Raw genomic sequence first — 72,089 nt, 5'->3', positions numbered from 1 at the left:
GGGCCGCACATGAGCGGCTTTTGCACCTGGGAACCCACAAGACCCTTGCCGTGCTCCAGCTGGATTTCTTCTGGCCGGGTATGGCAAGGGATGTGGATGACCTCCTGGGTGCATGCACTCAGTGCGCCCAACGAAAACCACCAGCGAAAGGCGCCTGCCCACCGCTACAATCTATCACGGTCTCTCGGGTTAACGAACTCGTCGCACTCGATATATTGGGGCCCTTCCCTGCGACCCCTAGGGGTAACAAGTACCTGCTGGTTGGCGTGGAATATTTCACCCGATGGCCTATGTCATGGCCTCTCGCTAACCAGTCAGCAGCAGCCGTTGCCGAGGCCTTTGTCCAGGGCTATGTCCTCGACAAGGGTGCTCCCGAACGGCTGCTGACTGACCAACGGAAGAACTTCTCTGGCGTCCTTCTGCACGAGGTGTGTGCGCTTCTTGGTACGAAAAAGATTCGCACTTCCCCCTATCACCCACAAACCGATGGCATGGTGGAGCGGCAGCATAGGACGCTCACATCTATGTTGTGTCACCAGGTGTGTGACTCCCAGACCGATTGGGACCTTCACATTCCGGGGGTTTTGGCCGCCTATAGAATGGCTCCTCATGCGGCAATCGGCTTCTCGCCGTTCTTTTTGATGTACGGTCGCGACGTTGACCCACCAATTGCGACTCAGCTCCGCGTCTCGGAAACCAGCAGAAAATCGAAATTGGCCGACCACGTTAAATTTAATATCCTGAGGTTGACCGAGGCGCGGGAGGCAGCGGCCCAAAACTCTTCCTCTCGGCAGAAGGCCAACGAGAGGTTGCGATCGCGCCAATCACGCACACATGCGTGGAAGCCAGGCGATCAAGCCTGGCTGCACTGCCCTCAGGTGCCGTTGGCGACCTTGGCAAAATTGTTGCGGCCTTGGAGGGGCCCTGTGGTTATTGTGAAGGTTATGCGGCCGCAGTGCGTTCGTATCCAGTGGGGGAAATGCCGCTGGTACGTACACCCCTCGTGTCTGAAGCCGTTTGTGGCGCCGCGCGTCCCTCCACCACATTACGTGGGCCGAGCATGTGATGTGTCCGCTGACTCCCGGACGGCGCCTTCGTCACCTGCCCTTGATGCTTCACTAACTGTTCCACCTTCAGGCGCCTCAAGAATGACGGCTTCCAGCGCGCCTGCGCCACCCGGTGGGGACGGAGTTTGCCCTTCCGGGGTGACGGAAGACGGTGCACCTGCACAGCCGGTGCCCACTGCCGGGCCGACCGGACCCTCCCCCTACGATGGACCCGCAAAACGGACTCGCGCCAAAACGCGCCGTTTGTTGTAATAATGGTTCTTGTTACTCTTGTTGTTCACTGTTAAGTTTTCTTGCTGCGTTGATGGGGGGGGGGGGGGGGGGGGGTACAATGTATATGTGTATATAGTGTAATTTTGTATAGGTGGGTTGGGTTATTTATTGGGGTGTTCGTTCTTATGAGGCACGCACGGGCGGGGGTTTGTTGTGTTTATTGTTCGAGTATTGTTGCAGCCGGGACGGCTGCGGGTTACACGGGAGGGGGTGATGTACGGGTGCTATTGGGAATAAACACATGGCATGGGAAGGTGTGGTTCACCCACACCTTGGTGGCTACAACAACGTCCGCTAAGGCTCCAGTGGGTATAAAGTGCGGGGAGCCAGGGAGCTCGGGGCAGAGTGTGGGGCCGAGGCTGAAGCAACCAGTGAAGAAAGAAGGCCAGCTAGGTGAGACCCTGGAACTCCTGTGACCGCTGCCCTTTTCAGGGCCGGCACAGCAAGCCAGTGGTGCGGCCCCAGAGCCCCAGAGTCAGAGTCCTTCTGAGGGCCGGTCTGGTCGGTGGGGTGCCGAGATCTGTGCCTAACCAGGGCCGGATCTGATAGCCTCCCTTAGAGCCCTACCAGGAGGAACTGGGAGCCTAGAGCTTAGGCTAGAGAGCCTGGGGTGTGTTCCTGAGTTATACGGGTGGAGGGGCCGCTACCCCTTCTAGTGTAACCCTTGTTAAGGTTTAAATAAATAGTGCTGCTTCTATTCTGCCGTCTCCGTGTCCTGGAACCCACTACATATATATGGCTTCTGGTTCATGTATATATGGCTTCTGGGTCATATATATATGGCTTCTGGATCATGTATATATGGGTTCTGGTTCATGTATATATGGCTTCCGTTTCATGTATATATGGCTTCTGTTTCATGTATATATGGCTTCTGGTTCATGTGTATATTGCTTCTGGTTCATGTATATATGGCTTCTGATTCATGTATATATGGCTTCTGGTTCATGTATATGTGGCTTCTGGTTCATGTATATGTGGCTTCTGGATCATGTATATATGGCTTCTGGTTCATGTATATATGGCTTCTGGTTCATGCATATATGGCTTCTGGTTCATGCATATATGGCTTCTGGTTCATGTATATATGGCTTCTGGTTCATGTATATATGGCTTCTGGTTCATGTATATATGGCTTCTGGTTCATGTATATATGGCTTCTGGTTCATGTATATATGGCTTCTCGTTCATGTATATATGGCTTCTGTTTCATGTACATATGGCTTCTGGTTCATGTATATATGGCTTCTGGTTCATGTATATATGGCTTCTGGTTCATGTGTATATGGCTTCTGGTTCATGTATATATGGCTTCTGGTTCATGTATATATGGCTTTTGGTTCATGTATATATGCCTTCTGGTTCATGTATATATGGCTTCTGGTTCCTGTATATATGGCTTCTGGTTCATGTATATATGGCTGCTGGTTCATGTATATATGGCTTCTGGATCATGTATATATGGCTTCTGGTTCATGTATATATGGCTTCTGGTTCATGTATATATGGCTTCTGGTTCATGTATATATTGCTTCTGGATCATGTATATATGGCTTTTGGATCATGTATATATGGCTTTTGGATCATGTATATATGGCTTCTGGTTCATGTATATATGGCTTCTGGTTCATGTATATATGGCTTCTGGTTCATGTATATATGGCTTCTGGTTCATGTATATATGGCTTCTGGTTCATGTATATATGGCTTCTGGGTCATGTATATATGGCTTCTGGATCATGTATATATGGCTTCTGGTTCATGTATATATGGCTTCTGGTTCATGTATATATGGCTTCTGGTTCATGCATATATGGCTTCTGGTTCATGCATATATGGCTTCTGGGTAATGTATATATGGCTTCTGGATCATGTATATATGGGTTCTGGTTCATGTATATATGGCTTCTGTTTCATGTATATATGGCTTCTGGTTCATGTGTATATTGCTTCTGGTTCATGTATATATTGCTTCTGGTTCATGTATATATGGCTTCTGATTCATGTGTATATGGCTTCTGGTTCATGTATATATGGCTTATGGTTCATGTATATATGGCTTTTGCTTCATGTATATATGCCTTCTGGTTCATGTATATATGGCTTCTGGTTCCTGTATATATGGCTTCTGGTTCATGTATATATGGCTGCTGGTTCATGTATATATGGCTTCTGGATCATGTATATATGGCTTCTGGTTCATGTATATATGGCTTCTGGTTCATGTATATATGGCTTCTGGTTCATGTATATATTGCTTCTGGATCATGTATATATGGCTTCTGGATCATGTATATGGATTCTGGGTCATGTATATATGGCTTCTGGTTCATGTATATATAGCTTCCGGATCATGTATATATGGCTTTTGATTCATGTATATATGGCTTCTGGTCCATGTATATATGGCTTCTGGTTCATGTATATATGGCTTCTGGTTCATGTATATATGGCTTATGGTTCATGTATATATGGCTTCTGGGTCATGCATATATGGCTTCTGGATCATGTATATATGGGTTCTGGTTCATGTATATATGGCTTCTGTTTCATGTATATATGGCTTCTGGTTCATGTGTATATTGCTTCTGGTTCATGTATATATGGCTTCTGGTTCATGTATATATGGCTTCTGATTCATGTATATATGGCTTCTGGGTCATGTATATATGGCTTCTGGTTCATGTATATATGGCTTCTAGTTCATGTATATATGGCTTCTGGTTCATGTATATATGGCTTCTGGGTCATGTATATATGGCTTCTGGTTCATGTATATATGGCTTCTGGTTCATGTATATATGGCTTCTCGTTCATGTATATATGGCTTCTGTTTCATGTACATATGGCTTCTGGTTCATTTATATATGGCTTCTGGTTCATGTATATATGGCTTCTGGTTCATGTGTATATGGCTTCTGGTTCATGTATATATGGCTTCTGGTTCATGTATATATGGCTTTTGGTTCATGTATATATGCCTTCTGGTTCATGTATATATGGCTTCTGGTTCCTGTATATATGGCTTCTGGTTCATGTATATATGGCTGCTGGTTCATGTATATATGGCTTCTGGATCATGTATATATGGCTTCTGGTTCATGTATATAAGGCTTCTGGTTCATGTATATATGGCTTCTGGTTCATGTATATATTGCTTCTGGATCATGTATATATGGCTTTTGGATCATGTATATATGGCTTTTGGATCATGTATATATGGCTTCTGGTTCATGTATATATGGCTTCTGGTTCATGTATATATGGCTTCTGGTTCATGTATATATGGCTTCTGGTTCATGTATATATGGCTTCTGGTTCATGTATATATGGCTTCTGGGTCATGTATATATGGCTTCTGGATCATGTATATATGGCTTCTGGTTCATGTATATATGGCTTCTGGTTCATGCATATATGGCTTCTGGTTCATGCATATATGGCTTCTGGGTAATGTATATATGGCTTCTGGATCATGTATATATGGGTTCTGGTTCATGTATATATGGCTTCTGTTTCATGTATATATGGCTTCTGGTTCATGTGTATATTGCTTCTGGTTCATGTATATATTGCTTCTGGTTCATGTATATATGGCTTCTGGTTCATGTGTATATGGCTTCTGGTTCATGTATATATGGCTTATGGTTCATGTATATATGGCTTTTGCTTCATGTATATATGCCTTCTGGTTCATGTATATATGGCTTCTGGTTCCTGTATATATGGCTTCTGGTTCATGTATATATGGCTGCTGGTTCATGTATATATGGCTTCTGGATCATGTATATATGGCTTCTGGTTCAGGTATATATGGCTTCTGGTTCATGTATATATGGCTTCTGGTTCATGTATATATTGCTTCTGGATCATGTATATATGGCTTCTGGATCATGTATATGGATTCTGGGTCATGTATATATGGCTTCTGGTTCATGTATATATAGCTTCCGGATCATGTATATATGGCTTTTGATTCATGTATATATGGCTTCTGGTCCATGTATATATGGCTTCTGGTTCATGTATATATGGCTTCTGGTTCATGTATATATGGCTTCTGGTTCATGTATATATGGCTTCTGGGTCATGCATATATGGCTTCTGGATCATGTATATATGGGTTCTGGTTCATGTATATATGGCTTCTGTTTCATGTATATATGGCTTCTGGTTCATGTGTATATTGCTTCTGGTTCATGTATATATGGCTTCTGGTTCATGTATATATGGCTTCTGATTCATGTATATATGGCTTCTGGGTCATGTATATATGGCTTCTGGTTCATGTATATATGGTTTCTAGTTCATGTATATATGGCTTCTGGTTCATGTATATATGGCTTCTGGGTCATGTATATATGGCTTCTGGTTCATGTATATATGGCTTCTGGTTCATGTATATATGGCTTCTCGTTCATGTATATATGGCTTCTGTTTCATGTACATATGGCTTCTGGTTCATTTATATATGGCTTCTGGTTCATGTATATATGGCTTCTGGTTCATGTGTATATGGCTTCTGGTTCATGTATATATGGCTTCTGGTTCATGTATATATGGCTTTTGGTTCATGTATATATGCCTTCTGGTTCATGTATATATGGCTTCTGGTTCCTGTATATATGGCTTCTGGTTCATGTATATATGGCTGCTGGTTCATGTATATATGGCTTCTGGATCATGTATATATGGCTTCTGGTTCATGTATATATGGCTTCTGGTTCATGTATATATGGCTTCTGGTTCATGTATATATTGCTTCTGGATCATGTATATATGGCTTTTGGATCATGATAATATGGCTTTTGGATCATGTATATATGGCTTCTGGTTCATGTATATATGGCTTCTGGTTCATGTATATATGGCTTCTGGTTCATGTATATATGGCTTCTGGTTCATGTATATATGGCTTCTGGTTCATGTATATATGGCTTCTGGGTCATGTATATATGGCTTCTGGATCATGTATATATGGCTTCTGGTTCATGTATATATGGCTTCTGGTTCATGTATATATGGCTTCTGGTTCATGCATATATGGCTTCTGGTTCATGCATATATGGCTTCTGGGTAATGTATATATGGCTTCTGGATCATGTATATATGGGTTCTGGTTCATGTATATATGGCTTCTGTTTCATGTATATATGGCTTCTGGTTCATGTGTATATTGCTTCTGATTCATGTATATATTGCTTCTGGTTCATGTATATATGGCTTCTGGTTCATGTGTATATGGCTTCTGGTTCATGTATATATGGCTTATGGTTCATGTATATATGGCTTTTGCTTCATGTATATATGCCTTCTGGTTCATGTATATATGGCTTCTGGTTCCTGTATATATGGCTTCTGGTTCATGTATATATGGCTGCTGGTTCATGTATATATGGCTTCTGGATCATGTATATATGGCTTCTGGTTCATGTATATATGGCTTCTGGGTCATGTATATATGGCTTCTGGATCATGTATATATGGCTTCTGGTTCATGTATATATGGCTTCTGGATCATGTATATGGCTTCTGGTTCATGTATATATGGCTTCTGGTTCATGTATATATAGCTTCCGGATCATGTATATATGGCTTTTGATTCATGTATATATGGCTTCTGGTCCATGTATATATGGCTTCTGGTTCATGTGTATATGGCTTCTGGTTCATGTATATATGGCTTATGGTTCATGTATATATGGCTTTTGCTTCATGTATATATGCCTTCTGGTTCATGTATATATGGCTTCTGGTTCCTGTATATATGGCTTCTGGTTCATGTATATATGGCTGCTGGTTCATGTATATATGGCTTCTGGATCATGTATATATGGCTTCTGGTTCAGGTATATATGGCTTCTGGTTCATGTATATATGGCTTCTGGTTCATGTATATATTGCTTCTGGATCATGTATATATGGCTTCTGGATCATGTATATGGATTCTGGGTCATGTATATATGGCTTCTGGTTCATGTATATATAGCTTCCGGATCATGTATATATGGCTTTTGATTCATGTATATGGATTCTGGGTCATGTATATATGGCTTCTGGTTCATGTATATATGGCTTCTGGTTCATGTATATATGGCTTCTGGTTCATGTATATATGGCTTCTGGGTCATGCATATATGGCTTCTGGATCATGTATATATGGGTTCTGGTTCATGTATATATGGCTTCTGTTTCATGTATATATGGCTTCTGGTTCATGTGTATATTGCTTCTGGTTCATGTATATATGGGTTCTGGTTCATGTATATATGGCTTCTGATTCATGTATATATGGCTTCTGGGTCATGTATATATGGCTTCTGGTTCATGTATATATGGTTTCTAGTTCATGTATATATGGCTTCTGGTTCATGTATATATGGCTTCTGGGTCATGTATATATGGCTTCTGGTTCATGTATATATGGCTTCTGGTTCATGTATATATGGCTTCTCGTTCATGTATATATGGCTTCTGTTTCATGTACATATGGCTTCTGGTTCATTTATATATGGCTTCTGGTTCATGTATGTATGGCTTCTGGTTCATGTGTATATGGCTTCTGGTTCATGTATATATGGCTTCTGGTTCATGTATATATGGCTTTTGGTTCATGTATATATGCCTTCTGGTTCATGTATATATGGCTTCTGGTTCCTGTATATATGGCTTCTGGTTCATGTATATATGGCTGCTGGTTCATGTATATATGGCTTCTGGATCATGTATATATGGCTTCTGGTTCATGTATATATGGCTTCTGGTTCATGTATATATGGCTTCTGGTTCATGTATATATTGCTTCTGGATCATGTATATATGGCTTTTGGATCATGTATATATGGCTTTTGGATCATGTATATATGGCTTCTGGTTCATGTATATATGGCTTCTGGTTCATGTATATATGGCTTCTGGTTCATGTATATATGGCTTCTGGTTCATGTATATATGGCTTCTGGTTCATGTATATATGGCTTCTGGGTCATGTATATATGGCTTCTGGATCATGTATATATGGCTTCTGGTTCATGTATATATGGCTTCTGGTTCATGTATATATGGCTTCTGGTTCATGCATATATGGCTTCTGGTTCATGCATATATGGCTTCTGGGTAATGTATATATGGCTTCTGGATCATGTATATATGGGTTCTGGTTCATGTATATATGGGTTCTGGTTCATGTATATATGGCTTCTGTTTCATGTATATATGGCTTCTGGTTCATGTGTATATTGCTTCTGGTTCATGTATATATGGCTTCTGGTTCATGTATATATGGCTTCTGATTCATGTATATATGGCTTCTGGGTCATGTATATATGGGTTCTGGTTCATGTATATATGGCTTCTGTTTCATGTATATATGGCTTCTGGTTCATGTGTATATTGCTTCTGGTTCATGTATATATTGCTTCTGGTTCATGTATATATGGCTTCTGGTTCATGTATATATGGCTTCTGGTTCATGTGTATATGGCTTCTGGTTCATGTATATATGGCTTCTGGTTCATGTATATATGGCTTTTGCTTCATGTATATATGCCTTCTGGTTCATGTATATATGGCTTCTGGTTCCTGTATATATGGCTTCTGTTTCATGTATATATGGCTGCTGGTTCATGTATATATGGCTTCTGGATCATGTATATATGGCTTCTGGTTCATGTATATATGGCTTCTGGTTCATGTCTATATGGCTTCTGGTTCATGTATATATTGCTTCTGGATCATGTATATATGGCTTCTGGATAATGTATATGGCTTCTGGGTCATGTATATATGGCTTCTGGTTCATGTATATATAGCTTCCGGATCATGTATATATGGCTTTTGATTCATGTATATATGGCTTCTGGTCCATGTATATATGGCTTCTGGTTCATGTATATATGGCTGCTGGTTCATGTATATATGGCTTCTGGATCATGTATATATGGCTTCTGGATCATGTATATATGGCTTCTGGTTCATGTATATATGGCTTCTGGTTCATGTATATATGGCTTCTGGTTCATGTATATATGGCTGCTGGTTCATGTATATATGGCTTCTGGATCATGTATATATGGCTTCAGGTTCATGTATATATGGCTTCTGGTTCATGTATATATGGCTTCTGGTTCATGTATATATTGCTTCTGGATCATGTATATATGGCTTCTGGTTCATGTATATATGGCTTCTGGTTCATGTATATATGGCTTCTGGTTGATGTATATATGGCTTCTGGTTCATGTATATATAGCTTCTGGTTCATGTATATATGGCTTTTGCTTCATGTATATATGCCTTCTGGTTCATGTATATATGGCTTCTGGTTCATGTATATATGGCTGCTGGTTCATGTATATATGGCTTCTGGATCATGTATATATGGCTTCTGGTTCATGTATATATGGCTTCTGGTTCATGTATATATGGCTTCTGGTTCATGTGTATATTGCTTCTGGATCATGTATATATGGCTTCTGGATCATGTATATGGCTTCTGGGTCATGTATATTTGGCTTCTGTTTCATGTATATATAGCTTCCGGATCATGTATATATGGCTTTTGATTCATGTATATATGGCTTCTGGTCCATGTATATATGGCTTCTGGTTCATGTATATATGGCTTCTGGTTCATGTATATATGGCTTCTGGTTCATGTATATATGGCTTCTGGTTCATGTATATATGGCTGCTGGTTCATGTATATATGGCTTCTGGATCATGTATATATGGCTTCTGGTTCATGTATATATGGCTTCTGGTTCATGTCTATATGGCTTCTGGTTCATGTATATATTGCTTCTGGATAATGTATATGGCTTCTGGGTCATGTATATATGGCTTCTGGTTCATGTATATATAGCTTCCGGATCATGTATATATGGCTTTTGATTCATGTATATATGGCTTCTGGTCCATGTATATATGGCTTCTGGTTCATGTATATATGGCTTCTGGTTCATGTATATATGGCTTCTGGTTGATGTATATATGGCTTCTGGTTCATGTATATATGGCTTCTGGTTCATGTATATATGGCTTCTGGTTCATGTATATATGGCTTCTGGTTCCTGTATATATGGCTTCTGGTTCATGTATATATGGCTGCTGGTTCATGTATATATGGCTTCTGGTTCATGTATATATGGCTTCTGTTTCATGTATATATGGCTTCTGGTTCATGTGTATATTGCTTCTGGTTCATGTAAATATTGCTTCTGGTTCATGTATATATGGCTTCTGGTTCATGTGTATATGGCTTCTGGTTCATGTATATATGGCTTCTGCTTCATGTGTATATGGCTTTTGCTTCATGTATATATGCCTTCTGGTTCATGTATATATGGCTTCTGGTTCCTGTATATATGGCTTCTGGTTCATGTATATATGGCTGCTGGTTCATGTATATATGGCTTCTGGATCATGTATATATGGCTTCTGGTTCATGTATATATGGCTTCTGGTTCATGTCTATATGGCTTCTGGTTCATGTATATATTGCTTCTGGATCATGTATATATGGCTTCTGGATAATGTATATGGCTTCTGGGTCATGTATATATGGCTTCTGGTTCATGTATATATAGCTTCCGGATCATGTATATATGGCTTTTGATTCATGTATATATGGCTTCTGGTCCATGTATATATGGCTTCTGGTTCATGTATATATGGCTTCTGGTTCATGTATATATGGCTTCTGGTTGATGTATATATGGCTTCTGGTTCATGTATATATGGCTTCTGGTTCATGTATATACGGCTTCTGGTTCATGTATATATGGCTTCTGGTTCCTGTATATATGGCTTCTGGTTCATGTATATATGGCTTCTGGTTCCTGTATATATGGCTTCTGGTTCATGTATATATGGCTGCTGGTTCATGTATATATGGCTTCTGGATCATGTATATATGGCTTCTGGATCATGTATATATGGCTTCTGGTTCATGTATATATGGCTTCTGGTTCATGTATATATGGCTTCTGGTTCATGTATATATGGCTGCTGGTTCATGTATATATGGCTTCTGGATCATGTATATATGGCTTCAGGTTCATGTATATATGGCTTCTGGTTCATGTATATATGGCTTCTGGTTCATGTATATATTGCTTCTGGATCATGTATATATGGCTTCTGGTTCATGTATATATGGCTTCTGGTTCATGTATATATGGCTTCTGGTTGATGTATATATGGCTTCTGGTTCATGTATATATAGCTTCTGGTTCATGTATATATGGCTTTTGCTTCATGTATATATGCCTTCTGGTTCATGTATATATGGCTTCTGGTTCATGTATATATGGCTGCTGGTTCATGTATATATGGCTTCTGGTTCATGTATATATTGCTTCTGGATCATGTATATATGGCTTTTGGATCATGTATATATGGCTTTTGGATCATGTATATATGGCTTCTGGTTCATGTATATATGGCTTCTGGTTCATGTATATATGGCTTCTGGTTCATGTATATATGGCTTCTGGTTCATGTATATATGGCTTCTGGTTCATGTATATATGGCTTCTGGGTCATGTATATATGGCTTCTGGATCATGTATATATGGCTTCTGGTTCATGTATATATGGCTTCTGGTTCATGTATATATGGCTTCTGGTTCATGCATATATGGCTTCTGGTTCATGCATATATGGCTTCTGGGTAATGTATATATGGCTTCTGGATCATGTATATATGGGTTCTGGTTCATGTATATATGGCTTCTGTTTCATGTATATATGGCTTCTGGTTCATGTGTATATTGCTTCTGGTTCATGTATATATTGCTTCTGGTTCATGTATATATGGCTTCTGGTTCATGTGTATATGGCTTCTGGTTCATGTATATATGGCTTATGGTTCATGTATATATGGCTTTTGCTTCATGTATATATGCCTTCTGGTTCATGTATATATGGCTTCTGGTTCCTGTATATATGGCTTCTGGTTCATGTATATATGGCTGCTGGTTCATGTATATATGGCTTCTGGATCATGTATATATGGCTTCTGGATCATGTATATATGGGTTCTGGTTCATGTATATATGGCTTCTGGTTCATGTGTATATTGCTTCTGGTTCATGTATATATTGCTTCTGGTTCATGTATATATGGCTTCTGGTTCATGTGTATATGGCTTCTGGTTCATGTATATATGGCTTATGGTTCATGTATATATGGCTTTTGCTTCATGTATATATGCCTTCTGGTTCATGTATATATGGCTTCTGGTTCCTGTATATATGGCTTCTGGTTCATGTATATATGGCTGCTGGTTCATGTATATATGGCTTCTGGATCATGTATATATGGCTTCTGGTTCATGTATATATGGCTTCTGGGTCATGTATATATGGCTTCTGGATCATGTATATATGGCTTCTGGTTCATGTATATATGGCTTCTGGATCATGTATATGGCTTCTGGTTCATGTATATATGGCTTCTGGTTCATGTATATATAGCTTCCGGATCATGTATATATGGCTTTTGATTCATGTATATATGGCTTCTGGTCCATGTATATATGGCTTCTGGTTCATGTATATATGGCTTCTGGTTCATGTATATATGGCTTCTGGTTCATGTATATATGGCTTCTGGGTCATGCATATATGGCTTCTGGATCATGTATATATGGGTTCTGGTTCATGTATATATGGCTTCTGGGTCATGTATATATGGCTTCTGGTTCATGTATATATGGCTTCTGGTTCCTGTATATATGGCTTCTGGTTCATGTATATATGGCTGCTGGTTCATGTATATATGGCTGCTGGTTCATGTATATATGGCTTCTGGATCATGTATATATGGCTTCAGGTTCATGTATATATGGCTTCTGGTTCATGTATATATGGCTTCTGGTTCATGTATATATGCCTTCTGGTTCATGTATATATGGCTTCTGGTTCATGTATATATGGCTGCTGGTTCATGTATATATGGCTTCTGGTTCATGTATATATTGCTTCTGGATCATGTATATATGGCTTTTGGATCATGTATATATGGCTTTTGGATCATGTATATATGGCTTCTGGTTCATGTATATATGGCTTCTGGTTCATGTATATATGGCTTCTGGTTCATGTATATATGGCTTCTGGTTCATGTATATATGGCTTCTGGTTCATGTATATATGGCTTCTGGGTCATGTATATATGGCTTCTGGATCATGTATATATGGCTTCTGGTTCATGTATATATGGCTTCTGGTTCATGTATATATGGCTTCTGGTTCATGCATATATGGCTTCTGGTTCATGCATATATGGCTTCTGGGTAATGTATATATGGCTTCTGGATCATGTATATATGGGTTCTGGTTCATGTATATATGGCTTCTGTTTCATGTATATATGGCTTCTGGTTCATGTGTATATTGCTTCTGGTTCATGTATATATTGCTTCTGGTTCATGTATATATGGCTTCTGGTTCATGTGTATATGGCTTCTGGTTCATGTATATATGGCTTATGGTTCATGTATATATGGCTTTTGCTTCATGTATATATGCCTTCTGGTTCATGTATATATGGCTTCTGGTTCCTGTATATATGGCTTCTGGTTCATGTATATATGGCTGCTGGTTCATGTATATATGGCTTCTGGATCATGTATATATGGCTTCTGGATCATGTATATATGGGTTCTGGTTCATGTATATATGGCTTCTGGTTCATGTGTATATTGCTTCTGGTTCATGTATATATTGCTTCTGGTTCATGTATATATGGCTTCTGGTTCATGTGTATATGGCTTCTGGTTCATGTATATATGGCTTATGGTTCATGTATATATGGCTTTTGCTTCATGTATATATGCCTTATGGTTCATGTATATATGGCTTCTGGTTCCTGTATATATGGCTTCTGGTTCATGTATATATGGCTGCTGGTTCATGTATATATGGCTTCTGGATCATGTATATATGGCTTCTGGTTCATGTATATATGGCTTCTGGGTCATGTATATATGGCTTCTGGATCATGTATATATGGCTTCTGGTTCATGTATATATGGCTTCTGGGTCATGTATATATGGCTTCTGGATCATGTATATATGGCTTCTGGTTCATGTATATATGGCTTCTGGATCATGTATATGGCTTTTGATTCATGTATATATGGCTTCTGGTCCATGTATATATGGCTTCTGGTTCATGTATATATGGCTTCTGGTTCATGTATATATGGCTTCTGGTTCATGTATATATGGCTTCTGGGTCATGCATATATGGCTTCTGGATCATGTATATATGGGTTCTGGTTCATGTATATATGGCTTCTGGGTCATGTATATATGGCTTCTGGTTCATGTATATATGGCTTCTGGTTCATGTATATATGGCTTCTGATTCATGTATATATGGCTTCTGGGTCATGTATATATGGCTTCTGGTTCATGTATATATGGCTTCTGGTTCATGTATATATGGCTTCTGGTTCATGTATATATGGCTTCTGGGTCATGTATATATGGCTTCTGGATCATGTATATATGGCTTCTGGGTCATGTATATATGGCTTCTGGATCATGTATATATGGGTTCTGGTTCATGTATATATGGCTTCTGTTTCATGTATATATGGCTTCTGGTTCATGTGTATATTGCTTCTGGTTCATGTATATATGGCTTCTGATTCATGTATATATGGCTTCTGGGTCATGTATATATGGGTTCTGGTTCATGTATATATGGCTTCTGTTTCATGTATATATGGCTTCTGGTTCATGTGTATATTGCTTCTGGTTCATGTATATATTGCTTCTGGTTCATGTATATATGGCTTCTGGTTCATGTATATATGGCTTCTGGTTCATGTGTATATGGCTTCTGGTTCATGTATATATGGCTTCTGGTTCATGTATATATGGCTTTTGCTTCATGTATATATGCCTTCTGGTTCATGTATATATGGCTTCTGGTTCCTGTATATATGGCTTCTGGTTCATGTATATATGGCTGCTGGTTCATGTATATATGGCTTCTGGATCATGTATATATGGCTTCTGGTTCATGTATATATGGCTCTGGTTCATGTCTATATGGCTTCTGGTTCATGTATATATTGCTTCTGGATCATGTATATATGGCTTCTGGATAATGTATATGGCTTCGGGGTCATGTATATATGGCTTCTGGTTCATGTATATATAGCTTCCGGATCATGTATATATGGCTTTTGATTCATGTATATATGGCTACTGGTCCATGTATATATGGTTTCTGGTTCATGTATATATGGCTTCTGGTTCATGTATATATGGCTTCTGGTTGATGTATATATGGCTTCTGGTTCATGTATATATGGCTTCTGGTTCATGTATATATGGCTTCTGGTTCATGTATATATGGCTTCTGGTTCCTGTATATATGGCTTCTGGTTCATGTATATATGGCTGCTGGTTCATGTATATATGGCTTCTGGATCATGTATATATGGCTTCTGGATCATGTATATATGGCTTCTGGTTCATGTATATATGGCTTCTGGTTCATGTATATATGGCTTCTGGTTCATGTATATATGGCTGCTGGTTCATGTATATATGGCTTCTGGATCATGTATATATGGCTTCAGGTTCATGTATATATGGCTTCTGGTTCATGTATATATGGCTTCTGGTTCATGTATATATTGCTTCTGGATCATGTATATATGGCTTCTGGTTCATGTATATATGGCTTCTGGTTCATGTATATATGGCTTCTGGTTGATGTATATATGGCTTCTGGTTCATGTATATATAGCTTCTGGTTCATGTATATATGGCTTTTGCTTCATGTATATATGCCTTCTGGTTCATGTATATATGGCTTCTGGTTCATGTATATATGGCTGCTGGTTCATGTATATATGGCTTCTGGATCATGTATATATGGCTTCTGGTTCATGTATATATGGCTTCTGGTTCATGTATATATGGCTTCTGGTTCATGTGTATATTGCTTCTGGATCATGTATATATGGCTTCTGGATCATGTATATGGCTTCTGGGTCATGTATATTTGGCTTCTGTTTCATGTATATATAGCTTCCGGATCATGTATATATGGCTTTTGATTCATGTATATATGGCTTCTGGTCCATGTATATATGGCTTCTGGTTCATGTATATATGGCTTCTGGTTCATGTATATATGGCTTCTGGTTCATGTATATATGGCTTCTGGTTCATGTATATATGGCTGCTGGTTCATGTATATATGGCTTCTGGATCATGTATATATGGCTTCTGGTTCATGTATATATGGCTTCTGGATCATGTATATATAGCTTCTGGTTCATGTATATATGGCTTCTGGATCATGTATATATGGCTTCTGGTTCATGTATATATGGCTTCTGGTTCATGTATATATGGCTTCTGGTTCATGTATATATTGCTTCTGGATCATGTATATATGGCTTCTGGTTCATGTATATATGGCTTCTGGTTCATGTATATATGGCTTCTGGTTGATGTATATATGGCTTCTGGTTCATGTATATATAGCTTCTGGTTCATGTATATATGGCTTTTGCTTCATGTATATATGCCTTCTGGTTCATGTATATATGGCTTCTGGTTCATGTATATATGGCTGCTGGTTCATGTATATATGGCTTCTGGATCATGTATATATGGCTTCTGGTTCATGTATATATGGCTTCTGGTTCATGTATATATGGCTTCTGGTTCATGTGTATATTGCTTCTGGATCATGTATATATGGCTTCTGGATCATGTATATGGCTTCTGGGTCATGTATATTTGGCTTCTGTTTCATGTATATATAGCTTCCGGATCATGTATATATGGCTTTTGAGTCATGTATATATGGCTTCTGGTCCATGTATATATGGCTTTTGGTTCATGTATATATGGCTTCTGGTTCATGTATATATGGCTTCTGGTTCATGTATATATGGCTTCTGGTTCATGTATATATGGCTGCTGGTTCATGTATATATGGCTTCTGGATCATGTATATATGGCTTCTGGTTCATGTATATATGGCTTCTGGTTCATGTGTATATGGCTTCTGGTTCATGTATATATTGCTTCTGGATAATGTATATGGCTTCTGGGTCATGTATATATGGCTTCTGGTTCATGTATATATAGCTTCCGGATCATGTATATATGGCTTTTGATTCATGTATATATGGCTTCTGGTCCATGTATATATGGCTTCTGGTTCATGTATATATGGCTTCTGGTTCATGTATATATGGCTTCTGGTTGATGTATATATGGCTTCTGGTTCATGTATATATGGCTTCTGGTTCATGTATATATGGCTTCTGGTTCATGTATATATGGCTTCTGGTTCTTGTATATATGGCTTCTGGTTCATGTATATATGGCTGCTGGTTCATGTATATATGGCTTCTGGATCATGTATATATGGCTTCTGGATCATGTATATATGGCTTCTGGTTCATGTATATATGGCTTCTGGTTCATGTATATATGGCTTCTGGTTCATGTATATATGGCTTCTGGGTCATGTATATATGGCTTCTGGATCATGTATATATGGGTTCTGGTTCATGTATATATGACTTCTGTTTCATGTATATATGGCTTCTGGTTCATGTGTATATTGCTTCTGGTTCATGTATATATGGCTTCTGGTTCATGTATATATGGCTTCTGATTCATGTATATATGGCTTCTGATTCATGTATATATGGCTTCTGGGTCATGTATATATGGCTTCTGGATGATGTATATATGGGTTCTGGTTCATGTATATATGGATTCTGGTTCATGTGTGTATTGCTTCTGGTTCATGTATATATGGCTTCTGGTTCATGTATATATGGCTTCTGGTTCATGTATATATGGCTTCTGGGTCATGTATATATAGCTTCTGGTTCATGTATATATGGCTTCTGGTTCATGCATATATGGCTTCTGGTTCATGCATATATGGCTTCTGGGTAATGTATATATGGCTTCTGGATCATGTATATATGGGTTCTGGTTCATGTATATATAGCTTCTGTTTCATGTATATATGGCTTCCGGTTCATGTGTATATTGCTTCTGGTTCATGTATATATGGCTTCTGGTTCATGTATATATGGCTTCTGATTCATGTATATATGGCTTCTGGGTCATGTATATATGGCTTCTGGATCATGTATATATGGGTTCTGGTTCATGTATATATGGCTTCTGGTTCATGTGTATATTGCTTCTGGTTCATGTATATATGGCTTCTGGTTCATGTATATTTGGCTTCTGGTTCATGTATATATGGCTTCTGGGTCATGTATATATGCCTTCTGGATCATGTATATATGGGTTCTGGTTCATGTATATATGGCTTCTGTTTCATGTATATATGGCTTCTGGTTCATGTGTATATTGCTTCTGGTTCATGTATATATGGCTTCTGGTTCATGTATATATGGCTTCTGATTCATGGATATATGGCTTCTGGTTCATGTATATGTGGCTTCTGGTTCATGTATATATGGCTTCTGGTTCCTGCATATATGGCTTCTGGTTGATGTATTTATGGCTCCTGGTTCATGTATATATGGCTTCTGGTTCATGTATATATGGCTTCTGATTCATGTATATATGGCTTCTGGGTCATGTATATATGGCTTCTGGATCATGTATATATGGGTTCTGGTTCATGTATATATGGCTTCTGGTTCATGTATATATAGCTTCTGGTTCATGTATATATGGCTTCTGGTTCATGTGTATATTGCTTCTGGTTCATGTATATATGGCTTCTGGTTCATGTATATCTGGCTTCTGGTTCATGTATATATGGCTTCTGGTTCATGTATATATGGCTTCTGGATCATGTATATATGGCTTCTGGTTCATGTATATATGGCTTCTGGATCATGTATATATAGCTTCTGGTTCATGTATATATGGCTTCTGGATCATGTATATATGGCTTCTGGTTCATGTATATATGGCTTCTGGTTCATGTGTATATTGCTTCTGGTTCATGTATATATTGCTTCTGGTTCATGTATATATTGCTTCTGGTTCATGTATATATGGCTTCTGGTTCATGTATATATGGCTTCTGGTTCATGTGTATATGGCTTCTGGTTCATGTATATATGGCTTCTGGTTCATGTATATATGGCTTTTGCTTCATGTTTATATGCCTTCTGGTTCATGTATATATGCCTTCTGGTTCCTGTATATATGGCTTCTGGTTCATGTATATATGGCTGCTGGTTCATGTATATATGGCTTCTGGATCATGTATATATGGCTTCTGGTTCATGTATATATGGCTTCTGGTTCATGTATATATGGCTTCTGGTTCATGTATATATTGCTTCTGGATCATGTATATATGGCTTCTGGATCATGTATATGGCTTCTGGGTCATGTATATATGGCTTCTGGTTCATGTATATATAGCTTCCGGATCATGTATATATGGCTTTTGATTCATGTATATATGGCTTCTGGTCCATGTATATATGGCTTCTGGTTCATGTATATATGGCTTCTGGTTCATGTATATATGGCTTCTGGTTGATGTATATATGGCTTCTGGTTCATGTATATATAGCTTCTGGTTCATGTATATATGGCTTCTGGTTCATGTATATATGGCTTCTGGTTCATGTATATATGGCTTCTGGGTCATGTATATATGGCTTCTGGATCATGTATATATGGGTTCTGGTTCATGTATATATAGCTTCTGTTTCATGTATATATGGCTTCCGGTTCATGTGTATATTGCTTCTGGTTCATGTATATATGGCTTCTGGTTCATGTATATATGGCTTCTGATTCATGTATATATGGCTTCTGGGTCATGTATATATGGCTTCTGGATCATGTATATATGGGTTCTGGTTCATGTATATATGGCTTCTGGTTCATGTGTATATTGCTTCTGGTTCATGTATATATGGCTTCTGGTTCATGTATATTTGGCTTCTGGTTCATGTATATATGGCTTCTGGGTCATGTATATATGCCTTCTGGATCATGTATATATGGGTTCTGGTTCATGTATATATGGCTTCTGTTTCATGTATATATGGCTTCTGGTTCATGTGTATATTGCTTCTGGTTCATGTATATATGGCTTCTGGTTCATGTATATATGGCTTCTGATTCATGGATATATGGCTTCTGGTTCATGTATATATGGCTTCTGGTTCATGTATATATGGCTTCTGGTTCCTGCATATATGGCTTCTGGATCATGTATATATAGCTTCTGGTTCATGTATATATGGCTTCTGGATCATGTATATATGGCTTCTGGTTCATGTATATATGTCTTCTGGATCATGTATATATGGCTTCTGGTTCATGTATATATGGCTTCTGGTTCATGTATATATGGCTTCTGGGTCATGTATATATGGCTTCGGGATCATGTATATATGGGTTCTGGTTCATGTATATATGGCTTCTGGATCATGTATATATGGCTTCTGGTTCATGTATATATGGCTTCTGGTTCATGTATATATGGCTTCTGGATCATGTATATATGGCTTCTGGTTCATGTATATATGGCTTCTGGTTCATGTATATATGGCTTGTGGTTCATGCAGAAACGGCGCATAACGAATGTGGTGCCTTCGATTACTCTAACACGGTAATGTGTTACTGCCTTGTGTACTGTGTGAAGCACGTGGTTTTTATTTCACGTGCTTTTTAGTAAATGGTTCGCAGAAGTGATTGGTGGTGGCCCGTGGCTGCACGTGCGCGTGGGATCAGGTAGCTGGTGGTACAGTTTTGAGGGGTGTGACCCCCGTTCAAGAGATAACTATACCATCTCCTTCCTTGCCCCAAGCCACGGCTATACAACGAGTAGAGCCGGAGTTACGATCCAGACTTGGTCCTGCCACACACCTTGCAGGATGAAGTTGCACCACAGGTGAGCCTCGGTGCTGTAATCAATCACAAGTCCACACCGCTGGCTGCATGCCCAGGGGAATCGCCAATCGTCAAGGAACATGCTTTGGGGGGCATTGTGTTACGCGGTTTGTTGGTTTCAGTAACATTTCTTTTATGGACGATTTACCATAAAAAGCCATCGTTGTGTAGACTTGCCACTCACTACCAGTCTGAACGGATTACTCTGCTGTGTTGGTCAACTTCGGTGATTTTATCTCGTGCATAACATTTCAAGTGAATGCCTGTAATAAGTACGTTAAGATAAGCATTTACTCCTATGCTTATTTCACTGACTTATTTAGCATGCTGATATTTCTTTACAAACAGATATTTTTTTTTAAATCAATCGACCTATTGCTTATTTGGATTAATAGTATTTCATTAAAAAGCATACTTTATTTTTTTTTGCTGTGAATCACATTTTAAATATATGTATACACAATGTTGGGCATGTTATTGTTAGAATGTTTAATAATTGCACCACACAGTGGAATAATTTGTCAATACATAAAAAAAAATATTCGTTACAAGTTTAAACGGAATGCATTTAAGAAAAAACACACAAATGTAGTTTGCTTGGTAATAATTAATGAATATTAATATACTTTTTATTTAAAGCTTTCGTGACTGCAGGGATTCATATTCTTGGTTCTTTCGGTAAAGTCACCACGTAGAAGGGAAACAATAAAATAATAAAAATATAAAAAATAAAATTATTATTCTTGGTTCTTTCGGTAAAGTCACGTAGAAGGGTAACAATAAATTTAAAAAAAAAATTCTCACGACGTTTCGGCTGCAACCACAAGCAATCGTCATCAAGCGTGAAAACCCACAGCCGAGAAATTTTATATTTTATTGTTTCCCTTCTACGTGACTTTACCCAAAGAACCGAGAATATGAATAATATATAAAGGACACTCTTAATAATGCAGGGCTAGTAGATGAGTCATCGCCCTGCACGTCAAACACCCCGTCTGTTGTGCTATGCAGACAGCGAGTTAATGGAGGTACATTAAGTAGGTTCGGTGATCTACTATACATACAGATGTTTGAGTATCAACCCTCTGTGTATTGCAATGGTAGTCTCTGTGTAACGTTTTTGTTTCTCATAAGCAAGGAAACTGAGTAAAAAAAGATGGAACACATGTCCCGAGGCATCGTTTGATAAAAAAAACACTCCCTGAGTGCTTGGGGGAAAAGTGACGATGGGAAGGAATTTGAATGTCGACCAGTGCGAAGGAAGAAGCCGACGTAGTTGTGTTGTGACTTGCAAAATGTTGGTTGAACGTTGCATGGATAAAGACAAAACAGTCTGCTCAACTCAATCTTCCACATTGATGTGGAAACAGAAACAACACCAAAGTTGGTCCTAAGCAGCTCAAGAAAAAACACATTCAAGAGCCTTCAACTTCGGTTTCATTTCGTTATAAAGTTTAGTATTAGGTGTGAGAAGAGGTTTTTCTGGCAACAAAACATGCGAAGTCTATCGTGGAGGGGGGGGGAAGGGGGAAATGGAAAGCTTGCACGCACACGCAGTGTACGCTAAGTCGATCCACGTTGTCCAGAGTGCACACATCAGGTAGGGCTTACATGGTCCACTGAATGCCAATTGTCCATGGAGTTCGCTTTAACTCTTATTAACTACACCGGGGTTTGGCTACTGTGAAAAAACATTTTAGAATCTCTCGGCCTGATTGGAATGGACTTAAAATCACTTATAAAATATAATATACAGTATACGAAGTTCCCAGCCTTAAACAATATTGTCATCTAGTTGTCCACGGACCTGAAACGCCGATTACGCATGTGGGCAGGCTCAGCATGCGCATGTTCCGCCCTTGTTTCAATCCAATGATGGATGAGGGTCTCCTCATGGCATTCAGGTCGTGGGGCCTTATTTCACTTGACTTCAACGCTGTTCAGTGAATGTTGGTGAAGGCAGGGCGCATAGACGCAGGAGCATAGTACAGCACAACACTTTTTATGCACAGTTGCTGAAACGCAGCCCCCGCATGTGGGGAATATTAATGTGTAAATGTACATTCTTCCGTCTCCGTGTGGAGAATATTTATGTAGATTTTGAAAAACCTGATGCTCTATCAATGATCTCCGCGGGTAGGTGTACGAATCTCTGCAGTCACGAAAGCTTTAAATCGAAATTTAAAAGCCGCGCTGTTAAAATCTCAATGCCATATGGCGGTCAGGGGTATGGCCTGCAGGGGCCGTACGACGAGAGCGAGCTCTTGACCACCGCTCGAGAGAGCACACCACCGCTATGCCAACGCACCGCGTCTCCCTCGCTCAAATGAGCGCTCGTCTCTGCTGAGGGCCCTGCGCAAGCGGTGATAACGCCGCATTTCCATTGGCTCATCAACAACACGTGACTTCCCACTACAGCGGCACGAGTAATGTGATCGACCCTGCAGGGATGATGGGCTTTGAGTCGACCCCCGGTCAGGGGTTTAACTCATGCCTTCGTCTGCTGTAGGTAGTGGCTTCTGACCAGGTGAAGGTTGTTATCCAGAGCGTTGCCCCTGAATATGCAATTCAAACGCAAGGGTTCCATTTTGCTGGGGCAGGTAGACAGCTCTAAATGTCTCCTGCTGACAAGATATGGCCCAGAGATCATGCGCTGCTGAGCATTCCAGACCAAATGCATGTATAATTCTGCCAAAAGAGCAGATCACTAAGTCATACAGCTGAATGGGCATATTCCGTGTTACGATCAATAATCGTAACAGTGATGTATTCCTCTGGCATGGGTTACTATCAAAATGGTGATAATCAATAAAGACTTACTTTCATTAAAAGAAAGGTCATAGATTAGCTTATAAATAATACCAATCTACTTAAAATATGATAAATTGTGTGACTTGGCCTTTGATATTGACTGCACGGAATACAAGGCAGGTGATTTAAATGTGATATGTATGTTATGTTGTACAGTAATGGGCGAGTTCGTGTGTATGTGAAGATCGTCTTTCAGTGCTAGGAGACTGAAAAAGTGCAGTGGAATATATCACAATTGGACACCTCCTATGGATAAGAGAACACCCAGACGTTAAGAGATGTCAAAATGACTGGTCAAAAAAAAAGTGAGTGGGCTTGATTGAGCAAGACGTGAGAATTGACGATGGCTGGTGGTCAAGGCTAGTGACGGATTGGCAGCTAAAGGACAGATTTCGAAGGTCTTCATTCAGCAATGAATTGTTCATGACCGCTGATGATATCAACGGATATTACTGGTTCAGGCGCACGGCTTACAATCAGAAAGATGTCAAATCTTAGTTCCGGATCAACTCAGGTTAAACAGGTACCACTTGTTTTATATTTTTATTATTTTATTGTTTCCCTTCTACGTGGTGGTGACTTTACCGAAAGAACCAAGAATATGAATCCCTGCAGTCACGAAGGCTTTAAATCATCGTTTGTCCTCTGAAGAGAATGGCTCCATCATGGGAATATGCAATTAAAGCCGTCGGTTTAGAGCCGCTGACGTCGATGAGTTTCACCGCGTTAAGTTTAACATTAAGACAGCGGCTCTGAACTGAACTGCTAAGCTGCAATTCCAAATGAACAAGAGAACTGCGTGCAACGTGTATTTCTTGCTGCAAAACGAAGGTGGCCTTTACACTGTAGAATCTGGATACAGGTACAGCACTTGGGAGCACGGCCAGTTCTGCTTATATCCAACAGAGTGTGTCTGTATCAGACGTTACCCTTTGCCTCCGCCCACCTGTATAATATACGGCACGCGTTGCTTATAAGCGAAATGTGCTTACGTTAGAACTGTGCTTATATTAGGCGTGCTCATGCCCAGCATCTGCTGTTAAATGAGCATGAGGGACATGAGCTGCGTCCCTAAATAATGGACAATATCATTTATCACACGTGATCACCGACTGCTGCGCTACCCTTGAAACCATTTCTCTGATGCTAACACTGAACCTCATGATTCGTAATTCCCGCGTGTGTCTGCCTCGATGAGCTTTGGAAATAAATGCTGAATACCAAGAATCCTATACGTGATGTACTATTGTGATGCACTATTCCCCCATGTACTATTCTGTTACGTATCCTATCATGTATTGTATGCCCCGCACACCAGGGTACTGTATGTCTGGAATCACATCTTTTACAGACGGAACCAGATCACGTATTTTATGTAATGTGTTGAAACGGACCTGGATCTTGTGTTTATTCAAGATTTTGGAGATCTTTTTTGTGATCCCTGCAATGTAGGGTAAAGTGATGGTTTTGAAAGGCTCCTCAAGAGGGTCCTTCTTCATGGTTTGAGTGATAGCTTTGCAGATTGTAGTCGGAGTAACCATTAGCCTTAAGAGCTTGGTGTATGTGCTTGAGTTCACTGCCTATGTATTCCTGGTCGGATATGCATAATAAATAAACACAAGATCCAGGTCCGTTTCAACACATTACATAAAATCCGTGATCTGGTTCCGTCTGTAAAAGATGTGATTCCGGACATACAATACCCTGGTGTCTACAAACTAAGTTGCCTCTGTGGTAGTAGTTACATTCGAGAAACCAAACGCCATGTCTCGGACCGCATTCGTGAACACAAAGCAGACCTTAAACACGGTAGGACCAACACCTCGGCCGTGGCAGATCATTATAATTCAGTAGGCTCACATGACATTGACTTTTCCAAGACAGAGGTTCTTTGTAAGCCATCTGGCTACCATGAGAGATTCGTTCATGAGGCTATACACATATACAAGCACAGAGACAATTTCAACCGAGAAGATGGATTCTGGCTTAGCAATCATTGGAAAAATTTGATAAACCATTTCAGGTCTTAATTGATTGTTCACGCTTACAGTGGCTTTCAGACAGCATACATTAAATTTTTCGTCTCCCCCCTCCTCTTTTCAGAACATAGATGGACTCATCCTTCTAAATAAACTGCCAAATTGCTGCGCGTGGCGCTAACGTTTTTTAATAAATAAATAACTGTTTAAAAATATATACATTTATGCAAACCGACACACCTGATGACGACCGTTTGTGTTATGGTCGAAACGTGAGAATTTTTATTGTTTTATATATATTTTATTATTTTGTTTCCCTTCAACGTGACTTTACCGAAAGAACTAAGAATTTGAATTACTGCAGTCACGAAAGCTTTAAATCAAAATTCACTATATAGTATTCATTATATATTGTAGTGTATACCCAGTTGCTGTGAATAGCTCAGATGTGTAGGCCTTGACTTCAACATAGCCATTTCTGTGACCAGTCACAAGCTAATCACTCAGTTATTTCAATGCTAAATTCGTCTAGTTATTTCAATGCTAAATTCTCCTGTTTGATTTGTACTAGATGCCTCTGTGAATGTGTATGCTCTGACTTTAACATAGCTATTTCTGTGACCAGTTACAAGCTAATCACTCAGCTATTTCAATGCTAAATTCTATGCTAATTCCTTTGTCAAGGGGTACCTCTGCGGATGTGTATGCTTTAACTTAGCTATTTCAATGCTAAATTCTATGCTAATTCCTTTGTCAAGGGGTGCTTCTGCGGATGTGTATGCTTTAACTTTAACATAGCCATTTCTGTGACCAGTCGCAAGCTAATCACTCAGCCATTTCAATGCTAGATTCTATGCTAATTCCTTTGTCAAGGCGCTTTGTTTCTTCTCACACAGCTTAAAGGTCGCGATCTGAGCATGGCTTTTTCACTCCAGCGCTGTCCTCCAGACAGTCTCGTCCTTTCACCTGATGAAGGCCGCTTGTGTTGTGGCCGAAACGTCGTGAGAATATTATTGTGTTATTTTATTTTATCAATTTATTATTTTATTCTCATTCATAATAATTCATAATATTCTCATTCTACGTGGTGACTTTACCGAAAGAACCAAAGAAGATGAATCCTTGCAGTCACGAAAGCTTTAAATCGAAATTCCATCAGGTGCTTATTTAATGCCGAGATGACGTCGGGGATGCTCAATGCACATCCAGATGACGACTTGCAACTGTAAGTAATCAAATATCTCTGTTCTAATGATGGCTGGGGATTGGCTAAAATGTCAGCATTCTATATCGTGTCTTTCCACTCATCAAACCTTTAATACAACTACTTGTGTTTAGTTTGTTGTCCATCCCCTGCACCGACCATTAGCATGGTTGGCTACGTACGGTACCAAAGAAGTTCAACATACATACATACAAACCTGTAAATAATGGGAAATATCAATGTTTGTTACACAGAAAGTCCTGTTTAGCCAGTCACCCAGCTAGTATGCAGTTGAGATTCGTGTTGCACGAGCACAGAACAAGAAGATCCGTACCGGGAAATAGGAATGTGCCAAGAGGTGCAGGCAAAAATAATGCTTCAAGAATTTTTTTTTAACAACAACAATGAAAACATAACAGAATAACAGTGCAGGCTGGAAAAGGCAGAAATGTGTTGTAAACAGCACATGGCCATTGCACGCTATGCAAATAAAAATGACCAATTGACAACAGCTGCATCACTTCTGCTTTCGGAATGTCACATTTGTCTTCGGTGGTGATCGAAGACAAGATAACCATAATGCACTCCTTCAGGAAATGGCGACACATTTCTTTCTATTGGGAATCCGTGTTCATCATGATGTGGGTTTTTGTTTTCTGGTTTCCCTCTGCACGACACTATGCAAAAAAATGAGAGGTTTTACCCTTTCCGGCAAGAATACCGGTGTTACGTTGTTCAAACAACAGACACCCCATCACAAGGCATCAACTCTGCATTAGCCACACTTGGAAACAAAAATGCTTTGATATTGCCCCAAGTGTCTGTATCGGCTATCCGGGAGATCTTTTCCTTTGTTGTTGCTGCTGCTGCTGCCGTGGTGGGGACGGAACGCAATCGACAGCGAACATCCGCTGGTGGGGAGCGGTGGCGCAGTGGTTACACAAGTGGCTCCTTTTCAGTGAGACACATCTCATCATGGAACCTGCCTCCTGGTTCGTTACAGTCACACACACACATCTCATTATAATAATAATACTTTCATCTCACGTAGCAGCACACACAAAGACAAAGGTTATAGTCACAGACACACAGATATAGACATCTCATAATAATAATACATCTCACGTAGCAGCACACACAAAGACAAAGGTAATAGTCACATACAGACATCTCATTATAATAATAATACTTTCATCTCACGTAGCAGCACACACAAAGACAAAGGTTATAGTCACACACACACACAGACATCTCATTAAAATAATACATCTCACGTAGCAGCACACACAAAGGTTATAGTCACACACACACAGACATCTCATTATAATAATAACTTTAATCTCACGTAGCAGCACACACAAAGACAAAGGTTCCCGTATAGCTCGCACAGACCCTTGGGGCAAGTGCTACCAAGGTCGTGACGACGCACGAGGGGGATGGGTGAGGTGGCAGCTTCCTCAGCGGCCATTTTTGTCTCTCCCACGAATGCTGCTGATGATGATGATGTTGTTCACAGATCGCTACCCCAGGTGCTCGTTTAAGTCTGAGCCGACCTAGGGGAGTTTACCGCCGGTCCGCACGATCGCCACCGATGCGCGAGTCCGTCGTGAATTGGGAAGCGGGATTCGGTGGCACCGGGTTCGTATGGGCAGTGCGCTAACCACTGCGCCACCGCTCCCCAGGTACATTGGCCTACGCATCATCATGCGTACACACACACGCACACACATACACACACACGTACACACGCACACACACACGTACACACCCGCACACACACACGTACACACACACGTACACACACACACGTACAGACACACTGACTGTCGTGCGTGTCAAGTCACGTGCATGCCGGGTGTGTGCTCACTGTCATCAGGAAACGTTTATTAAGAAGTCTATTTACTCTTTAATTCAGCAGGACGTGTTTATTTAAAGTTGCGCATTTTGACGTGACGTCACATTTCTCAAACACCCCCCCCCACCTCGTCACACATCGTCACAAATGTCTGACCCCTCCCCCACCCCCCCCAGCTGTGCTCCGTCATTTATGGACGGCCCCTTAACACACGTTTCAGCTATCATTTGTATTACTATACTCATCCTATCTACGATATTCATTATACAACCTATCCAGACTAGGATTCAAAGTCTAAATCTTATCCTGGCTATCATTTGTATTGCCGGACTTATCACGTCTATGATAAGCATTAAACAGCCCCGTCGTGACTGAGATGGACAATACGAATATCTTAGCACTATGAGAATCACTGCAGAGCTTACGTTAACTAGAACCGATAACGCTCACAATCATTCATCAATTAAGCGATACGTAAGGTCTAACTTATACACGTTACGACTAAGCAAAATGGGCCTCAATTCTGGCAGCCCAAACAATAGAACAATTTCAAACGCTGCAAAATCGTCAACAACTATTTAATACTTATTTAAAACAATTAACAAACAAGCGTACGCACAGACACACACAGACACACACACAGACACACACACAGACACAGTGACACACACACACAGACACACACACAGACACACAGACAGACACACACACACAGACAGACACATACACACAGACAGACACACACACAGACACACAGACACACACACAGACACACAGACACACACACAGACACACACAGACACACACACAGACACACACACACAGACACACACAGACACACACACAGACACACACACAGACACACACACAGACACACACAGACACATAGACACACACACAGTGACACAGACACACAGACACACACGCCGATCAAACCCCCTAACATCGATGCGCTAGCCGTGCGGATCGCACGCCCAGAGAGAGACGAGACATCGCCCTGGAGAGAGACGCCGCCACCACCCATCATCGCCCTCCTCCGTGTTCGCGTGAATCACCTTCGCCACCTTCGCCACCTTCGCCACCGTCGTCGTCCACACCGCCGCCGCGTCTGACTAAAGAGTTTCGTGGGGGGCTACGGCAACCGGAGGGGGGGGGGGGAGGAGGGCGGGGGACAGCCCCCCAGGACCTGGGAAGCTCTCCCTCACGCCAAAAACAAAACCTTCACTCGCGACGTCGTCGCCATCGCCGCCAACGACCGGGACGTGACTAGAGCGGCACGCGGACGAGGGGGACCCACTACCAGGGTCCCTCTACCGGGGTCCCCCTACCAGGGTCCCTCTACCAGGGTTCTACTACCAGGGTCCCTCTACCAGGGTCCCTCTACCGGGGTCCCTCTACCAGGGTCCCTCTACTGGGGTCCCTCTACCAGGGTCCCACTACCGGGGTCCCTCTACCGGGGTCCCTCTACCAGGGTCCCTCTACCGGGGTCCCTCTACCGGGGTCTCTCTACCGGGGTCCCTCTACCAGGGTCCCACTACCGGGGTCCCTCTACCGGGGTCCCTCTACCGGGGTCCCTCTACCAGGGTCCCTCTACCGGGGTCCCTCTACCAGGGTCCCCGCTAGTCTGAGGCGCTAGTCTGAGGCGCTAGTCTGAGGCGCCAGTCTGAGGCGCTAGTCTGAGGCGCTAGTCTGAGGCGCCAGTCTGAGGCGCTAGTCTGAGGCGCTAGTCTGAGGTGCTAGTCTGAGGCACCAGTCTGAGGCGCTAGTCTGAGGCACTAGTCTGAGGCACTAGTCTGAGGCGCTAGTCTGAGGCGCTAGTCTGAGGCGCCAGTCTGAGGTGCTAGTCTGAGGCGCCAGTCTGAGGTGCTAGTCTGAGGTGCTAGTCTGAGGTGCTAGTCTGAGGCGCTAGTCTGAGGTACTAGTCTGAGGCGCTAGTCTGAGGTGCTAGTCTGAGGCGGTGCCCTCGTGAGGGCCGCTCCTGCGGCTGCGCTTGCTGGGAATCTCCTCCTGGCTGCAGCCCTGGAAAGGGAGGGGGTGGGGAGTTACCCACACACAGAGACCCATAGACTCACCACACATAGAGACCCATAGACTCACCACACACAGAGACCCATAGACTCACCACACACAGAGACCCATAGACTCACCACACACAGAGACCCATAGACTCACCACACACAGAGACCCATAGACTCACCACACAGAGACCCATAGACTCACCACACACAGAGACCCATAGACTCACCACACATAGAGACCCATATACTCACCACACACAGATACCCATAGACTCACCACACACAGAGACCCATAGACTCACCACACACAGAGACCCATAGACTCACCACACACAGAGACCCACAGACTCACCACACACAGAGACTCATAGACTCACCACACACAGAGACCCATAGACTCACCACACACAGAGACCCATAGACTCACCACACACAGAGACCCATAGATTCACCACACACAGAGACTCATAGACTCACCACACACAGAGACCCATAGACTCACCACACACAGAGACCCATAGACTCACCACACACAGAGACCCATAGACTCACCACACACAGAGTCACAGCATTACCGTCCGACACCAATGAGGTAGGGGATCGTTTCGCTGGACAGACAAACACACGCACACTTACACACAAACACACATACACACAAACACACGTACACACACACGTACACATCCACACACACACGCACACACACACGTACACACAAACACACACACATACACACAAACACACATACACACACAAACACATATACACACACACACACGTACACACACAAACACGCACACATACACACAAACACACATAAACACATATACACACACACACACAAACACGCACACATACACACAAACACACACACGTACACACATACACACAAACACACGTACACGCACACACACACGCACACGCACGCACACGTACACACGTACACACACACAAACACGCACACATACACACAAACACACACACACGCACACAAATACACATACACACAAACACACGTACACACGCACACACATACACACGTACACACACACACACCACGCATCGTGACGGTGCCCTCACCAGGTCAGCCAGCAGTGGAGTGAACTTCCCACTGCTGCTGTTGCCGCTGCTGCTGCTGTTGTTGTTGCTGCTGCTGCTGTTGTTGCTGGGTAGCTCCTCGGTGCCCGGCCCTCGTAGAACCTCGGTTCCACTCCTGGCCAGGGCTGACGCACGGACAGCGCCACCACCACCACCACCAGCGACCATTCCTCCTCCGCCGGCAACGAGCTCGGCGCCGGCGGCGCCGTCGGCACCGAGCCGGGGCGCCGGCGACGCCGCCGACGGGCACAGCCGCGCCACCACGGCGCTCACGTTGTCGGCCTTGGTGCCGAGCCGGTGCCAGCGGGACAGCGCCTCCGCCACCAGCGCCTGCGCCAGCGTCAGGTCTACACCGCTGCTGCTGCTGCTGTTGCTGCTGCTGCTGCTGCTGGCACCACCGGCACAACAACCAGCACCACCAGCAGCACAACCACCGGCACAACCACCGGCAGCACCACCAGCACAACCACCGGAACCACCAGCAGCACAACCACCGGCAGCACCACCAGCACAACCACCGGCACCACCACCAGCACAACCACCGGCACCACCAGCAGCACAACCACCGGCACCACCGCCGCTGGCCTGCAGGATGAGACGTGTAAGTGCATGTAGACGTGTGTGTGTGTGTATGTATATAGTGTGTGTGCGTAGACGTGTGTGTGCGTAGACGTGTGTGTGTAGACGTGTGTGTATATGTAGACGTGTGTGTGTAGACATAGTGTGTGTGTGTGCATGTAGACGTGTGTGTGTGTATGTAGACGTGTGTGTGTGTATGTAGACGTGTGTGTGTGTGTATATTGTGTGTGTGTATGTAGACGTGTGTGTATGTAGACGTGTGTGTATATGTGTGTGTGTGTATGTAGACGTGTGTGTGTGTATGTAGACGTGTGTGTGTGTGTGTAGACGTGTTTGTGTGTATGTAGACGTGTGTGTGTGTATGTAGACGTGTGTGTGTGTAGACGTGTGTGTGTGTGTATGTAGACGTGTGTGTGTGTATGTAGACGTGTGTGTGTATATGTGTGTGTGTGTATGTAGACGTGTGTGTGTATGCAGACGTGTGTGTGTGTATGTAGACGTGTGTGTGCATGTAGACGTGTGTGTGTGTAGACGTGTGTGTGTGTGTATATAGTGTGTGTATGTATAGTGTGTGTGTGTGCATGTAGACGTGTGTGTGGTAGACGTGTGTGTGTATGTAGACGTGTGTGTGTGTATGTAGACGTGTGTGTGTGTGTAGACGTGTGTGTGTATATATACGTGTGTGTGTGTGTGTATGTAGACGTGTGTGTGTATGTAGACGTGTGTGTGTGTATGTAGACGTGTGTGTATATGTGTGTGTGTATGTAGACGTGTGTGCGTGTATGTAGACGTGTGTGTGTGTGTAGACGTGTGTGTGTGTGTGTGTAGACGTGTGTGTGTGTATGTAGACGTGTGTGTGTGTGTATGTAGACGTGTGTGTGTGTGTATATAGTGTGTGTGTGTATGTAGACGTGTGTGTGTATGTAAACGTGTGTGTGTGTATGTAGACGTGTGTGTGTGTATGTAGACGTGTGTGTGTATGTAGACGTGTGTGTGTGTATGTAGACGTGTGTGTGTGTATGTAGACGTGTGTGTGTGTATGTTGACGTGTGTGTGTATGTAGACGTGTGTGTGTGTATGTAGACGTGTGTGTGTATATGTGTGTGTGTGTCTGGACCACTGGACGGGTTCCGCAGGATTGGAAGTATGCCCTGGTGGTCCCCCTGTAACAACTACAGGGGCATCTCACTCCTCAGTGTGCCGGGAAAGGTCCTGGCAAGGATTATTCAACATCGCCTTGCCAGGCACGCTGAGGAGAGGCTTGCGGAACCCCAATGCGGTTTCAGGAAAGGGCGGTCCTGCACAGATGCCATTTTTCTGTCCATCTGCTACAGCAGAGGTGTAGGGAATTCCAACAAGACCTACATCTCTGCTTTATTGACCTGGTCAAGGCCTATGATACCATCAGTAGGCCTGGGCTCTGGGTCGTTCTTCGTGCTTTTGGAGTACCTGACCCTCTGCTCACGATCATTAAGGACCTTCATGATAGTGAGCGGGCCCGGGTAAAACTACGTGGCCGGGAGTCAGAGCCATTCCCTGCACACCTTGTGGTGCGGCAGGGATGTCCTCTGGCTCCCACATTATTTAACATATATTTTGACCACGTAGTTCGTGAAGCCTTCAATAGCTGTACCGGGGGAATCTCCATATGGTACAGATATAATGGGAGGCTAATCGATGCCCGGGTGCGGTCAAGGGATGGCTCCCTATTGCTCAACCACGTTATGTATGCTGATGATTTGGTAATAGCTGCTCAGTCAGAGGAGGAGTTGGAGACGCTGCTGCTGAGACTGGAGCGTGCCACTAAGAGGTGGGGCCTTACCATCAGCCCCACCAAAACTAAGCACCTGCCTGGGTATTTTGTACCATCGGACACTCCACCCCCACAACTCCCAATCGGTGATGGGGCAGTTGTGGAGAGAGTGGAGAGTTTCCCATACCTGGGCAGTGTGCTTATGACTGGCTCCAGTTTAACAGCAGAGGTCTCACTCCGAATCAGTCGAGCGGCAATATCTTTTCATCGGTTGCGTAACGCTGTGTGGAAGCTACCTGGTCTCTCGCTCCGCACTAAGCTTCAGGTCTTCTCGGCCACGGTCATTCCCTCCCTTCTCTCGCCGGTTGGAAACATTTAGGCTGGCCTGCCTACGATCCATCCTGGGTTTAACCAGACTGGATTGTGTGAGGTGCTCACAAATCCTTGAAAGATCTGGGCAGGGTCCCATCGGTGAGCTCCTCCGGCAGGCAAGGCTGCGATGGCTGGGTCATGTAGCCCGCATGCCCAGCCACCGCATGCCGAAACAGCTTTTGTTTGGCCAGATTGAGCGGGCTAAGCGGGCGCGGCACGGGCTAGAGAAGAGATGGAGTGATGTGGTACAGGAGGACGTGGAGCTGAGTGGACTTGCCGATGACTGGTACCAGCGGTGTCAAGATCGGCCTCTGTGGAGGAGGCTCGTGAAGGATGCTACTGGGCAGTTGGAGGCAGTCGCCCTCCAACAACAACGGAGGGCGGAGGAGCGACGCTCAGAACAACGAGCGGAGCGCCGGGTGGCTAAAGCACAGCAGGTTGGCACAGTAGGGGGCACAGGTGGTGCATCAGCCAGTCATCTCAGTCAGTCGACCTGTGGCACCTGGGTCTGCCCCGTGACCTCCTGCCAGCGGGCGTTCGACACTTCACGTGGCCTCAGGGTGCACATAGCCTGGCACAAGCGTCGTGGTGACGTCACCGCCACTTAGTGGCGAATGGCGGTTGTTGTTGTGTGTATGTAGACGTGTGTGTGTGTGTAGACGTGTGTGTATGTAGACGTGTGTGTGTATGTAGACGTGTGTGTGTATGTAGACGTGTGTGCGTGTATGTAGACGTGTGTGAGTGTATGTAGACGTGTGTGTGTGTATAGTGTGTGTGTAAACGTGTGTGTGTGTATGTAGACGTGTGTGTATGTAGACGTGTGTGTGTATGTAGACGTGTGTGTGTGTGTGTGTATGTAGACGTGTGTGTGTGTGTATGTAGACGTGTGTGTGTGTGTATGTAGACGTGTGTGTGTGTGTGTATGTAGACGTGTGTGTGTGTATGTATGTAGACGTGTGTGTGTGTATGTAGACGTTTGTGTGTATGTAGACGTGTGTGTGTGTATGTAGACGTGCCCGTGCTCGCTGCTGCTGCTGTGCGTCCGCCCGATGACAGAGCGCCACGGCCTCTGTGGGCGTGAGGACATCCCAGACTCCGTCGGTGGCCAGCACCAGGTAGCGGTGGTGCCCTGGGTCCAGCCTGTAGGCGCTGACGTCCGGCTCGGGGGAGACCACAAACTGGGCGCTCGCAAAGTCGTAGCTCCAGAGGTCCCCTGTGGGATATCGCCAACACACACACACGTACACACGTACACACACACACGTACCACACACACACACGTACACACACACACGTACTCACACACGTACACACTCACACACGTACACACTCACACACACGTACACACACACGTACACACACACACACGTACACACACACGTACACACACACACGTACACACTCACACACGTACACACTCACACACGTACACACACACACACGTACACACACGTACACACACACGTACACACACACGTACACACACACACGTACACACACACGTACACACACACACACGTACACACACACACGTACACACACACACACACACGTACACACACACACACGTACACACGTACGCACACACGTACACACACACACGTACACACACACATGTACACACACACACGTACACACACACTTACACACGTACACACACACACACGTACACACACGTACACACACGTACACACACACACACGTACACACACACACGGACACGTACACACACGGACACACGTACACACACACGTACACACGCACACACGTACACACACATGTACACACACACGTACACACACGTACACACACACGTACACACACGTACACACACACGTACACACACACACGTACACACACACACGTACACACGCGTACACACACTCGTAAACACACACGTAAACACACCTACGCGTACACACACATATACATGAACACACGTTTCACAACAACCGCCATTCGCCACTAGGTGGCGATGACATAACCAGGGCGCCTGTGCCAGGCTACGTGCACTTTTAACGCCAGATGAAGTGTCGAATGCCCGCTGGCAGGAGGTCGCCAGGAGGTGCCACGGGTGTGTATAGGTGTGTGTGTAGGTGTGTGTGTAGGTGTGTGTAGGTGTGTGTGTAGGTGTGTGTGTAGGTGTGTGTGTGTAGGGGTGTGTGTGTAGGTGTGTGTGTAGGTGTGTGTGTAGGTGTGTGTAGGTGTGTGTAGGTGTGTGTATAGGTGTGTGTGTAGGTGTGTGTAGGTGTGTGTGTAGGTGTGTGTGCCGGACGGGCAACTCTGTCGTGGACAGTGCTGTGGGGGGAGGTCCAATTTTGATTGGCTCCTCCCCTCATGGCATATGTGTCCACCACAGGGGCTAAACGGGGGCTCTGGATGGATGTGAGGGGCTGGTAACCCCTCCACCTTCAATTAATTACCACTAAACCACGAATTAAGAATATATAACTAATAAGCTTGTGCCGGAGGCCCCGGGAGGCCAGGCGTCTATGACGTCTCCTGGCCAAACCCCAATTGGCGGAGCCAGGAGATTGAATATCTACCCTCGGGGCTCCTCCAGAAACAACGAAAAACCACTACGGGTGGCCACGTGGAATGTTCGAACACTCACTGCGGAGGAGAGGCTGCCACTCCTCTGTCGGGAGCTGGACCGGTACCGCCTGGATCTATGTGACATTCAGGAGGTCCGGTGGACCGGCTCTGGCTCCTGCCACTATGAGGGGTGGACAGTCCTCTACTCGGGGCAGCAGACTGCCAAACAACAGGGTGTGGCTCTTCTTTTGAACAAAAGAATAATGGGGCGTGGGAACATGGCGGTGAGGTGTGGGAAGCTGTAAGTCCCAGGCTACTTTGGGCTCGCCTTCCCATCAACTGGAGGCGAGGAATGGTGGTCGTGGTTACTTATGCCCCCACCGAAGATGAACATCCGTGGAGGGATGCAGGCAAAGCCGATGAGTCAGATGCCTTCTATGACCTCCTGTCACAGGTGCTGGCTAAAGTGGCCCCTCGGGATAGAGTCATCATGTTGGGTGACTTAAATGCCCGAGTTGGTCATGATACTGGCACCTGGTCTGGAGTGATTGGAGGGCATGGGCTAGATCAGCTCAATAACAACGGTAGAAGGCTGCTAGATTTTTGTGCAACCCATGGGCTAGTAATTACCAACACGCTGTTCCGGCATCGGCGCATCCACACAACATCATGGATGCATGCCGGGTCCAAGCAAGAACATCTGCTGGACTACATAGTGACGGACCAGCGGATGCTAGCCCATGTCATTGACACCAGGACCTACCGTGGAGCTGATCTGCCTTCTGACCATCCGACTAGTCATCTGTAAGATGTGTCTGCTATTCTTCAACTCCGGTGGTGGGTGTACACCCAGGACCCCATTCCAACCTAAAGTGGCCTGGTCTCAGTTATCTGATGAAAGTTGCAAGCGAGAATTTCATCATCGCTTGCGGCTGGGATTGGCATCGTCCCCGACTCCTCCTGATGTCGAGGGTAAATGGGCGAGGTTTAGGACTGTGACTCATGCAGCTGCAATGGCTGCTTTGGGTACGCGGTCCAGACCTCCCCAGAGACCCTGGCTGACAGAGGAGGTGTTCAGGATGGTTGAGAAAAAACGACAGGCCCACTGTCATCGGTTACAGAATCCCACGTCAGAGAATGAGGAGGCTTACCGCAGCCTTCGCTCGGAGGTTCGGAGAGCCATGAGGTGCTGCAAGGATGGGTGGTGGTCGCGGGTTGCTGAGGAGATGGAGTCTGCCTCAGTGGCCCGTGATCACAAATCTCTATTTAACTCCATCCAAAAAGTAATTTGCAGCGCAACACCTATTACCATCATTAGGGGAAAAAACGGTGACCCAATCTTCGACCCCCAGGAACAGGTTTGCAGATTTGCTGAGCATTTCTGTGAGGTCCTGGGGGAGGGAAAATCCCTCAGCCGGGAAAATATCGTGGCACAAAGTGAGGATGACCCTGCTGAGGCTGCGGTGCCTCAAATATTGGAAGAAGTCACCCCCTGTGAGTGGCTGGCTGAAGTGCCATCTGTTGAGGAAGTACTGAAGGCCATCCGGAGTCTGAGACCAGGAAAGGCAGCGGGCAGAGATGATCTCCCAAGCGAAATGCTGAGGGAGGGCGGCGTTTGTGCACAGACTGCCCTATATGACATCATAACAACAGTCTGGACCACTGGACGGGTTCCGCAGGACTGTAACAACTACAGGGGCATCTCACTCCTCAGTGTGCCGGGAAAGGTCCTGGCAAGGATTATTCAACATCGCCTTGCCAGGCACGCTGAGGAGAGGCTTGCGGAGCCCCAATGCGGTTTCAGGAAAGGGCGGTCCTGCAAAGATGCCATATTTTCTGTCCGTCTGCTACAGCAGAGTTGTAGGGAATTCCAAAAAGACCTACATATCTGCTTTCTTGACCTGGTCAAGGCCTATGATACCATCAGTAGACCTGGGCTCTGGGTTGTTCTTCGTGCTTTTGGAGTACCTGACCCTCTGCTCACGATCATTAAGGACCTTCATGATGGTGAGCGGGCCCGGGTAAAACTACGTGGCCGGGAGTCAGAGCCATTCCCTGTACACCTTGGGGTGCGACAGGGATGTCCTCTGGCTCCCACATTATTTAACATCTATTTTGACCATGTAGTTCGTGAAGCCTTCAATAGCTGTACCGGGGGACTCTCCATATGGTACATATATAATGGTAGGCTGATCGATGCCCGGGTGCGGTCAAGGGATGGCTCCCTATTGCTCAACCACGTCATGTATGCTGATGATTTGGTAATAGCTGCTCATTCAGAGGAGGAGTTGGAGACGCTGCTGCTGAGACTGGAGCGTGCCACTAAGAGGTGGGGCTTTACCATCAGCCCCACCAAAACTAAGCACCTGCCTGGGTATTTTGTACCATCGGACACTCCACCCCCACAACTCCCAATCGGTGATGGGGCAGTTGTGGAGAGAGTGGAGAGTTTCCCATACCTGGGCAGTGTGCTTATGACCGGCTCCAGTTTAACAGCAGAGGTCTCACTCCGAATCAGTCGAGCGGCAATATCTTTTGATCGGTTGCGTAACGCTGTGTGGAAGCTACCTAGTCTGTCGCTCCGCACTAAGCGTCAAGTCTTCTCGGCCACGGTCATTCCCTCCCATCTCTACGCTTGCGAAACGTGGACCCCCCTAATGGAACATCTTCGCCGGTGTGAAACATTTAGGCTGGCCTGCCTACGATCCATCCTGGGTTTAACCAGGCTGGATTGTGTGAGGAGCTCACAAATCCTTGAAAGATCTGGGCAAGGCACCATCGGTGAGCTCTTCCGGCGGGCAAGGCTGTGATGGCTGGGTCATGTAGCCCGCATGCCTAGCCACCGCATGCCGAAACAGCTTTTGTTCGGCCGGATTGAGGGGGCTAAACGAGCGCGGCACGGGCTAGAGAAGAGATAGAGTGATGTGGTACAGGAGGACGTGGAGCTGAGTGGACTTGCCGATTACTGGTACCAGCGGTGTCAAGATCGGCCTCTGTGGAGGAGGCTCGTGAAGGATGCTACTGGGCAGTTGGAGGTAGTCGCCCTCCAACAACAACGGAGGGCGGAGGAGCGACGCTCAGAACAACGAGCGGAGCGCCGGGTGGCTAAAGCACAGCAGGTTGGCACAGTAGGGGGCACAGGTGGTGCATCAGCCAGTCATCTCAGTCAGTCGACCCGTGGCACCTGGGTCTGCCCCGTGACCTCCTGCCAGCGGGCGTTCGACACTTCACGTGGCCTCAGGGTGCACATAGCCTGGCACAAGCGTCGTGGTGACGTCACCGCCACTTAGTGGCGAATGGCGGTTGTTGTTGTTGTTGTGTAGGTGTGTGTGTAGCTGTGTGTGTGTGTAGGTGTGTGTGTGTGTAGGTGTGTGTGTAGGTGTGTGTGTAGGTGTGTGTGTGTGTACCGAGGGAGCGTGACACGGCCAGGAAGGGGATGTCCTCCGTGGCTGAGCTTTGCTGCCCAGGGCCGCAGTGAGCCACAAGGGGCCTCCTCCAGGCCACACAGCAAGGCCCCCCTGGCTTCCTCATCACCCTGGTGGGCAGACACACAAAGACAAAGATCCCCCGTGTAGCCTTAACAGACTGTACGGGCAAGTGCTGTTAGCGAGCACACACAAAGACAAAGATCCCCCGTGTAGCCTGTAACAGACTGTAGGGGCAAGTGCTGTTAGCGAGCACACACAAAGACAAAGATCCTCTGTGTAGCCTGTAACAGACTGTAGGGGCAAGTGCTGTTAGCGAGCACACACAAAGACAAAGATCCCCCGTGTAGCCTGTAACAGACTGTAGGGGCAAGTGCTGTTAGCGAGCAGCACCTACGAATGCCGGAAAGGTACACGAGGGGGTGGGTGCCCAGCACCACGCCCGGCCGCCTTTGTATCCCTAGTGGCGATGTTTACACACCGCACCAGGTATTCATTTGAGGCTTAGTCGACCTAGGGGAGGCCCTGGACCGGTTCAGATAATCGTGACTGGTGTTGGCTGTGAGCGGGAATCGAACCCGGGTCATCAGGTTCGTAGCACAGCGCGCAAACCACTACACTACTCCTCCCCATACACCCATACACACATACACACACACACACATATATACACACACACAACAACAACCGCCATTCGCCACTAAGTGGCAGTGACGTCACCACGACGCTTGTGCCAGGCTATGTGCACCCTGAGACCACGTGAAGTCTCGAACGCCCGCGGGCAGGAGGTCACGGGGCAGACCCAGGTGCCACGGGTCGACTGACTGAGACGACTGGCTGATGCACCACCTGTGCCCCCTACTGTGGCAACCTGCTGTGCTTTAGCCACCCGGCGTTCCGCTCATTGTTGTGAGCGTCGCTCCTCCGCCCTCCGTTGTTGTTGGAGGGCGACTGCCTCCAACTGCCCAGAAGCGTCCTTCACAAGCCTCCTCCACAGAGGCCGATCTTGACACCGCTGGCACCAGTCATCGGCAAGTCCACTCAGCTCCACGTCCTCCTGTACCACATCACTCCATCTCTTCTCTAGCCCGTGCCGCGCTCGTTTAGCCCCCTCAATCCGGCCGAACAAAAGCTGTTTTGGCATGCGGTGGCTGGGCATGCGGGCTACATGACCCAGCCATCGCAGCCTTGCCCGCCGGAGGAGCTCACCGATGGGACCTTGCCCAGATCTTTCAAGGATTTGTGAGCTCCTCACACAATCCAGTCTGGTTAAACCCAGGATGGATCGTAGGCAGGCCAGCCTAAATGTTTCTAACCGGCGAATATGTTTCATTAGGGGGGTCCACGTTTCGCAAGCGTAGAGAAGGGAGGGAATGACCGTGGCCGAGAAGACCTGAAGCTTACTGTGGAGCGACAGACCAGGTAGCTTCCACACAGCGTTACACAACCGATGAAAAGATATTGTCGCTGGACTGATTCGGAGTGAGACCTCTGCTGTTAAACTGGAGCCGGTCATAAGCACACTGCCCAGGTATGGGAAACTCTCCACTCTCTCCACAACTGCCCCATCACCGATTGCGAGTTGTGGGGGTGGAGTGTCCGATGGTACAAAATACCCAGGCAGGTGCCTGGGTATTATACACATAAACACACACAGACACACATACACACACACGCACAGACACACAGACACACACATACACACACAGACACACACACATACACACACATACACACATACACACACACATACACACACACACATACACACACATACACAAGAACAACAACAACCGCCATTCGCCATTAAGTGGCGGTGACGTCACCACGACGCTTGTGCCAGGCTATGTTCACCCTGAGGCCACGTGAAGTGTCGAACGCCCGCTGGCAGGAGGTCACGGGGCAGACCCAGGTGCCACGGGTCGACTGACTGAGATGACTGGCTGATGCAGCACCTGTGCCCCCTACTGTGCCAACCTGCTGTGCTTTAGCCACCCGGCGCTCCGCTCGTTGTTGTGAGCGTCGCTCCTCTGCCCTCCGTTGTTGTTGGTGGGCGACTGCCTCCAACTGCCCAGTAGCGTCCTTCACGAGCCTCCTCCACAGAGGCCGATCTTGACACCGCTGGTACCAGTCATCGGCAAGTCCACTCAGCTCCACGTCCTCCTGTACCACATCACTCCATCTCTTCTCTAGCCCGTGCTGCGCCCGCTTAGCCCCCTCAATCTGGCCGAACAAAAGCTGTTTCGGCATGAGGTGGCTGGGCATGCGGGCTACATGACCCAGCCATCGCAGCCTTGCCCACCGGAGGAGCTCACCGATGGGACCTTGCCCAGATCTTTCAAGGATTTGTGAGCTCCTCACACAATCCAGTCTGGTTAAACCCAGGATGGATCGTAGGCAGGCCAGCCTAAATGTTTCTAACCGGCAAAGATGTTCCATTAGGGGGGTCCATGTTTCGCAAGCGTATAGAAGGGAGGGATTGACCGTGGCCGAGAAGACCTGAAGCTTAGTGCGGAGCGACAGACCAGGTAGCTTCCACACAGCGTTACGCAACCGATGAAAAGATATTGCCGCTCGACTGATTCGGAGTGAGACCTCTGCTGTTAAACTGGAGCCGGTCATAAGCACACTGCCCAGGTATGGGAAACTCTCCACAATCTCCATAACTGCCGCATCACCGATTGGGAGTTGTGGGGGTGGAGTGTCCGATGGTACAAAATACCCAGGCAGGTGCTTAGTTTTGGTGCGGCTGATGGTAAGGCCCCACCTCTTAGTGGCACGCTCCAGTCTCAGCAGCAGCGTCTCCAACTCCTCCTCTGAATGAGCAGCTATTACCAAATCAGCAGACATAACGTGGTTGAGCAATAGGGAGCCATCCCTTGACCGCACCCGGGCATCGATCAGCCTCCCATTATATCTGTACCATATGGAGATTCCCCCGGTACAGCTATTGAAGGCTTCACGAACTACGTGGTCAAAATAGATGTTAAATAATGTGGGAGCCAGAGGACATCCCTGTCGCACCCCAAGGTGTACAGGGAATGGCTCTGACTCCCGGCCACGTAGTTTTACCCGGGCCCGCTCATCATCATGAAGGTCCTTAATGATCTTGAGCAGAGGGTCAGGTACTCCAAAAGCACGAAGAACAACCCAGAGCCCAGGCCTACTGATGGTATCATAGGCCTTGACCAGGTCAAGAAAGCAGAAAAGTAGGTATTTTTGGAATTCCCTACACCTCTGCTGTAGCAGACGGACAGAAAATATGGCATCTGTGCAGGACCGCCCTTTCCTGAAACCGCATTGGGGCTCCGCAAGCCACTCCTCAGCGTGCCTGGCAAGGCGATGTTGAATAATCCTTGCCAGGACCTTTCCCGGCACACTGAGGAGTGAGATGCCTCTGTAGTTGTTACAGTCTGTGCGGTCCCCCTTCTTAAAAAGGGGGACCACCAGGGCATCCTTCCAATCCTGCGGAACCCGTCCAGTGGTCCAGACTGTTGTTATGATGTCATATAGGGCAGTCTGTGCACAAACGCCGCCCTCCCTCAGCATTTCGCTTGGGAGATCATCTCTGCCCGCTGCCTTTCCTGATCTCAGACTCCGGATCGCCTTCAGTACTTCCTCAACAGATGGCACCTCAGCCAGCCACTCACAGGGGGTGACTTCTTCCAATATTTGAGGCACCGCAGCCTCAGCAGGGTCATCCTCCCTTTGTGCCACGATGTTTTCCTGGCTGAGGGATTTTCCCTCCCCCAAGACCTCACAGAAATGCTCAGCAAATCTGTAAACCTGTTCCTGGGGGTCGGAGATTGGATCACCGTTTTTCCCCCTAATGATGGTAATAGGTGTGGCGCTGCAGGTTACTTTTTTGATGGAGTTAAATAGAGATTTGTGATCCCGGGCCACTGATGCAGACTCCATCTCCTCAGCAACCCGCGACCACCACCCATCCTTGCAGCGCCTCACGGCTCTCCGAACTTCCGAGCGAAGGCTGCGGAAAGCCTCCTCATTCTCTGACGTGGGATTCTGTAGCCGATGACAGTGGGCCTGTCGCTTTTTCTCAACCATCCTGAACACCTCCTCTGTCAGCCAGGGTCTCTGGGGAGGTCTGGACCGCGTACCCAAAGCAGCCATTGCAGCTACATGAGCCACAGTCCTAAACCTCGCCCATTTACCCTCGACATCAGGAGGAGTCGGGGACGATGCCAATCCCAGCCGCAAGCGATGATGAAATTCTCGCTTGCAACTTTCATCAAATAACTGAGACCAGGCCACTTTAGGTTGTAATGGGGTCCTGGGTGTACACCCACCACCAGAGTGGAAGAATGGCAGGCGCATCTTACAGATGACTAGTCGATGGTCAGAGGGCAGATCAGCTCCATGGTAGGTCCTGGTGTCAAGGACATGGGCTCGCATCCGCTGGTCCGTCACTAGGTAGTCCAGCAGATGTTCTTGCTTGGACCCGGCATGCATCCATGATGTTGTGTGGATGCGCCGATGCCGGAACAGCGTGTTGGAAATTACAAGCCCATGGGCTGCACAAAAATCTAGTAGCCTCCTACCGTTGTTATTGAGCTGATCTGGCCCATGCTCTCCAATCACTCCAGACCAGGTGCCAGTATCATGACCAACTCGGGCATTGAAGTCACCCAACATGATGACTCTATCCCGAGGGCCCACTTTAGCCAGCACCTGTGACAGGTCATAGAAGGCATCTGACTCATCGGCTTTGCCTGCATCCCTCCACGGATGTTCATCTTCGGTGGGGGCATAAGTAACCACGACCACCATTCCTCGCCTCCGGTTGATGGGAAGGCGAGCCCAAAGTAGCCTGGGACTTACAGCTTCTCACACCTCACCGCCACGCTCCCACGCCCCCTTCATTATTTTGTTCAAAAGAAGAGCCACACCCTGTTGTTTAGCAGTCTGCTGCACCGAGTATAGGACTGTCCACCCCTCATGGTGGCAGGAGCCAGAGCCGGTCCACCGGATCTCCTGAATGCCACATAGATCCAGGCGGTACCGGTCCAGCTCCCGACAGAGGAGTGGCAGCCTCTCCTCCGCAGTGAGCGTTCGAACATTCCACGTGGCCACCCGTAGTGGTTTTTCGTTGTTTCTGGAGGAGCCCCGAGGGTAGATATTCAATCTCCTGGCTCCACATACACACAACAACAACAACAACCGCCATTCGCCACTAAGTGGCGGTGACGTCACCACGACGCTTGTGCCAGGCTATGTGCACCCTGAGGCCACGTGAAGTGTCGAACGCCCGCTGGCAGGAGGTCACGGGGCAGACCCAGGTGCCACGGGTCGACTGACTGAGATGACTGGCTGATGCACCACCTGTGCCCCCTACTGTGCCAACCTGCTGTGCTTTAGCCACCCGGCGCTCCGCTCGTTGTTCTGAGCGTCGCTCCTCCGCCCTCCGTTGTTGTTGGAGGGCGACTGCCTCCAACTGCCCAGTAGCATCCTTCACGAGCCTCCTCCACAGAGGCCGATCTTGACACCGCTGGTACAAGTCATCGGCAAGTCCACTCAGCTCCACGTCCTCCTGTACCACATCACTCCATCTCTTCTCTAGCCCGTGCCGTGCCCACTTAGCCCCCTCAATCCGGCTGAACAAAAGCTGTTTCGGCATGCGTTGGCTGGGCATGCGGGCTACATGACCCAGCCATCGCAGCCTTGCCCGCCGGAGGAGCTCACCGATGGGACCTTGCCCAGATCTTTCAAGGATTTGTGAGCTCCTCACACAATCCAGTCTGGTTAAACCCAGGATGGATCGTAGGCAGGCCAGCCTAAATGTTTCTAACCGGCGAATATGTTTCATTAGGGGGGTCCACGTTTCGCAAGCGTAGAGAAGGGAGGGAATGACCGTGGCCGAGAAGACCTGAAGCTTAGTGTGGAGCGACAGACCAGGTAGCTTCCACACGTTACGCAACCGATGAAAAGATATTGCCGCTCGACTGATTCGGAGTGAGACCTCTGCTGTTAAACTGGAGCCAGTCATAAGCACACTGCCCAGGTATGGGAAACTCTCCACTCTCTCCACAACTGCCCCATCACCAATTGGGAGTTGTGGGGGTGGAGTGTCCGATGGTACAAAATACCCAGGCAGGTGCTTAGTTTTGGTGGGGCTGATGGTAAGGCCCCACCTCTTAGTGGCACGCTCCAGTCTCAGCAGCAGCGTCTCCAATTCCTCCTCTGAATGAGCAGCTATTACCAAATCATCAGCATACATAACGTGGTTGAGCAATAGGGAGCCATCCTTTGACCGCACCCGGGCATCGATCAGCCTCCCATTATATCTGTACCATATGAAGATTCCCCCGGTACAGCTACTGAAGGCTTCACGAACTACGCGGTCAAAATAGATGTTAAATAATGTGGGAGCCAGAGGACATCCCTGTCGCACCCCAAGGTGTACAGGGAATGGCTCTGACTCCCGGCCACGTAGTTTTACCCGGGCCCGCTCACCATCATGAAGGTCCTTAATGATCGTGAGCAGAGGGTCAGGTACTCCAAAAGCACGAAGAACGACCCAGAGCCCAGGCCTACTGATGGTATCATAGGCACACACACACATACACACGAATGTCTTACCGCCCGCCCAGCCTCTCGATGCGTTCCCTCTCCACTGGATCCTCCGGCTTGTGGTCGCGCGTCAACGCCACGGCAAGTAGCGGCACCACCTCGTCCACCACCTCGTCCACCACCTCCTCCTCCACCTCGTCCACCTCCTCATCCACCACCTCGTCCACCTCCTCCACCACCTCGTCCACCTCCACCACCTTGTCCACCTCCTTGTCCACCACCACCTCCTTGTCCACCTCCTCCTCTTCCATCTCGTCCACCACCTCGTCCACCTCCTCCTCCACCTCGTCCACCACCTCCTCCTTGTCCACCTCCTGCCGGGGCGGTGGTGGTGGTGGTTGTGACAGTGGTGGCCGTGGTGGTGGCGGTGGTTGTGACAGTGGTGGTGGTGGTGGTTGTGACAGTGGTGGTGGTGGTGGTTGTGACAGTGGTGGTGGTGGTTGTGACAGTGGTGGCCGTGGCGGTGGTTGTAGTGGTGGTGGTTGTGACAGTGGTGGCCGTGGTGGTGGCGGTGGTTGTGACAGTGGTGGTGGTGGTTGTGACAGCGGTGGTGGTGGTGGTTGTGACAGTGGTGGTGGTGGTTGTGACAGTGGTGGTGGCCGTGGTGGTGGTGGTGGTGGTGGTTGTGACAGTGGTGGTGGTGGTGGTTGTGACAGTGGTGGCCGTGGTGGTGGTGGTGGTTGTGACAGTGGTGGTGGTTGTGACAGTGGTGGTGGTGGTTGTGACAGTGGTGGTGGTGGTTGTGGTGGTTGTGACAGTGGTGGTTGTGGTTGTAGTTGTGGTGGTTGTGACAGTGGCGGTGGTTGCGGTGTTGCCACGGCTTGGCCGATGGGCGCTATGAAGTCCGCCACAACTTGGCCATGCGTAGGTGGGGTTCCGTCCCAGGCTAGGTGGGCCTTCACAGAAGGGGGGCCCATGTCCGAAGGGGGGTCCGCTGAATAAATGGGGCGCAAGGAAGAAGGGGGGCCCGCTGAATAAATGGGTCGCAGTGAGGAAGGGGGGGCCAATGAATAGACGGGGTGCATTGAAGGGGGGGGGGTCCGTCGGCGGGGGTGCCCCCCCCCCGGGGGTGCCGCTGGGCGATGACGGCTCGCGAGTCTCCCACGTGGGCGACGTAGAGCTCGTCACCGCCCCTGATGAGGCAGCAGCAAGCCGTGGTGCCTGCGGTGCTGGGATGGCCCTGCGGTGTGCGCGGCCAGTTAACTGTAGGGGGGGGGGGTTAGACAGAGGTGTGGGTGAGTGACTGAGTGGGTGGGTAGGTGGGTGATTGAGTGACTGTGTGAGTGGGTGGGTGAGTAATTGAGTGGGTGGGTGAGTGACTGAGTGGGTGAGTGACTGTGTGAGTGGGTGGGTGGGTGAGTGACTGAGTAGGTGGGTGAGTGACTGAGTGGGTTAGTGACTGAGTGGGTGGGTGAGTGATTGAGTGGGTGGGTGGGTGAGTGACTGTGTGAGTGGGTGGGTGGGTGAGTGATTGAGTGGGTGGGTGAGTGACTGAGTGGGTTAGTGACTGTGTGGGTGGGTGGGTGAGTGAGTGACTGAGTGGGTGAGTGACTGTGTGAGTGAGTGGGTGGGTGAGTGATTGAGTGGGTGGGTGAATTAGTGGGTGAGTGACTGTGTGAGTGGGTGGGTGGATGGGTGAGTGACTGAGTGGGTGGGTGAGTGACTGAGTGGGTGAGTGACTGTGTGGGTGGGTGAGTGACTGAGTGGGTGAGTGACTGTGTGAGTGGGTGGGTGGGTGAGTGATTGAGTGGGTGGGTGAGTGACTGAATAGGTGGGTGAGTGACTGAGTGGGTTAGTGACTGAGTGGGTGGGTGGGTGAGTGATTGAGTGGGTGGGTGGGTGAGTGACTGTGTGGGTGGGTTAGTGACTGAGTGGGTGAGTGACTGTGTGAGTGGGTGGGTGGGTGAGTGATTGAGTGGGTGGGTGGTGTGCCAAAAAAACCTCTGGAAGGTAAGATGGACAATTGTTGCTCGGAATTTTATGTTATTAAATTTGTTATAACAAAAATTAAATTGTAAAAGTTTTTTGGTATTTTGAAACGTTTTACAATTTTCAATGTTATTGAACAAAAATATATCAAATATGAAAAATGTTGCGAGAATCTCTTACACATTAGCCATGGGTGAAATAAATTTATTGTGCAACATTCACTGCCATTAATGCAGTGCTACAGTGAAATGCAGCGAAGTGTTTGATGACATTATTTCTGTCAATATTCCCTGCCATTACATTGAGACAAAATAAAATTAGACTCTGATCAATTTATTGGTAACTCTACCACTTCTCTTTGCTCTTCGTTATTTCCTAAGTAACTTCAGACAGCATCAGCCACACTCACGTTTCTTCACTCTCCGCTATCAAGCAGCATCCATCGGAGAAGATCAAATTCATTATGAGACCTCCTTTGCCAGTAACAAGATATAGTAATAGGTTTTACCCTTTTAACTGGCAGAAAAACTGACACCTTTATTCAAGGCATCATGTTTGCAATAACCACAACACAAGCAGTCAAAATGCAAACAAAAGAGACAACTCTGATAATAATATTGGGACTGTCCTTGAATTTGATTGGTCCACACCCGAGACGGCTTTTCTTAGAGCCTTCCCTGATCCACAAATTAAACCAATTTCAATGTTTATTTTGCCTCTATCAGCTACATTTGGCCCCAATCACACAACAAAACGTTGCGCCTTTTGGCGTAATCATCACCTGGTCTAACACCGCAAGTGTGAGACGTCATCATCATCTGGTCTAACACCGCAAGTGTGAGACGTCATCATCACCTGGTCTAACACCGCAAGTGTGAGACGTCATCATCATATGGTCTAACACCGTGTGTGTGACGTCATCACCTGGTCTAACACCGCAAGTGTGAGACGTCATCATCACCTGGTCTAACACCGCAAGTGTGAGACATCATCATCATCTGGTCTAACACCGCAAGCGTGAGACATCATCACCTGGTCTAACACCGCCTGTGTGAGACGTCATCATCACCTGGTCTAACACCGCAAGTGTGAGACATCATCATCATCTGGTCTAACACTGCGTTTGTGAGACGTCATCATCACCTGGTCTAACACCGCAAGTGTGAGACGTCATCATCACCTGGTCTAACGCCGCAAGTGTGTGACGTCATCATCATCATCTGGTCTAACGCCGCAAGTGTGAGACGTCATCATCATCTGGTCTAACACCGCAAGTGTGAGACGTCATCATCATCATCTGGTCTAACACCGCGTGTGAGATGTCATCATCATCTGGTCTAACACCGCAAGTGTGAGACGTCATCATCATCTGCTTTAACACCGCAAGTGTGAGACGTCATCATCACCTGGTCTAACACCGCAAGTGTGAGACGTCATCATCACCTGGTCTAACACCGCAAGTGTGTGACGTCATCATCACCTGGTCTAACACCGCAAGTGTGAGACGTCATCGTCACCTGGTCTAACACCGCAAGTGTGAGACGTCATCATCACCTGGTCTAACACCGCAAGTGTGAGACGTCATCATCATCTGGTCTAACACCGCAAGTGTGAGACGTCATCATCACCTGGTCTAACACCGCAAGTGTGAGACGTCATCATCATCATCTGGTCTAACACCGCGTGTGAGACGTCATCATCATCTGGTCTAACACCGCAAGTGTGAGACGTCATCATCACCTGGTCTAACACTGCAAGTGTGAGACGTCGTCATCACCTGGTCTAACACAGCGTGTGAGACGTCATCATCATCTGGTCTAACACCGCGTGTGTGAGACGTCATCATCACCTGGTCTAACACCGCAAGTGTGAGACGTCATCATCACCTGGTCTAACACCGCAAGTGTGAGACGTCATCATCATATGGTCTAACACCGTGTGTATGACATCATCACCTGGTCTAACACCGCAAGTGTGAGACGTCATCATCACCTGGTCTAACACCGCAAGTGTGAGACGTCATCATCATCATCTGGTCTAACACCGCAAGCGTGAGACGTCATCATCACCTGGTCTAACACCGCCTGTGTGAGACGTCATCATCACCTGGTCTAACACTGCGTGTGTGAGACGTCATCATCACCTGGTCTAACACCGCAAGTGTGAGACATCATCATCATCTGATCTAACACTGCGTGTGGAGGACGTCATCATCACCTGGTCTAACACCGCAAGTGTGAGACGTCATCATCACCTGGTCTAACGCCGCAAGTGTGTGACGTCATCATCATCATCTGGTCTAACGTCGCAAGTGTGAGACGTCATCATCATCTGGTCTAACACCGCAAGTGTGAGACGTCATCATCATCATCTGGTCTAACACCACGTATGAGACGTCATCATCATCTGGTCTCACATGCAAGTGTGAGACGTCATCATCACCTGGTCTAACACCGCAAGTGTGAGACGTCGTCATCACCTGGTCTAACACAGCGTGTGAGACATCATCATCTGGTCTAACACCGCGTGTGTGAGACGTCATCATCACCTGGTCTAACACCGCAAGTGTGAGACGTCATCATCACCTGGTCTAACACCGCAAGTGTGAGACGTCATCATCACCTGGTCTAACACCGCAAGTGTGAGACGTCATCATCATCTGGTCTAACACCGCGTGTGAGACGTCATCATCACCTGGTCTAACACCGCAAGTGTGAGACGTCATCATCATCATCTGGTCTAACACCGCGTGTGAGACGTCATGTGTGAGACGAGGCTCTAAGGGAAGCTGTCTCGGGTGTGGACTTATCAATTCCACCGCCAATGCATTATCAGAGCTGTGTGTTTTGTGTTTGCATTCCGACCGCAGGTATTGTGCTCAATGCACAAACAATGACTCCTTGTACACGAAAAAAATGGTGTCAGTTTTGTTGCCAGATGAAAGGGTTAAATTTTTTTTTATCATATTGTGCTACAGGCAAACGAGGTTCAAATGGTGGAACAAAACGTTAATTTAGTGTAGTGTATAGTGTAGTGTATAGTGTAATGTAGTGTGTAGTGTAGTGTGTAGTATATAGTGTAGTGTAGTGTATAGTAGTGTATAGTGTAGTGTATAGTGTAGTGTATAGTAGTGTATAGTAGTGTATAGTGTAGTGTATAGTGTAGTGTATAGTGTAGTGTATAGTAGTGTAGTGTATAGTAGTGTAGTGTATAGTATAGTGTATAGTAGTGTAGTGCATAGTAGTGTATAGTAGTGTATAGTGTAGTGTATAGTGTAGTGTATAGTAGTGTATAGTAGTGTATAGTGTAGTGTATAGTGTAGTGTATAGTAGTGTAGTGCATAGTAGTGTATAGTAGTGTATAGTGTAGTGTATAGTAGTGTATAGTAGTGTAGTGTATAGTGTAGTGTATAGTAATGTATAGTAGAGTAATGTATAGTAGTGTAGTGTATAGTGTAGTATATAGTGTAGTGTATAGTAGTGTAGTGTATAGTGTAGTGTATAGTAGTGTAGTGTATAGTGTAGTGTATAGTAGTGTATAGTGTAGTGTATAGTAGTGTATAGTGTAGTGTATAGTGTAGTGTATAGTGTAGTGTATATAGTAGTGTATAGTAGTGTAGTGTATAGTATAGTAGTGTATAGTATAGTAGTGTATATAGTAGTGTATAGTAGTGTATAGTGTAGTGTATAGTATAGTATAGTAGTGTATAGTGTAGTGTATAGCGCAGCACGCGTGAGACCCACCCAGCTCCTCCCCCATGGCGCGCTGGCACGCTAGAAAGCCGTCACGGATGGCGTGGCAAACTCCCACGGGGTCGGCGGCGCCCCACAGCCCGGGCTGGGCGCGGATCGAGGGCCAGAGGCAGCGGCGGGCGAATCGAGCGGCCTGGGGGCCGCCGTGGCCGTCGAACACGGCCAGGAAGATGGCGTCCCCGTCGCCCTCGGTGGAGACCTGCGGGCACGGGGCGGCGAGGGGAACGTCACGTGACGCGAGCGGTGCATTGTGGGTCGGTCCTAGGCCTCGACCGGCGACCCGGCGGACAAAGAGGACAAAGATCCCCCGTGCAGCCTTGGCGGACCGTAGAGGCGAGTGCCGTTAGCGAGCGGCGCCAGCGATGGCCGCGAGGGCACACGAGGGGGTGGGTGGCCGGCACCACGCCCGGCCGCCTTTGTCTCCCCGGTGGCGATGTTCACGCACCGCACCGGGTACTCGTTTGAGGCCGAATCGACCTAGGGGGAGGCCCAGGACCGGTTCAGATAATCGCCACTGGGCGTTGGCCGTGAGCGGGAATCGAACTCGGGGTCGCCAGGTTCATAGTGCAGCGCGCTAACCGCTACACTATCGCTCCCCAAACACACAGAGACACACACACACAGACACACACAGAGACACACACACACAGACACACACAGACACACAGACACACACACAGACACACACACAGACACACACACAGACACACACACAGACACACACACAGACACACACAGAGACACACACAGAGACACACACAGACACACAGAGACACACATACACACAGACACACACAGAGACACACAGAGACACACAGACACACACAGACACACACAGAGAAACACAGAGACACACACAGACACACACACAGAGACACACACACACAGACACACACACAGACACACACACACAGACACACACAGACACACACACAGAAACACACACAGATACACACACAGACACACACACAGACACACACAGAGACACACACACAGAGACACACACACAGAGACACACACAGAGACACACACACACAGACACACACACAGAGACACACACACAGACAAACACAGAGACACACAGAGACACACACAGACACACACACAGAGACACACACACACAGAGACACACACACAGAGACACACACACAGAGACACACACAGACACACACAGAGACACACAGACACACACACACAGACACACACACACAGAGACTCCGCCCACCTCTGTGATGTCCTCCATGTAGCGCCGCCCCCCACGGTTGGAATCGGCGCTCACGATCAGCTTCAATGGGCTCGACATGGTGCAACCTTAACACACACACACAGACAGACACATACAGACACACAGAGACACACACACATACACACACACAGAGACACACACACAGACACACACACAGACACACACACACAGACACACACACAGACACACAAACACAGATACACACAGACACAGACACACACACACAAACACACACACAACAACCTGTGTCTCTGTGTGTGTGTGTCTGTGTGTGTCTCTGGTGCAACCTTACCCCACACATACACACACAATAACCTGTGTGTGTCTGTGTGTGTGTTTGTGTGTGTGTCTCTGTGAGTCTGTGTGTGTCTGTGTGTCTCTGTGTGTGTCTGTGTGTGTCTGTGTGTGTGTCTCTGGTGCAACCTCACCCCCCACACACACACAACCTCTATGTGTCTGTGTGTGTGTCTCTCTGTGTGGCTGTGTGTGTGTCTGTGTGTGTGTGTCTCTGGTGCAACCTCACCCCACACACACAACCACCTCTGTGTCTGTGTGTGTGTGTCTGTGTGTGTCTGTGTCTCTGTGTGTGTGTGTCTGTGGTGCAACCTCACCCCACACACACAACCTGTGTGTGTGGGGTGAGGTTGCACAAGAGACACACACACACAGACACACACAACCTGTGTGTGTGTCTCTGTGTGTCTGTGTCTGTCTGTGTGTGTGTCTCTTGTGCAACCTCACCCCACACACACACACAACCTGTGTGTCTGTGTGTGTGTGTATGTCTGTGTGTGTGTAGTCGTGCTCTCACTGCGGGCTACTCACAACACTGATGACAAATGTCTCCGTGACTACCACGTTTTTGCCATCGTAAAATGACAGATTAATAATAAAGAAAAATTAGGTTAATAATGAAAAATGACAGATTAATAATAAACACAAATTAGGTTAATAATGAAAAATGACAGATTAATGACAGACTCATAATGAACAATGACAGATTAATAATGAAAACCACAGACTAATCATGGAAAATGACAGATTAATAATAAACAGAAAAGCCTTAAAGCCCTAAGCGTGTTGTGGTGGCAGCAGCAGCAGTCACGAGACACACCCCGTGACGTTGCCGGGGCAAGCCAGGGCAAGCCAGGGTAACACACGCCTCACACCACACACACAGCCTCACACTACACACAGCCTCACAGTACACACACAGCCTCACACTACACACACACAGCCTCACACTACACACAGCCTCACACCACACACACAGCCTCACACTACACACACAGCCTCACACTACACAGCCCACACCACACACAGCCTCACACTACACACACACAGCCTCACACTACACACAGCCTCACACCACACACACACACAGCCTCACACTACACACAGCCTCACACCACACACAGCCTCACACTACACACACACAGCCTCACACCACACACACAGCCTCACACTACACAACGTGACGTCACCACGACGCTTGTGCCAGGCTAGGTGCACATTGAGGCAGTCACGTGGTGTGTCGAACGCCCGCTGGCAGGAGGTCACGGGGCAGACCCAGCAGGTGCCACGGGTGACCGAGATGAGTGGCTGATGCACCACCTGTGCCCCCTACTGTGCCAACCTGCTGTGCTTTAGCCACCCGGCACTCCGCTCGTTGTTCTGAGCGTCGCTTCTCCACCCTTCGTTGTTGTTGGAGGGCGACTGCCTCCAACTACCCAGCAGCAGCAGCGTCCTTCACGAGCCTCCTCCTCCACAGAGGTCACACTCCACACACACTCACTACCCCACAAAGCCCCGCCCCTCAAGGCTCCGCCCCCGCCCACAGCCCCGCCCACAGCCCCACCCACAGCCCCGGTGCGTGACAGATGGAGGCTGCTGTTGTGTTCAGCTTGCAGGAGGAGAATCCCAAGAGCTGTGAAGCCTCTACGGGGAGCGTTTCCACGTCGCCGTGAAGATCTTTTAACAAACTCCCGAGCACAAGAAAGCTCATCCCGATCGAGTCGCTCACGTGTCCTGAAGAGATGTGAGCCACTCTCAAAGGGAACGCCGGTCTCATTTACACACCGACCCCCCTGGTTCCATCTGTGGGGGGCTAATGCCCCCCTCCACACTCCCCATTAGGTGGGGGGGGACTGATCTCCCCCTCCCCACTCCCCACTAGGTGGGGGGGGGGGCTGATCTTCCCCTCCCCCCTCCCCCCTCCCCCGCGAGCGGGTGGGGTGACATCAGCACCCCTCCACCCCCCCCACTCGCCGCTGGCGGCTGCTCAGAGTTAATTATTTATTTATACTAAGCCGTTGTGTCAACAGCCAACGGGCGCTGGACGGCCCTCCCCCACCCACGTGACCCCCCCACCCACGCGCGCGACCACCCACGCGCGTGGGTGCGGGCAGCCGTAGTAGGGTAGTTTAATATGCACGCGCTGGGTAAGCAATTAATTAATTAATCTCTGCACGCGCTCGGTAAGCACTTAATTAATTAATCTCTGCGCGCTCGCGGTGAAAGTCAAACGTCCCTCTGTTTAATTATTTATTTACGGGTGCCTATGCTGATTAAAGCCACCCACACACACGCACAGCGTGGTACGCCGATCGCTGTCCCACCGCTCTTCACAAAGATCCCCCATATAGCCTTAACAGACTGTAGGGGCAAGTGCTGTTAGCGAGCAGCACCTATGAAGGCCGTAACCGCTCTTCACACATGCACACACACGCACACCGTCGTACGCCGATCGCTGTCCCACCACTCTTCACACACACACACATGCGTCACAAAGTCAGTAGTCTGCGCTAAGATTTTTTTCCCGTGTATGTCCCCCTCCAGCCAGCAGCAGCCCTTCCTCCTCTCTCACCTACCCGTCTCAGAGTGCGTCCACCGCCTGAGCCCGAGCCGACCGAACTGACCTCCTTTGTCCGTGTCCGCCGCTCACCTCTGCGGGCGCTGCCGCCGCTGCCCAACGGGGCCGAGGGAGATGTTCTCTCTCTCTCTCCTTGGGGGACTTTGTCTCGTCGATCGCTCTCAGCTCCACCCTGCGGGCGTCCCGAGCGCGGACCCTGAGGACGGCTAACTTGTCTCCCGCCACCGCCGCCGCTCCAGAAGGACTCTGCCACAAATTCTCCCTCCTGCACCACCCTTATATATGTCCCAAGCCCCTTAACTCCGCCCCCCACCCCCCCGGGTCATATGACGTCATCCTGTGCATCCAATCGAATCCCCCCCACCCCCTCCCCCGGGTCATGTGACATCATCCTGCGCATCCAATCGAATCCTCTTTGCGGCCGTTAGGAGCGCTCTGGCCGTTGGGGATGGGGGGAGGGGGTGGTCGCGTCATCCACCCCCCTCCCCATTGTCTCTCTCTCTGTGTGTCTACTTATTATCGGCCTGTTGCTTTAACCCTCCCAGCCCGCTGTTTACTCTGACGCTGGGTGCTGGATGAAGTTCCCACCACCCCCCACGTGTTGTGTATGCTTCATCGCGGCCGGCCTGTAAAGCTCTAAGCTCTATGCCCCCCTTTTTTGTGGGGGGAGGGCGCCACATAATCCTGTCTGGGGGGGCTCGGAAAATTTCCTGGTCCGGGGAAGCCGTGGAACGTCCCCGCTAGTGGGGTCCTCGGATGAAAACCCATCGTACCACGTGATCCCTGCTAGTGGGGTCTTCGGGTGAAAACCCATCGTACCACGTGATCCCTACTAGTGGAGTCCTCGGGTGAAAACCCATCATACCACGTGATCCCTGCTAGTGGGGTCCTCGGGTGAAAGCCCATCGTACCACATGATCCCTGCTAGCGGGGTCCTCGGGTGAAAACCCATCGTACCACGTGATCCCTGCTAGCGGAGTCCTCGGGTGAAAACCCATCGTACCACGTGATCCTGCTAGTGGGGTCTTCGGGTGAAAACCCATCGTACCAAGTGATCCCTCCTCGAGACCCTAGGGGGGTGCATGCGAGTGTTTAGTGGGGGGGGGAGGCCGAGCTGCCCCGCTCCGGTGGCACCACACATCACGTCTTCCAATGCCAAACGAATCTTGTTCAGGGGCCTATAGCTTGGCCCCTGATCTAAGAGAGAATTAGACTGCTACGCGCTGAACTAGATCACGCGGACGAGACACTCTGGAAATCGCACTTAACAATGACGGGGGGGAAATAAAATGTCTACGTCTGATTGGGAACGTGTAGATAACGTGTCAGCTGAATGTAAAGATAACCTGATTTCCAAGTTCAACCTCCTTTCCAAGAAGAAGTCAGATCAACACGTTAAAAAGTTTGACGTTGACGAGGTTGTTATTAATCTTGAGTAATAGCCCTATTTGCAACGGTCTGAAGCCGGCTTTGGCTAACGGTTAAACTTTGTAGTCACCACAAACACAAACCAGCGGATGATATCGTTGCCCAGGTCCATGTCGCTCTTAAGGGTTTGGGGACACGTGGCTGCAGACGCGACAAGATCTGAGATCGCTGCAACCCTCAAGAGCGCTAAGATGCCAGCCAGCAACGTCAGTAAGGATGAGCGTTTTGAATCAGAAAGGGTTTTATTCGCCATGTAAGTTCACACCGACACGGAATTTACTTTGGCAGGATGGTGCATACATTCAACATATAGGAATCTAAAATCTTAAATAAGTTTTAAACAAGTCTTACTATAATAAGGGTTAAAAGTCTAACACCAAGGGGCTGAAGTATATAAAATTAAATAAATATCGAATATAAAATAGCTTTAAGATATAATTTAAAAATAAAAAATACAAATAGGGTAACATAGTTAATATCGGTAAGGTGTCGTTCTGTAGATCAAATGTTAAAAACAGTGTTAGCCCTTGGCCTTGTTTAACAGGCCAGCAGCAGATGGGAAGAAACTGTTTTTATGGCGTGAGGTTTTGGTCCTGATGGACCGAAGCCTTCTGCCGGAGGGGAGTAGCTGAAACAGAGAGTGTCCAGAGTGGGAGAAATCGGCCATAATCTTCCTCGCTCGCCTCATGGACCTTGTCGTGTGCAGGTCCTCGAGGGTTGGTAGATTGCAGGCAATTACCTGCTCAGCAGTGTGGATGATACGCTGCAGTCTGCTCTTGTCCTTGGCAGTGGCAGCAGCATACCAGACGGTTATGGAGGAGGTGAGGATGGATTCAATGATCGCTGTATAGAATTGCACCATCATTGTCTTTGGCAGGTTGAATTTCTTCAGCTGCCGTAGAAAGTACATCCTCTGTTGAGCTTTCTTGGTGAGGGAGCTGATGTTCAATTCCCACTTAAGGTCCTGGGAGAGAATAGTGCCCAGGAAGCGGAAGGACTCTACAATTTTGACTGGGGAGTTTAACAGGGTGATGGGGGTGAGTGGTGCTGTATTCTTCCTGAAGTCCACAACCATCTCAACTGTCTTTAGAGCATTTAGCTCTAAGTTGTTCTGGCTACACCAGGTCACCAGATTGTCAGCTTCCCACCTATAGTCAGACTCATCCCCACCAGAGATCAGCCCAATGAGGGTGGTGTCATCCGCAAACTTCAATAGTTTGACGGACAAATGATTGGAGGTGCAGCTGTTGGTATACAGGGAGAAGAGCAGAGGGGAAAGGACGCAGCCCTGAGGAGTTCCGGTGCTGATGGACCTGGAGTCAGAGACTTGTGTTCCCAGCTTAACGCACTGCTTCCTGTCAGACAGGAAGTCTGTGATCCATTTACAGGTGGTGTATGGCACGTTCAGCTGGAAGAGCTTGTCCTGAAGCAGGGCAGGGATGATGGTGTTGAAGGCAGAGCTGAAGTCCACAAACAGGATCCTGGCGTAGGATGCTGGGGCGTCCAGATGCTGTAGGGTGAAGTGGAGGGCCATGTTAACTGTATTGTCCACAGACCTGTTGGCTCTGTAGGCAAACTGAAGGGGGTCCAGGAGAGGGTCTGTGATGGCTTTGAGGTGTGCCAGGACCAGGCGCTCAAAAGACTTCATTACCACAGATGTAAGGGCGACCGGTCTGTAATCATTTAGTCCTGTTGGCCTTAGCTTTTTGGGCACAGGGATGATGGTAGAGGACTTGAGACAGGCTGGTACATGGCATGTCTCCAGGGAGGTGTTAAAGATGTTGGTGAACACCGGAGACAGCTGGTCAGCGCAGTGCCTGAGGGTGGCTGGAGAGACAGAGTCTGGCCCGGCTGCTTTGCGTGGATTCTGCCTCTTGAAAAGTCTATTAACTTCTCCCTCCTGAAGGGAGATAGTCGTCTCTGTAGTATTGGTGGGGGATGGGGCCTCTTGGGTCGGAAGGGGTGGTTCAGGACAGTCCAATTGTCTTTCAAATCTACAGTAGAACTCGTTCAGGTCGTTGGCTAGGCGGGAGTCGTTAGTGGTGTGGGGGGCTCTGGGTTTGTAGTTGGTGATCTGCCTGAGCCCTCTCCAGACAGAAGCAGCGTCTTTTGTAGAGAACTGGTGTTTTAGTCTCTCTGAGTACAGTCGTTTAGCCTCTCTCACCGCTTTGCTAAACCTGTTCTTCGACTCCTTGAATCTGTCTCTATCTCCACTCCTAAATGCTTCCTCCTTCTCCAACCTCAACCTTCTGAGCTTTGCTGAGAACCAGGGCTTATTGTTGTTAAAGTTCACCCTGGTACGTGTTGGGATACAGCAGTCCTCACAGAAGCTGATGTAGGACGTCACAGCCTGTGTGAGTTCATCCAGACTATTGGTAGCAGTCGTGAACATATCCCAGTCAGTACAATCTAAGCACGCCCGCAAATCTTCCACAGCCTCACTGGTCCACTGTTTAGATGTCCTCACAGCAGGTTTACAGAGTTTTAGTTTCTGCCTGTATGCAGGAATCAGGTGGACCATGGCATGGTCAGAGTGTCCTAGTGCTGCTCGGGGGACGGCGTGGTAGGCTCTACTGACTGTAGTGTAGCAGTGATCCAGAGTGTTCCCTTCTCTGGTTGGGCATTTAATGAATTGTATGTATTTGGGGAGTTCGTGGCTGAGATTACCTTTGTTAAAGTCGCCAAGTACGATAACCAACGAATCTGGATTTGCTCGCTCCACACTCAGAATCTGATCGGCGAGCATGCGTTGGGCCTCTTTAACCTGAGGACAAGGCGGCAAATAAACTCCGACCAAAATGAGCGACGCGAACTCGCGAGGCGAGTAAAACGGTTTACAGGTTATAAAAATTGATTCAAGGAGTGGAGAACAATGTTGCAGAATCACTGTGACATCTACACACCAGCCACTGTTAATGTAAAAACAAATACCACCGCCTTTCGTCTTGCCGGAGAGTGCTATGTCACGATCCGATCTTACAAGATGGAATCCTGCTAGTTCTAGCGAAGTGTCCGGAATCAAATCACACAGCCATGTTTCCGTGAAGCACAATGTAGAAGCTGAAAGAAAGTCTTTGTTTTTTACCATCAGTAGCTGAAGTTCATCTATTTTGTTGTACAGTGAACGTACATTGGAGAGGAAAAAGCTCGCCAGCACTGTTCGGATTCCGCGTCTGCGTAGCCGTACTAGAGCCCCCGACCGTTTACCCCTTGGGCGGCGTTTCGTTGCTTGAGCAAAGCCTAGCGCGGCATTGACTAGAATGCCTACTAATTCTGCCGCTGGAAGCAGAAAAGTAGGAATTAAATCCACAGGAGTTGTTTCCCTGATATTTAAAAGTTCGTCTCTTGTTAGAGAACTCCGAAAATCTTGGCAAAACACTGAATTGACAGACAAAACAAGACAAAACAGGGCGCACCGACCGGCTGAGGCTACCATCATCAGCGCCATCTTCGCACCAGCACGGGTGTGCTGAACAGCACGCCCCTCTCACCAGCACGGGTGTGATGAATAGTAGGCCTCTCTCACCAGCACGGGTGTGTTGAACAGCAGGCCCCTCTCACCAGCACGGGTGTGTTGAACAGCAGGCCCCTCTCACCAGCACGGGTGTGTTGAACAGCAGGCCCCTCTCACCAGCACGGGTGTGTTGAACAGCAGGCCCCTCTCACCAGCACGGGTGTGTTGACCAGCAGGCCCCTCTCACCAGCACGGGTGTGCTGAACAGTAGGCCCCTCTCACCAGCACGGGTGTGTTGAACAGCAGGCCCCTCTCACCAGCACGGGTGTGCTGAACAGTAGGCCCCTCAACACGGGTGTGCTGAACAGCAGGCCTCTCTCACCAGCACGGGTGTGCTGAACAGCAGGCCTCTCTCACCAACACGGGTGTGCTGAACAGTAGGCCCCTCAACAGCAGGCCCCTCTCACCAGCACGGGTGTGCTGAACAGCAGGCCCCTCAACACGGGTGTGCTGAACAGCAGGCCTCTCTCACCAGCACGGGTGTGCTGAACAGCAGGCCTCTCTCACCAACACGGGTGTGCTGAACAGTAGGCCCCTCAACAGTAGGCCTCTCTCACCAGCACGGGTGTGCTGAACAGCAGGCCTCTCTCACCAACACGGGTGTGCTGAAAAGCAGGCCCCTCAACACGGGTGTGCTGAACAGCAGGCCTCTCTCACCAGCACGGTTGTGCTGAACAGCAGGCCCCTCTCACCAACACGGATGTGATGAACAGCAGGCCTCTCTCACCAGCACGGGTGTGCTGAACAGCAGGCCCCTCAACCCCGGTTTGTTGAACAGCAGGCCCCTCTCACCAGCACGGGTGTGCTGAAAAGCAGGCCCCTCAACAGCAGGCCTCTCTCACCAGCGCAGGTGTGCTGAACAGCAGGCCTCTCAACAGCAAGCCTCTCTCACCAGCAAGGGTGTGCTGAACAGCAGGCCCCTCAACACGGGTGTACTGAACAGCAGGCCTCTCTCACCAGCACGGGTGTGATGAACAGCAGGCCTCTCTCACCAGCACGAGTGTGTTGAACAGCAAGACCCTCTCAAGACAAAACTGGACAAAACAGGGCGCACCAACCGGCCGAGGCTGCCATCATCGGCGCCATCTTGGCAGTAAATAAATACATGTATAATCTCAATTGAAAAAGAGAGATGATATCGTGATCCTCTCAGCCGATAAGGGCAATGCCACGGTCATCATGGACAAAATCACATAGAACAATAACAATTCAGGAGCTACTTAATGATGGTAGCTACACAAAAAATTTAAAGAGATCCCACCAACAGCCTCGTTACAAAAACGAACAGCATCATCACTGATTCAGCTTCATTAATTGAACAGACCAAAACGGTTTTCCTTAAAACCTTCTGCTGCTAGACCACCCAGATTATATGGCTTACCAAAAATCCATAAAGAAGGTACACCACTCCATCCCATCGTCTCCACCATTGGCTCACCCACCTACGAACTGGCCCGATATCTGAGACCTTCAGCCATTCACTGGTAAGACCACCTCTTCTGTACTTAACTCAGCTCACCTGGTATCGTCAATGAAAGACATCTCACTGTTCCCAGGTGACTTACTCGTCAGTTTCGATGTAGTTTCTTTGTTCACCAAAGTTCCTGTGCCCGATACCCATTGCAATCATTGAGGATTTGGTCCAACGAGGATTGAATGCCGATGTACCGGTCCTGGCGAGACACTGCCTCACCAATACTCACCCGGAATGGAACATTCGACAAACAAGTTGAAGGCACCCCTATGGGTTCTCCCTTATTACCGGTTGTGGCCAATGTTTTCATGGAAAATTTTTGAGACGGACGCCATCCAGGCATCCACTCTACGTCCGTCCTTGTGGAAGAGCTATGTGGATGACACGTTTGTCATCTGGCCACATGGCCGACCGGCTCAAAATAAAATTCCTCAACCACATCAATTCCATAAACCCAGCCATCAAATTCACCACGGAGGTAGAAACGGATGGCATGCTACCTTTCTTGTATGTCTCAATCAAAGAGAGACCAGATGGCTCAATGAGCCATTCTGTCTACAGGAGAGTAACCCAGACTGACGGCTACCTAAAACCCGAATCCCAGCACCATCCATCCCGGAAGAATTTCCTCGTCAAAACGCTACACCACAGAGCTCAGTGCATCTCCGGCCACGAACGCCTGACCAGTGAACTCAAAACACGTACACCAAGCCCTCAAGGCGAATGGATTGTCTGACTACACAATCCGCAAAGTAGTGGTACCCCAAACTTTCGCAGTTCTTAAAAATTCTCTTTTCACACCATCAATATGTAAACTCCCCCTCCCCCCCCCCCCGCGCCAACCGGCATGTGCACCCGCATGTACACCATTCATCATGCTAAGTCGGCCAATCAAATGCTATTTTTTTACGCTAATTCCTTTGTCAAGACACCTTGTTTCCTCGCACACAGCTTAAAGGTCGCGGTCTGAGCGTGGCTGTGTTTCACTCCAGCTCTGTCCTCGAGACAGCCCGGTCCCTTCACCTGATGAAGGCCGCTTGTGTTGTGGCCGAAACGTCGTGATTTTTGTTGTTTTATTTTTTTAACCTACGTGACTTTACCGAATAGAACCAAAGAGTACGTGAGGAAGGAGCCATCTGAGGATCCAATAAAAACCATCACCCTGCCATACATAGCAGGGGTAACCAAAAGGATTTCCAAAATCATGAACACAAGATCCAGGTACGATTTAACACAGTACATAAAATTCGCGATCTGATCCCATCTGTGAAAGACAAGATTCCTGACATGCAATATCCCGGCGTCTACAAACTAAGCTGTCTGCAGTTACATTGGGGAAACTAAGCGACGTGTCTCAGACCGTGTTCGTGAGCAGAAGGCAGATTTGGTAACACGGTAGGACCAACGCTTCTACCGTGGCTGATGATTATTTTAATACTACGGCTGGCTCACACGAAGTTGATTTCTCTAAGACGATGGCCATCAACAAAAATTCGTTCATGAAGCCATCCATATACACAGCAGACACAATTTCAACCTGTGTATAGTGTAGTGTATGGTGTAGTGTATAGTGTATAGTGTAGTGCAGTGGTTCTTAACCTGGGTTCGATCGAACCCCAGGGGTTCGGTGAGTCGATCTCAGGGGTTCGGCAGAGCCCCTGCCACGGAGGTCCGGACACACTTGAATTATTGTGTAAATTTGTGATGACACACACGGCCCGCTTGGCCATCACTGGCTGCAGATGATCATGCTACACTGCTTGGCCAATCAGCGCTGCGGGGAATTTAGTGCGTACTCAGTAGTCAACGTGTGACTGTTGTCGTACGTCGTGTGATTTCTTTAATATTTTATCCATACTAACTATGTCGGGCAAAAGAAGAAAGTGGTCGGACGAATATGTACAACATGGATTCTCATGTATCACGGAACGTGATGGGAGTGAGCGTCCTATCTGCATGATTTGCAACGCCAAGTTGAGCAACTCTAGTCTTGCACCGGCAAAACTAAAGGAACACTTCTTGAAGCTGCATGGAGACGGGGAATACAAGAACACAACACTTGCTGAATTCAGGGTGAAGAGAGCCAGATTCGATGAAAGGGCCACTCTGCCTGCTCTTGGATTTGTACCTGTTAACAAACCGATCCTGACAGCATCGTACGAAGTTGCTTACCTGATCGCAAAGCAGGGCAAGCCACACACCATTGGTGAAACACTTGTGAAACCAGCTGCATTAAAGATGGCGAATCTGATACTCGGAACAGCGGCCGAAGGTAAATTATCACAAATTCCCCTTTCAAATGACACCGTCAGTGACAGAATAGAAGACATGAGTAAAGACATCTTGGCTCAAGTAGTCGCGGATCTGATTTCAAGCCCGGCAAAATTCAGCCTTCAACTCGACGAAACCACAGACGCTCCTGATCTAAGCCAGCTTGCTGTTTTTGTACGCTATGTGAAAGACGACATGATAAAAGAAGAGTTTTTATTTTGTAAGCCTCTTACAACAACAACGAAGGCAGCCGATGTGAAGAAGCTTGTGGATGACTTCTTCAGAGACAACAATCTTTCATGGGATATGGTTTCTGCAGTTTGTACGGACGGAGCTCCAGTCATGCTGGGAAGAAAGTCTGGTTTTGGTGCGCTAGTAAAGGCCGATGCACCACACATCATTGTGACGCATTGTATTCTGCACAGGCATGCGTTGGCAACAAAAACCTTACCTCCAAAAATGGCAGAAGTATTAAAAACTGTGGTGGAATGTGTGAACTATGTGCGAAAAAGTGCTCTGAGGCACCGCATCTTCAGTGAGCTGTGTAAAGAAATGGGCTCTGAATTTGAGGTACTTCTGCTCCATTCTAATATTCGGTGGTTATCCCGGGGACAGGTGCTGAATCGTGTTTTTGCCATGCGTGTGGAATTAGCCCTGTTTTTGCAAGAGCACCAACACTGCCATGCAGATTGCTTCAAAAATCCTGAGTTCATTCTCATTTTAGCGTACATGGCTGATATATTCGCAGCTCTCAATCATCTCAATCAGCAGATGCAGGTTGGTGGAGTCAATATCATGGAAGCGGAAGAACACCTGAAGGCTTTTCAAAAAAAGCTACCGTTATGGAAACGACGAACAGAGAACAATAACTTCGCAAACTTCCCGCTTCTGGACGACTGTGCAAGTAAGATCGAAGATGTGTCTGGAATCGGAGATATTTCTGTATCCACGGAACTGAAGCAAACAATTGCTACGCACTTAGATGAGCTTGCAAAGTCTCTCGACGGATATTTCCCTACAAGAGAGTCATATCCAGCATGGGTGAGACAGCCGTTCACGTTTGCTGTTGAAACAGATGTCAATGATGAATTCCTCGACGAAATCATTGAAATTCAGCAGAGCCAGGTTCAACAGCAACTCTTCAGAACAACAACGCTCTCAACGTTTTGGTGTCGACAAATGAACAAGTATCCAGTTATTGCTAAGAAAGCCCTGGATTTTTTTATACCATTTGTTACAACATATCTTTGTGAGCAATCCTTTTCGAGGATGCTGGACATAAAAACGAAGAAAAGGAACAGACTTTGCTGTGAAAATGACATGAGAGTGGCACTTGCCAAGGTGAAGCCACGCATATCTGAACTGATCTCTCAAAGGCAACAGCAGAAGTCACATTGATTTCCAGGTATGTAATTTGTTGTGAGTTTATGCATTGTGTTGGTTTTATTCTTTGAACAAGGTAATGTTCATGCACGGCTCATTTTGTGTACCAGTAAAAAACATATCTATGTCTTGAATTTGAAAAAAAATCACATTTTATTTTTCACTAAAGAGGGGTTCGGTGAATGCGCATATGAAACTGGTGGGGTTCGGTACCTCCAACAAGGTTAAGAACCACTGGTGTAGTGTATAGTGTAGTGTATCGTGTAGTGTATAGTAGTGTATAGTGTAGTGTGTAGTGTACAGTGTATTGTATAGTGTATAGTGTAGTGTATAGTGTAGTGTATAGTGTAATGTATAGTGTAGTGTATAGTGTAGTGTACAGTATAGTGTAGTATATATAGTGTAGTGCATAGTGTAATGCATAGTGTAGTGTGTAGTGTAGTACACTAGCACATCACACTGGTGGGTTAGCGAGCCAAGCAACAACATTTGCACTCTGGACACCGTGACATTTCGCCAGCAATCACAACAACCAGCTTCGTCAGGCGACAGCCACATTTGTGCATTTATTCATTCACACAATCTAACCCGGCTGATATCGGCTTGCCGAAAACCAACAGCGTCAAACTACGAAAGTGCCGCGGCATCGTGGGAGCGGCCGATGAAACTGGCCGGGTTCGGGGAGAAATAAAAAAACCGGGACGCTGACGTGGCGCACGAAGGCTCACGGCGTTGTACGCGCCATCGTGACACCGCTTGTCGCCCCGGTAAAACAATAATATAAACACGCGGAACTCCCTCTCGGTGCCGGACGTCGTGACGGACCGTGCCGATTTCGCCGCTCGTTGACCCCCGGCCACGCGAAGGCGAATTTAAATTCTCCCCCCACCCCCCCACCCCCCTCTCACCTGGCTCCCTGGCACCACGCCCAGTCGCCTCCCGTCCAGCGGCACACCAACGCCGGGGGAAAGCGCTGGGAGGTGAGAGACCGTCGCGAAGACTAAAATAAAATAACAAAAAACTGCGTCCGGTAACAGAGAGCTCGTAAAACAAAATTCCCACCCCCAAAAAAAAGTGAAAAACCAAACTCGGGGCACCGATTGTAACCGGCACGAGGCAAATATCCCCCAATGCTGAAAAACATCGCTCAGTTGGGATCATCTTCTTTGGTTCTTTCGGTAAAGTCACGTAGAATGGGAATAAAATAATAAATTGATAAAATAAAATAACACAATAATATTCTCACGACGTTTCGGCCACAACACAAGCGGCCTTCATCAGGTGAAGGGGCGAGACTGTCTGGTAGGACAGCGCTGGAGTGAAAGAGCCACGTTCAGATCACGGCCTTTAAGCTGTGTGAGAGGAACAAAGTGCCTTGACAAAGGAATTAGCATATAATTTAGCATTGAAATGGCTGAATGATTAGCTTGTGGCTGGTCACAGAAATAGCTATGTTAAAAGTTAAAGCATACACATCCGCAGAGGCACCCATTGTTAAAGGAATTAGCATAGAATTTAGCATTGAAATAGCTAAGTTAAGGCATACACATCCGCAGAGGCACCCCTTGACAATGGAATTAGCATAGAATTTAGCATTGAAATAGCTGAGTGATTAGCTTGTAGCTGCTACAGAAATAGATACGTTAAAGTCAGAGCATACACATTCACCGAGGCACTTAGTACAAATCAAACAGGAGAATTTAGCATTGAAATAACTAGGCGAATTTAGCATTGAAATAACTGAGTGATTAGCTAGTGACTGGTCACAGAAATGACTACACATCTGAGCTATTCACAGTACTATATAGTGAACCAATAAAAACTAAAATATAAATTACCTTCATGTTATCAATAAACTCTATATTCTCCAATCAGCTAAGCTACCAACAATAAGTCGTTATATATCACAATGCTATATGGCGAAAAAATGGGTGGATTCTTACCCTCAAATTTCAGCACCACGGATAGCTACGGGCCCCGTTCAGACGGACGAGTTCGTCCATGGTCGGAACAGAGGAGGGGGAGAGAGACAGCTGCGAGGCCCTAGTATACTCCATGTTGTAAAACTATACCATTAACCGTGGTGTGAGAGGAATTAAGAGGCAATGCTGGCGAAAGAGCTGCGGTCTGAAGGTCATCGTAAAAATACAATTAATTAAGAACAGAAATGATTTAAAACATCTTTCCAGTGGTTACTAAGCCTGAATCCATCTTCTCGGTTGAAATTGTCTCTGTGCTTGTATATGTGAATGGCCTCATGAACGAATCTCTCATGGTAGCCGGTTGGTTTGCAAAGAACCTCCGTCTTGGAGAAGTCAATGTCATGTGAGCCCACTGAATTATAACAGTGATCTGCCACGGCAGAGGAGTTCGTCCTACCGTGTTTCAAGTCTGCTTTATGTTCGCGGATGCGGTCCGAGATATGTCTTTTGGTTTCTCCAATGTAGCTACTACCACAGAGGCACTTTAGTTTGTAAACGCCCGGGTACTGTATGTCTGGAACAGCATCTTTTACAGATGGAACTAAATCACGGATTTTATGTACTGTGTTGAACCATCACCTTACCCTACATTGCAGGGGTCACTAAAAAGATCTCCAAAATCCTGAATAAACACAAGATCCAGGTCCGATTCAACACAGTACATAAAATCCGTGATTTAGTTCCATCTGTAAAAGATGCTGTTCCAGACATACAGTACCGGGGCGTTTACAAACTAAAGTGCCTCTGTGGTAGTAGCTACATTGGAGAAACCAAAAGACATATCTCGGACCGCATCCGCGAACATAAAGCAGACTTGAAATACGGTAGGACGAACTCCTCTGCCGTGGCAGATCACTGTTATAATTCAGTGGGCTCACATGACATTGACTTCTCCAAGACGGAGGTTCTTTGCAAACCAACCGGCTACCATGAGAGATTCGTTCATGAGGCCATTCACATATACAAGCACAGAGACAATTTCAACCGAGAAGATGGATTCAGGCTTAGTAACCACTGGAAAGATGTTTTAAATCATTTCTGTTCTTAATTAATTGTATTTTTACGATGACCTTCAGACCGCAGCTCTTTCGCCAGCATTGCCTCTTAATTCCTCTCACACCACGGTTAATGGTATAGTTTTACAACATGGAGTATACTAGGGCCTCGCAGCTGTCTCTCTCCCCCTCCTCTGTTCCGACCATGGACGAACTCGTCCGTCTGAACGGGGCCCGTAGCTATCCGTGGTGCTGAAATTTGAGGGTAAGAATCCACCCATTTTTTCGCCATATAGCATTGTGATATATAACGACTTATTGTTGGTAGCTTAGCTGATTGGAGAATATAGAGTTTATTGATAACATGAAGGTAATTTATATTTTAGTTTTTATTGGTTCACTATATAGTACTGTGAATAGCTCAGATGTGTAGTCATTTCTGTGACCAGTCACTAGCTAATCACTCCGTTATTTCAATGCTAAATTCGCCTAGTTATTTCAATGCTAAATTCTCCTGTTTGATTTGTACTAAGTGCCTCGGTGAATGTGTATGCTCTGACTTTAACGTAGCTATTTCTGTAGCAGCTACAAGCTAATCACTCAGCTATTTCAATGCTAAATTCTATGCTAATTCCATTGTCAAGGGGTGCCTCTGCGGATGTGTATGCCTTAACTTAGCTATTTCAATGCTAAATTCTATGCTAATTCCTTTAACAATGGGTGCCTCTGCGGATGTGTATGCTTTAACTTTTAACATAGCTATTTCTGTGACCAGCCACAAGCTAATCATTCAGCCATTTCAATGCTAAATTATATGCTAATTCCTTTGTCAAGGCGCTTTGTTCCTCTCACACAGCTTAAAGGCCGTGATCTGAACGTGGCTCTTTCACTCCAGCGCTGTCCTACCAGACAGTCTCGCCCCTTCACCTGATGAAGGCCGCTTGTGTTGTGGCCGAAACGTCGTGAGAATATTATTGTTATTTTATTTTATCAATTTATTATTTTATTCTCATTCTACGTGACTTTACCGAAAGAACCAAACAAGATGAATCATTGCAGTCACGAAAGCTTTAAATCGAAATTCAGTTGGGATCAAACAACAACAACAAATCTTCTTGGTTCTTTCGGGGGGGGTTCACCCGCTCGCGAAGCGACAAGCCCCGGCGTTGCCCCGGCAACCACGGCAAGATGGGGCGTGGCAAGGTGGAGCACGGCAAGGTGGAGCACGGCAAGGTGGAGCACTCTCGCTCCTCCCCCCCCCCACCCCGAGCCGCTTCTCAAAAATCTTCCTCCCTCGCCTCGTCGTCATCTTCGTCTTTGAAAACCTGCGGGGGTCGGAATAAATTAGAGAGACGGTGACCGACCCCACCCACCCCCCCCCTGGGGTGGCCAGAAGCGGATCGCTCACTCAGCCTAAGCAGGAGCATCGGTGATGTGGGCGGACACTCGCTCACCGCTCGCTCGCTCACCGCTCACCGCTCGCTCGCTCACCGCTCACCGCTCGCTCACCGCTCACTCACCACCCACCCCTCCTCACCGCGTAGTCGTAGCTTCCAGCTCCGCTGTCTTGGTGCTGAGGCTGCGGTGGCAACTCGTGCAGCCCTTCATCCGCCTTGTTGCCACTCTCTAGCGTTAGCAACTACACACGGAGCATCCCCACAACACGCACAGTGTGTGGTGAATCTGTGGGTCTCTGTATGGTGAGTCTGTGGGTCTCTGTGTGGTGAGTCTATGGGTCTCTGTGTGGTGAGTCTGTGGGTCTCTGTGTGTGGTGAGTCTGTGGGT

The 72,089-nt window shown here is 47.0% G+C and overlaps 2 protein-coding genes and 1 long non-coding RNA gene across 3 annotated transcripts; all 3 read right to left on the bottom strand.

Moving 5' to 3' along the window:
• Nucleotides 1–30,999: 30,999 nt before the first annotated feature.
• On the bottom strand, nucleotides 31,000–48,058 carry LOC116937251 (uncharacterized). Its single transcript, XM_076062560.1, has 5 exons — nucleotides 47,468–48,058; nucleotides 40,853–40,980; nucleotides 35,927–36,123; nucleotides 32,189–32,791; nucleotides 31,000–31,109 (listed from the first exon to the last, which is right to left on the bottom strand). The coding sequence occupies exons 1-5, from the start codon at nucleotides 47,707–47,709 to the stop codon at nucleotides 31,035–31,037; spliced, it is 1,245 nt and encodes a 414-aa protein (XP_075918675.1). The 5' UTR covers nucleotides 47,710–48,058; the 3' UTR covers nucleotides 31,000–31,034.
• Nucleotides 48,059–48,113: 55 nt separating this feature from the next.
• LOC142919860 (protein phosphatase 1D-like) lies at nucleotides 48,114–54,556 on the bottom strand. The gene is made up of 3 exons (XM_076062528.1): nucleotides 54,365–54,556; nucleotides 53,131–53,338; nucleotides 48,114–48,661 (listed from the first exon to the last, which is right to left on the bottom strand). The coding sequence occupies exons 1-3, from the start codon at nucleotides 54,440–54,442 to the stop codon at nucleotides 48,357–48,359; spliced, it is 591 nt and encodes a 196-aa protein (XP_075918643.1). The 5' UTR covers nucleotides 54,443–54,556; the 3' UTR covers nucleotides 48,114–48,356.
• Nucleotides 54,557–71,357: 16,801 nt separating this feature from the next.
• Nucleotides 71,358–71,986, bottom strand: LOC142919870 (uncharacterized). Its single transcript, XR_012938521.1, has 2 exons — nucleotides 71,842–71,986; nucleotides 71,358–71,629 (listed from the first exon to the last, which is right to left on the bottom strand). It is a non-coding gene; the product is annotated as an uncharacterized LOC142919870 (long non-coding RNA).
• Nucleotides 71,987–72,089: the final 103 nt, after the last annotated feature.

This window comes from Petromyzon marinus, unplaced genomic scaffold (assembly GCF_048934315.1).
Source record: "Petromyzon marinus isolate PM22_M1 ecotype Great Lakes invasive population unplaced genomic scaffold, UKy_Petmar_22M1.pri1.0 PM_G_Scaffold_65, whole genome shotgun sequence".
Taxonomy (NCBI): Eukaryota; Metazoa; Chordata; class Hyperoartia; order Petromyzontiformes; family Petromyzontidae; genus Petromyzon; species Petromyzon marinus.
Note: the sequence above shows the minus strand (reverse complement) of the source record. Positions and strands in the feature narration are given on the sequence as shown.

Coding starts and splice junctions, on each gene's coding strand:
- LOC116937251 (XM_076062560.1), bottom strand. CDS start 47,709: ATGGAAGAGGAGGAGGTGGACAAGGAGGTGGTGGTGGACAAGGAGGTG. Junction 32,792..35,926: donor AGCAGCAGCAGCGAGCACGG/GCACGTCTACAT, acceptor CTCATCCTGCAG/GCCAGCGGCGGTGGTGCCGG. Junction 31,110..32,188: donor CTCCACTGCTGGCTGACCTG/GTGAGGGCACCG, acceptor CTCCCTTTCCAG/GGCTGCAGCCAGGAGGAGAT.
- LOC142919860 (XM_076062528.1), bottom strand. CDS start 54,442: ATGTCGAGCCCATTGAAGCTGATCGTGAGCGCCGATTCCAACCGTGGG. Junction 53,339..54,364: donor ACATGGAGGACATCACAGAG/GTGGGCGGAGTC, acceptor CCGTGCCCGCAG/GTCTCCACCGAGGGCGACGG. Junction 48,662..53,130: donor CGCCATGGGGGAGGAGCTGG/GTGGGTCTCACG, acceptor CCCCCCCTACAG/TTAACTGGCCGCGCACACCG.